General features: G+C 33.0%; 4 protein-coding genes across 4 annotated transcripts in view; 2 read left to right on the top strand and 2 right to left on the bottom strand.

The window, feature by feature from the left end:
- The window catches only part of LOC132732077 (guanylate cyclase 2G-like), a 23,446-nt gene extending 21,902 nt beyond the window's left edge, over nucleotides 1-1,544 (bottom strand). Inside the window, exon 1 of the mRNA XM_060718424.1 lies at nucleotides 771-1,544. Within this exon, the coding sequence (XP_060574407.1) occupies nucleotides 771-988 (218 nt within the window). The 5' untranslated portion in view covers nucleotides 989-1,544. The remainder of the gene's footprint in view (nucleotides 1-770) is intronic.
- Nucleotides 1,545-6,345: 4,801 nt separating this feature from the next.
- On the top strand, nucleotides 6,346-17,316 carry LOC132732078 (dynein axonemal assembly factor 1-like). The gene is made up of 13 exons (XM_060718425.1): nucleotides 6,346-6,512; nucleotides 7,275-7,408; nucleotides 7,972-8,134; nucleotides 8,677-8,768; nucleotides 9,771-9,992; nucleotides 10,631-10,797; nucleotides 11,546-11,620; nucleotides 12,121-12,185; nucleotides 13,981-14,066; nucleotides 14,464-14,654; nucleotides 15,006-15,192; nucleotides 15,826-15,873; nucleotides 16,592-17,316. Exons 2-13 carry the CDS (start codon nucleotides 7,294-7,296, stop codon nucleotides 17,080-17,082), a joined length of 1,902 nt encoding a protein of 633 aa, XP_060574408.1. The 5' UTR covers nucleotides 6,346-6,512; nucleotides 7,275-7,293; the 3' UTR covers nucleotides 17,083-17,316.
- A 2,490-nt stretch (nucleotides 17,317-19,806) lies between these two features.
- LOC132732079 (V-type proton ATPase subunit C 1-A-like) lies at nucleotides 19,807-40,616 on the bottom strand. Its single transcript, XM_060718426.1, has 13 exons — nucleotides 40,469-40,616; nucleotides 39,186-39,330; nucleotides 38,557-38,624; nucleotides 37,789-37,874; nucleotides 37,349-37,443; nucleotides 35,514-35,605; nucleotides 34,781-34,879; nucleotides 26,447-26,515; nucleotides 25,670-25,762; nucleotides 24,945-25,038; nucleotides 24,300-24,397; nucleotides 23,465-23,591; nucleotides 19,807-22,857 (listed from the first exon to the last, which is right to left on the bottom strand). The coding sequence occupies exons 2-13, from the start codon at nucleotides 39,315-39,317 to the stop codon at nucleotides 22,753-22,755; spliced, it is 1,158 nt and encodes a 385-aa protein (XP_060574409.1). The 5' UTR covers nucleotides 39,318-39,330; nucleotides 40,469-40,616; the 3' UTR covers nucleotides 19,807-22,752.
- Nucleotides 40,617-44,029: 3,413 nt separating this feature from the next.
- LOC132732076 (uncharacterized) lies at nucleotides 44,030-71,256 on the top strand. The gene is made up of 8 exons (XM_060718423.1): nucleotides 44,030-44,263; nucleotides 52,022-52,182; nucleotides 53,339-53,515; nucleotides 59,791-59,946; nucleotides 61,413-61,602; nucleotides 64,913-65,004; nucleotides 67,448-67,558; nucleotides 69,057-71,256. The coding sequence occupies exons 1-8, from the start codon at nucleotides 44,113-44,115 to the stop codon at nucleotides 69,279-69,281; spliced, it is 1,263 nt and encodes a 420-aa protein (XP_060574406.1). The 5' UTR covers nucleotides 44,030-44,112; the 3' UTR covers nucleotides 69,282-71,256.
- Nucleotides 71,257-72,089: the final 833 nt, after the last annotated feature.

Raw genomic sequence — 72,089 nt, 5'->3', positions numbered from 1 at the left:
ATTTCCTTTTTTCATGAACTTGGTGCTGGAAAACTATCGAAAATACAGTTGAAAATAGCCGAATTTTCTATTTTTTCCTTCAAAACAAAAGATGAATATATAAGTATATTTTCAAAATATGAATTGAAAGAACTTTCAAGTAATATAAGAATATAAAATTATTAAAAATTATTTATTTATTTATTTCCAAAATATGAATTTAAAGAACTTTCAAGTAATAAGAATACACAAATTAAAATTTAATTATTAGAATTTTAAAATTCTGCTGCTATATAATGTATTATAAATATTGGCTCTTTTGCCGATCAGTAAATTTGCTAAATTCTGATAGCAGGTGCTTGTGATGTCAGTCAATAAGCTTCGTGTTGTTGTTTTTGTCGTTGTCGTGATTTATTTATTTATTTATTTATTTATTTATTTATTTTGTTATTCTTGCGTTTATGATATTCAAAACGAAATATCCAAATAATGAAGGTCAGTCAAAAATATATATGGTCAAAAAAATTCGTGACAGCGATGAATTTTGATTGCAAAAGTAAAAAGAATGCACTGCATACATCTTACTTATTATAGTGTATATTTTAGAATACTGCACGTTTGCAACGTCGTTTTTCACTGGATAATCGAGACGTTTATATAGACTTTTATACACGGCTGCTGTCAAAAATTCTTTATAACTATAATAATATACGTGTATACAGAGGATGAGAATGGGTTAAAAGCATTCATTCATTTCAGACTCAAAGTGAAAAAATATAGCATTTACTTACTTTAATTCATGATTAGATAAAACAGCCTTCTCTCGAATATGTTTAAGGCTGAGCGCTACGGCCGTCACGGACGATGACGCGTTGTACGGAAACACGTTTTCCCTGTGCGACTGGAATGGTACCATCCAAATAACTTCTAACGATTCTTTACACGTGATTTTAGTGTTACAAAATACAAGTATCAGTGTTAAAGCTATCAACATTTCGTTTTGTTTCATTATTTTAACGTTGTTTCTTATATAATTATTATTTTCTACACAAATAAATCGTGATTTAACTTCTTTCACTTTAAGTTTAAGTTGACGACAGCTTTTCACTTTTATTCACAATCATTTTTACTATCCCTTAAAAACAAAACACAAACAATTAAGCAAAAACGTTTTACATGTTTTTATATTAGTCATTAATTAAACGTCCGATAAGATTGCTTCTTTATATCAAACAACGGATTAATACAATCTAAGCAGTGGGTGTATTAACAAGAACGCACATAATTTCCCACCATTGGGTTAGATATAAAACAATTTAAAATAGTCCATATTAACGTGTATAGTTGATGTCGCGTTTAGTACTTGTATTGTATCACATAGAGTGTTTCCTCAAGAGTTGTGACTCATTCACCTTTGTTTAAACACTGCCGGGTACCTGCTGATGCAGATTATGTCATACATAATTGCAGACGTTACGACATCTTTAATAACATTTTTTTTTTAATTTATATCATTAATATTTCTTATTTATCCATGTCCTTAACGAAGGCATATGCAGTATTTTCTCAAGGAGCACGAATGTACGATTAAAGAGTTTGTACGAAAACAATGATAATGAAATATACGAAGAAAATCATGTGTAGGGTACCGTCTCATGAACGCTACGCCGCTGATAAATTCTATTGTTTCTATATTAATTTCAGCATATCTAACACTCCTGGTTCATGATGACAAACAGTACACATAACAAGTTACAAAGTTTGGTCACTCTGCAAGTTGAAATACTTATCCCCTTATTTACAACGTGTTGCCTAACCGCAGATGACTGTGTCGTCAGTTTGGATGAAATTTTAATTCCGTCGACTTAAGAATGTAAATTTCCAATGACCTTTATCTTGTAATTATCATTTTACTTTGATATCGCTATCTAAATATATATTGTTTCCATGTTGTGTATGCTTTATTTTTACCTTTCCAGTTTCAAGTGAAATATCTTTGAGGAAAAAAAGCTAGGAGTGGGCAACGTTCCTGTACCCAATGTGACCTTCCCGATAAAATATGATACTGGTATATATTAAAACTAGTATTCGTCTTCCATTGCTGCACACGAGAGCAATTGCTGTAAATAGATTTAGTATCTGCATATTGCTCTTATATATTTTTCTACTTGGGGCCTCTGCAACCGAGTGGCTCCTCATCGCTATGGGTTGGATCCCCGTCAGGGACTTTCGACTCTCTCATGTGAGGAAGCTATCCAGTCAGCAGACAGAAAGTCATTGGCTATACTCAGATGTTCGTTCATGCTTGAAATAACCTTGAATCACCACTTTTTACTTGTTTTTCTTTTTTGTACTTTATTGCTCTTTTTGTTTGGTTTTAATTTGAGTAGAATAATGCACGCGGGCACGAAATTTTTATGTTTTTAATCATTCGAGGTTTACTGTGTAACGCACGGTTCACCAAATTTCTTTAATTCTTTAAATTCGAGCATAAGTAAACCCCAGTCTATAGAACCTTTTCTGAGTTCCTTCTTGGATTATATGGTTTAGGAAAGAAATAATTTATTTCCGAACGAACGATGTGAGGGAGAAAATAATTTCTACTCGTATTACTGCGTCAAAAAATTGATGTTTGTTTTTTATCCTTAAGCATATGCCTATTTCAGAATATACTATAAACTGACTTAATGGCGGTCATACATACCTGGTAACGCGTAAATTATATTTCTAATGTCTAATGTTTCAAACAACAGTACATTTAGAATAAACGAGCTCAATGGATTTAGGCACATATCTAGTTAAAATATAAGTTTACATCGATTTACAAAATATTCTTCATTTAAGTTACGTGTTTATGCAGAGAACGTGCGACAAAATTTCTACTCTTTTTTGATTGTCGGTAATATATTATTGCAAAAACAAAAACTAAAACAAAACAATTTTTTTTCAGAAAATGAATTCTAAACTACTTCAGAACTTTATCATATTCCGTTTATGGTATGATTAAATCGTATTTTGCGCATTTAATTATGTACACATTATTCAGCATTTGCTGTATAAATCTCAAATTACTGAAATGTTTGTTTAAAAGTTTTTGTATGGACGGGAAGAAAATATTGACAGCAATATTTACATAGAGCATACATGCTGGGTAATTCATACTTCTAAAAGGGTTTAAGGAGTCCTGGTTTTTAAAGGTTTAAAAGGTGTGATAATGAGGTAGTTAATTTACATTTTAGGTCTATTTTTTTAAAAAAACTGATTGAATAAATTAATTGTGAGGAAAACAAAACAAAGTTTGATTTATATAAACTTAAATGATCATCCATATCTAATTTATTTACATCAGCTTTAATTTTATTTTGAATGTTCTATTTGTTTGTGTGTTAAAAGGGTCACTCAAATAGATCTTGCCGATAAAAAGATACAAGCTATATAGTTTTACATTTTTGCGTATCATAACAGTGTGTGTCTTAAGCTATCATTTATCTTTTTATAGCCAAAGTCAACACATGTATGAAATGTTAAGTACGGGCGATATATATAATTGTATGTGTTAAGGTTTGTCTTCTCTCGCCAACGGGAAAAAAAACATTATATGGGCCAGTATACACTTCGATCTTTTAATTATAACTTCAAACATCAAGAGGAACCTTTGTTATTGTACCTTATAGTTATATTAATATTGAACTGTTAGAAAAAAAACATGAGGTAATAGAGTTCGTCGCTTTTGAGAACAACGTTTGATACTATGGACTGATATGTTGTCCTAGCAATATGGGTTACCATCGGCAGCACAAGTCATGGCCGAATCAATACGTACCTGTGTCTACAAAATTGCCGAGTGAGTGAAAATTCATCAATGTTAGCACGTCCAATAACTAGAATATTCCCAGGGTAGTTGCCTTGATCTCTGACTGTGCCGGACATACGTGGGAACGTTATATACCACCAGCAATCAGACCATCTCGGCTACTGTCAATAGTTCTTGTCCGAAGTTTGGCGGAAAGGGCCGAGAAGATGCGATTGTTAACACCAGCTGTCGAGGTTTGCGACGGTTTCCGGTCTAAAATGATGCACGGCGTTCACAAATGATTATCAGCAAAAACACGCTTCCGTCCATCATCAACCAACTCTGAATCCAATGCTAGTAGAAACTTGAACAATGCGCATTTATAATAAACAACTTAGTGAATAAAAATAAATCAAAACTGAATACATCAAAGACTGAATTTGACATGAACATGTTTGGGCGTAAACAAAAGATTTGACATTTGAAACACCTGGAAAATAAGTATATATATAGCTATTGATGGCGCCGATGCAGAAAGTTGTATTCATTATCTAGGCCCATTCTTGGACTATACATTAAATTTTAAAGAACATATCAAGCGTAAATGCCGCACAGCTATGTTGAATTATCTAAAAATCAAAAGCATCAGGCCACAAAGGAAACCATTGAGATCATTCTGCTTGCCCTGGTCATACCACATCTAGGCTATTGAAATGTCATCTTAATATCGCAATTAAAAAAAATATATAATAAAACCAAAAGAAAAAAACAACAACAACAAATGCTAAATATGAGTGTCAAGGTTGTAATGAATAGAAGAAACAAAGTAACAGCTTCAGACAATCTCTTCATGACTCTGTTAACCTTATTCTGAACGCCAAATTAAAAAACAATGTTTTCACTGATTAATGCATCTAGCATCTAGCATATTTTCATATGAATGTTAACAGTTAACAAAGCAACAAGAACTCATAAAAATATGTAACAAAAATATACAATTACAAATGCACAAAAATTTTGTCAATGTTTTTAATATGCTTGAGATTATAAGATAAGATAAGATAAGATAAGATAAGATAAGATAAGATAAGATAAGATAAGATAAGTTTTATTTCAAGTCGGCATGTTTTCAAGAGTACAACATATTAAAGCTCTAGGAGCTTTTATAACCGACTGTAAATAACATAAATTATAAGATCAACAAAGATAAAACAGCTACAATAAAAAATGATTAGACATGATATATATTACATCACATGCATAAAATAGACCTTTTAGGATATATTTATAAAAACGAATCATATGCTAAAAAACTAAAAATGATAGTTTACCCAAATCTACATCACTATATAGCAATGTCTAGTATCTAAAAATTTACTTAAAGTTCAATAATATACCATGTAAACAATTAAAAATTTAATGAATTATTTAAATAAATAAATAAATAAAAATACTAAAAAAAAACAAAAAAAAAACCATACATTTTTATATATAATTTATATATGAAAGACCATGGGTTATCAGACTACACAAAGACAGAAGGTATTAAACATGTAAGTCATTAGTTGAACTCATTTAACAGCTAGCTTGAGTCATGCTGGAAAGATAAGCAAAAAACAACAAAACAAAAAGCAAAATCAAAACAAAAGATCACAAAATAAAGCAACATCATATCTAGAAACTAAATGATAATATTAACATAAGCAGGGAAGAATAGCAAAAACACATTTAAAGCAAGCAAAAAAAAAAAACTGAAGAAGCTAAATGATAAATGTGACCCAAAAGAAAATGTTCATACCCAGAAAAAATAAATAAAAAGTGGAGTAAATCAAGATATAGAAATTAGCTGCAAGCAATACATTTACACTGTTTACCATTCCAGGATGAAATTAACTTTTTAAACTGAGCAAAATTTGAACATTTTCTAAAATTTTCGGGTGGAGTATTCCATAAAGCAGGTGCAGCATACCTGAAAGATTTTTTACCAGTAGTTGTAGTTCTTACTTGCGGGATCTGCAAAATATTTGAATATTTAAAATTAATACCAGTAGTTTTCTTGACAATAAGGTCAGACAGATCAGCAGGAGACATATCATGAAAAATTTTTAAAGTTTCAATGGCCATAGCCCTCATTCTTCTTATTTTTAGAGTTGGTATATTAACTTTTATCAGCATATCTTCATAACTTGAATTAAAATCATTATACACAAATCTAAGTGCTCTTTCCTGTAGTTTTTCCATCTTGTTAGTATTATTTTCTGAACAGAAATGCCATGCCATAGGACAAAAATTAAAATTGGACAAAATAAAAGTATGAAAGATTGTTAGCCTATTTGTTTGATTTAAATTGTGACCTATTCTTTTGAGGATGTTTAAAAAAGTGAGACAAATAACAATAAACCTTTTAGATTTGACACTTACAAAGTAGAGCTAATTTCATTTTTATTCTGTTCTTAATGACATTAATTATGCCAAATGATAGATTAAACTGATAGCAATTCTTTAGGTTCATTAATTGTCTTTAGGTTTCATCAAAAGCACCTGCTGAATTATCTCCCTTCAATATTCTCCATCGTTGCTACGCTGATGTTTATTGTTTACATAGATTCCTACTTTCAATTCGAGAATATTCGGGTCTATACACGTGATACAGTTACCGATGTAAACAAGTTTATTGTATGAAGGGAATTCTTCAAAGAAAAGTTACAGGCTGTTGATAATCTGCGCATTATTAATTAAGGTAACAATATTTTCTGCAAGGACCACGTGAACTGACTTTCTCAATAAAATATTTTTGTTATTTAACAGGGTTATTTTAAGTTATTTATCAAATTATGTTGTTTGACCTACTTTGTAACCCCCACCCTTCTACAAGACAACTGAAAGGTTACTTACGTAAAGTGGATATGATTTTAGTTGTGTTTATTTTTCTTATGTCTTAAGCTGTTATGTTGAGCCAGGTGTTGTTTAATTGTAACATACTCACAGTAACATATAGGCTGCAAAGCATGATGATGATGTTTATTTTTATCCCGTTGTGTCAAAGAACCTACACATGCTTTTTATGTAATGTCAGTTGACTGCTTCCTGCCAGGGTATCAAAAGTTATCACACAAACTTGTGTGAATTGTAAAAGTCAAGAGATAATCCCAGCATTGCTAGTTTTCGAAAAAATCTTTTATGAGCTCATTGATTATGGCTATATCCTTGAATAGACCCTGGGTTCTAAACCAGGAGTATATATAAGATTCATTCCATTTTCTTTAGTGCATTATATACAGGTATTACTTCTGAAATATTCATAGGGGTCTAATGCAGGAGATTGCAGCCGTCAATATAAGGAATATGATGCTCTGTAATGGGTCAAGTCGGCTCTAAACAAATTTGGCATGGATCAATTTGGCTCACTATTAAAACGCTTATTAGGCTATCAACAGCAGACAATATTAAACATTAAATCATTTACTCTTAATATTAATTCACAATTGCTTTATTTTCTCAGGTGACATTAAGTAACAAAGATGCCTTTAATAGAAGAGATAGTTGAGACAACCACAGTGGTTCAGACTGCTCCAGCTGATACTAACATAGAAAACAAAGTTGTCATTGAAGTTGTTGAGAACCAAACAAGTGAAGGTAAAAATACAAAAACTTCATATTAGGGCTGTCATTGAATATAATGTAATATCAATGTAATATTGATATTCAACATTAAATAATGATTCAATATTAAATAATGATTTAGAATATCAGTATAATTCAAAACCTATTTCTCCCTGTTTTACAGTTTAGTGAAACTATTTTCAGTATTCATGCTTAAGTAAGAAGTGGGAAGCCACTTTTCTCCCTTTTTCTTGGCTTGCTTGAACAATGAATTTAATTTTCAGATGTCAGTGAGAAACAATAGAAAGTAGCATTTAGCGCTACTTTCTTCAGACTAACAAACATCAAAGTCATGCTCTAATACCATTATGTAAACGCTGTTAAACACTCATGTTATTTAACCTTTCTAAAAAAAGTTAAATTTATTCATTTCTGAGGCATATTTAAGAAAGTCAGCAAGTAATGAGTTAATGCAAACTGTCTTGAATGATGATTGGAGGGTATTCATTATTAAGAAATTGGCGATCCATATCATTAGTCGTACGTTTCTATTTATACATATAAATTTGAACAATGGCTTTATGGTTTTATATTAGATAATAATGACGAGATGCCTGCACTAGAAGAAGACGGTGGTGGTGATACTTCTGTAGTTGTAAAGAAAGAAGATCCAAACGGAACTGTTGAGAACAATAAGGAAACAAGTGTTGAAAAAGGAAAGAAAGATGAAAAGGAAAAAGAAGAAGACAGATACTTTAGGTATGTAAATAAATTAATTAGACTAATGGTACAAAACATTATTTTTGTAAATAATGCTTTAGAAATGTCTGCAGTAAAATTATGCAATAGTTTAATAAAATCTTAATTAAATATTTAATGCATAATGGGGCATGGACAAGTACCCTGTGGTATCAGGGGATGAGGTACATGTACTTGTTGGTTTGTGTACCCAAGTTCAAATTTAATACCAGATACCCTGGATGATCTACCTAGCGAGTGTCTTATATCCAAAAGACAGATAATGGCTTTATGCAAAAATAAATACACACAACATTACAACCAATAAATATATGCTTCGATAAAAGCCTATGATAAAAGAATATTATACCTTAAATGAAAGTGTTCCTTCTTTATCTTTTGAAGTGTTAGCAGGCCTTTAAATACTATATTATTTGTGATAGTGTCAGCCTGGTCAGACAAAAAAATGTAATGACAACCTGATAATTTTGTACCATTCAAACTGCCCTAATCAATGGACAAAAACTTCTATTTCTGTATTAATAGATTTTAAATGATTTCAGGTTGAGTAAGAAGTTTTTGAAGCAGCACTGCAAGGACATGAAACTATATATCACACCAGAACTAAATGATGTACTGTATCTTCACTACAAAGGTGTGTATAATTATAAATCAATATTAATGGGGGATTTTTTTGACATTTTTAGAGACACTCAGATATGCCTTCTTTATTATTTGATTAGACTTAACCAGTGTCAATTTCCTTTTTGATTGAGTTTCTGCAATTTACTATTAATTTAATTATAGACAAAATTTTTTATAGAAGTAACACTAACAGTATTCTTTGTAACAATTTCTTTGAACAGTAAACACAAACTTATATGGCTATGTTAAATATCCATAAAATAGACGATGAAAGATACTGGAAAATGAAGTAAGGGCTATGATATTATCTCAATGACCTGAGTTTCGTTGACCTTGTATTCATAAGCGTACAACTCAAATCAATTGTCAGACCCTAAAATACCTCAATAAAGAAGACTGGTAGAGGTTGGATATATATTCTCTTTAAGAACATATATGTCACATGTTCAATTCTTAGCTATGTTGAGCTGATAAAAAAAAATCATCATAATAACAGATTTTAAGTTTTCAAGAATGGACTTATTTGATTAAATTATGGAAATCTTTTCATACACTTACCATTAAATTCAGTGCTCACAGAAAATTATTAAAGTATTTGAGAGAAGCCAGCTGAATTAAAGCATTTTCATTTATCATGGTTTGGCAAAAGTAACCAACAATGAATTCTACATTAACAAGTGTTAATTTAAATTTGCAGGCTCTTTTGCTTACAAAAATACAAAAGACCATCATCACCAATGAATTGATTAAAATAGCCAATAGTTAATTAACTGATAAAAAGATTATCAGAGAAAAATACTGTAAAACCTGTGTGTGTACAAAGGTCATCTAAAAAAGTGACCAAACATGGCCTTTATGGATGAGTGGTCTTTACTTGAAGGTGACTCTATTAGATTTAATATAAGGGTTATCAAAGAGTTGTCTTTCTTTCCAGGATGGCTCCTACTCAGAGGTGGTCTCTATCACAGGTTTTACTGTAATTTAATTTTTTTGTTATTTCATTTTATTTTAGGTATTCATAAGATTGAGTGCCTGGAGGAATATACAGGTCTAAAATGTCTCTGGTTAGAATGTAACGGTATCTCTAAGATTGATGGCCTCGAGAACCAGAAGGAACTACGATGTTTGTACCTCCATCAGAATCTCATTACGCAGATAGAGAATCTCGAGCCGTTACAGAAACTTGACACGCTGAATGTCAGTAGTAATCTCATCACCAAGATCGAGAACTTGTGTATGTTTGCTTTTATCTTTTCATGTTCTACAATTATTGCTCTGAATAAAAAGAAGTAATGATTTAAAGATGTGTAGCTAATAGTCAACTCCTTTATATACGTTGATAAATGTCAGTAAAAAAATCTATGAATGATTTTTTTTAAAAAGCATTAAAATTGATTTCAAATTGTAAGAACCTTATAAGCCAGCTGGCAGCAAAAGTAACTACCAATGTCTCCAGTGCAGACAAAGATAAGGTAGTATACCTGTGACATCTTGGTCTGCACTGTCCCCCATTCAGTCAGTACTTCTTTTGAAATTTTCACAAAGAAAAATAACTTGTTTTGGCTAAATTGAAGGACTGACAAGTTCAAGTGGTAAGGGTTATAATTTAAGGAATAAACATTTTTACATTAAAAAAATTTATTGTGATAAAGTGTGTGTACATTTTGTTCACCAAGAATCACACATTAATTTGTGACTTAATATTACTTGCACATTTAAACAAAAACGTGTAAAATTCATAAAAATTGATCAGTTGAAAATGGCAATATTTTCATTTTAGAGATTATTTAGTTATATACATGTATTAAAGTAAAGATGAATAAGTTGATCATGACAGAATAGGTTTATAATGTATGATAATCTACATTCCAGCATGCATCCCTCAGCTGCATACACTACAGATAACTCATTGTAAACTGAAAGTTGCCGAAGATATTGAGCATTTGATAGATTGTGAGGAGTTGTCTTGTCTAGATCTCTCTCACAATAAGATCACAGACACTAAAGTTATTGATGTGTTCGAAAAGATGAAAAATCTCGTAAGTATAAAAAGTCTTATGCGTTTCTTAAGTAAATCAATGTTTGAGTCATGAAAACAAAACATATATATAGATATATGCATGGAAATTTATACCCTTGATCATGATACGTCACCTGCTTACGTCAATTTTAAATCTGAATACTGTGCCTCGGCCATTATTTTATCTCCAAACCCTTAGCTAAAATACATGCAGGGATTGTCAGATGGTAAAATCCATGCTAAATGGGCTTCATTGTGTTGGTTTTTTTGGGGTGCCAAAACTAATGTTCAACCACCCCATTGGCCTGGCATTGTGGGCCTCGGGTCCGAAAGAAAACAAAATCTTGGCTAATTCTATCTCACGTAACCCCGACTGCTCTGACTCCAGAGGGACCAAGGTCAGGGTTATAATTGACTAAATGTTGGGGCAATTATCAAACTTATGTTATATTACACACTTTTTTGTGTCCAATTTAAATTTAATGGAACAAGATTTCTCTTGATACTTTTAGAACAAATATTTCAGAATTAATTTAGTGTTTGTATTAACAGTATGACACTGATCAGATATTATTGTTGAAGAATATCAATTTTTAGAATGGAAGAAAGTGTATAAATATTAATATATATCTATATTTCTGTAGCATGGATTGGATTGGGATAATACATAAAGTATTTGGCTTTGTTTTGCTTTTGTTTTGTTTCTCATCAGTACAATGTCTGACTTAAAATCTCAGGTGTGTTATTTTCATATGTTTATTTTTCAGCGTGTATTGAATTTGATGGGAAATGAAGTGATTAGAAATATCAAGAATTACAGAAAGACACTAATTGTTAGATTGGTAAGTGAGAATTAATGTATATATAGTTATAAACCTTATGAGTCGGAATTATATTTAATATTATTATACTTTATCTTATGTATGGAAATTACAAATTGTTATCAAGCTTATGAGTACAGTATAATTGGGAATTATATATACAAATGTGACTTTCCAAACCTTATAAATATAAGTGGAAATTGTGTTTACTTACAAAGCTTACGAGTGTGCCACCTGTAGAGAGTTTAAAGAAAAATGTTTTTTAAATATGTAAAAAAGTTCCATGATACACAAAAATTTTTATATTAAGTTTATATATTTATATAATAAGATATTTAAACTTGTGTAGAATGAAATATAAAAAAAAATCTTATTTCTTAAAATCATGTATTATACAAAATCAGAAGAGTAATTTGACACATACATTATTAAACACTTAACAGCACTCTAACTGAAATTACTTATTACTGATCAATGTATCTTTAATTTAATGATCTCTGACACTTAACTTTTTTTTGCAGGTAAATCTTCAGTATTTGGATGACAGGCCAGTATTCCCTAAAGACAGAGCATGTGCAGAGGCTTGGTAAGTTAACATTGTAAATATATACTTGGTGGGGAAAAATATACAAATTAAGAACATGTTACATGGTTCTCATATGTGAATGATAAAGAGACGTTTTCTAATGAAAGGTTGACTCCTCAAATTACTTATCACACAGATATTACAAATTCATCATATAAAACTTTCCTAACAAAATATTTCGTAGCTAATTTTTAAGCAGCCAGTTTACCATTGATTATTCATATGCTGCGACCCCTCATTTTAATAGAAATATGAAAACACGATTCTCATGATTTTGTAATCACGTATCTAGGTTGGTGTCTAATCATCGATATCAAACAAATTAGATTCTGCCAATTACGCATAGCAGTATTATGATTCTTTAGGAGGATTTTCTATTTCAGCCTGATTGTTATAGCCTGTTCCAAATTTGTTTAACTCGACTATTAATTTTTTTTTTGAGTCCATTTCCTGGTCAATTCTTTCTATATTTTGAATCCAAGAATTTTGGATCATTGCCAAAAATATGACTTAATTTTGTCTTTGTAAATATATCATGACCACCAAATACAGACATTGAAACAATAGTTTTTTTAAAAAAACATTCTGCCTTTTTTAGTAATTAACTTTTTGCATTTCATTATTGACATTGCAATTTCTTCGAAATGTCAAGATATTTTTTTCTTCTTCACAATTTGTATAATTAGAAGTTATTTAGCTTGAATGGTTGCTCTTTTGGATAAGAAACTAATTTGCTAGTCGGTCTAGATCAAATGGTCAGTTGATATCAATTCATCAATGGTGACAGGTTCCAACGGAATGAAACAAAGACTGGATTGATTAATATCAAAGTTTTCTGCTTGATTCATTTCCAGTCATTAAAGAGATTAGTTAATTATGCAGAAAGGCGACCAATATGTAGAACTTTGTCTATCTGCTTTAAATCACAATATATCAGCAATGAAAACAAAAGGAATGAGTGGCATTTTAAATAAGATTTTGATTATGATTCATTATTGAGAAATTATTAAATATTTTGGATACTTCAAGGCCACTATAACTTGCATTGTTAATGCCTCATTAATGATTTAACTTGCTTGGCCAGAAAATAATTAGCCTTTGCAACTAGTAAAGAGCGTCCGTGGCCGAGTGGTTAAGGTTTTTGACTTCAAACCACTTGCCCCTCACCGTTGTGGGTTTGAATCCTGACAGGGACTTTGGATTCTTTCATGTGAGAAAGCTTAGTAGTATAATAATCCAGCTAGCTTACGGAATGTCGGTGGTTCTACTCAGGTGCCTGTTCGTGCTGAAATAATGCACGGAAGGGCACCTGAGGTCTTCCTCCACCAGTAAAGCTGGAACGTCGTGATATGACCTATACTGTCTCTATGTGACATAAAATCCAAAACAAACAAACAAAAGAAAAAGGCTGCTGCCTGCTCATATCTGCAGTCTGACCAAACTTTATACTGTTGGCTGATTAACTTTAAATATTTACCTTCATCTTGATATCCCCAACATTGATAATGGGCATTTCCAAAAATGGAAGCTGGACAAGTCCATTTAAGAAATTCAGCAAGTTAAGAGTTCTCATAATTTAACCACTTGATTAAACTTTCCAATAAAATAAAAATATGGTGTCAAATAAGCCATTGTATACATTTGTTTGATCAACTTACAAACTTCCATATGATATCCTTTAAAATTAATAATGAACTGTTTTAAAATTTAAATTGGAAAAGTCCAGTAGGGAAATTCAGCATGCTTACTCAGGTTAACATGCACCTTAAACTGATGCTCTATGTTATAATTACAGGAATGCAGGTGGTGTTGAAGCAGAAAGAATTGAGAGACAGAAATGGGTTGATGCTGAAAGGAAAAAAATATCAGACAGTGTTAATGGTAGGACTAATTGTCCATACAAAATTTGATCTTATATGTAGTAATTTTGATTGAGCAAAAAGTTTACATAGAAATAATTATTGCAGCCTGCCTGACCTGAGCATTTCAGGAAGTATTCCAAATAGTGAAAATATGAGGAAGCTATTCAGCTAGCCTATGGAAAATTGAGGGCTCTTACTCATGTACCTGTTTTTGTCTGAAATAATGCATGGAGGGACACCTGAGGTCTTCTTCTACCAGTAAAGCTGGATAGACGACATTTAACCTTTTCTTTGTTGATGCTACTTAATACCCAAACAAACCAAAAGGATATAAGAAACACGACAATTACTTGTTTTAATACTTAAATGCCTGCATATTAAAAGTATGTAATTAAGGATGTTTTTCTTTATTGAAGCAATGAGTAAAAAAAGGTTACAGAACTTGGCTAAACGTTTCCAGAAAGAACTAGATGAAGCTGGAGAGGGTGAAGAGGTTGATATATCAACTATAGATTGGTTAACTGATACATACAAGACTAAATCACAGGTGGCTCGTGAAGCGAAAGAACGGACGGAGAGAGGAGATACTCAAACTGATACAAATACAGTAAGTGAATGATGATTACTGGAAGTGATACGCCTTTGCCTGAACAATGTAGAGCCACTGGTCAGCTTGTGCTTCTGCATAGTTTGACCAGGTTCTATACTGTTTCATTTAGTAGCTCAATTTTTGTATTTCTGATGATGAAATCACTTCAACAAATTTTAAGTAGGCTTTATCCGTTTAGCAACAATTTTATGCACGCAGCTATAGCTTTGTAGGCAATTCTAAACTACCATATTTCTTGTATAAAAGCATTTTTTAAAGTATTCTTTTTTTAAAATTCAAACAATAATTTGGCAGCAGATATATAGCTAAAATGCTATTGTTTTCTGTACATGATGGTAACTTTTTCAGGACATGCCCGACCTTGAAGATGTTGATGTATCAGAACAGTTGAAAAATGAGCCGGGTACCAGGCTAGTCATTGAAGATGTTACTACAGAGGAACCAAAAGAATCAGGAACCAGTCAGCCAGAAGAAATTCCTTTGATAAAACCTAACAATGCTCAACAAGCAGAGGGAATCTTTTCTTCCGGAAAAAGTATGTGTATCTTAAAAGATGATCTCCCATTTAGAATTTATTGTCCCATGATAGAAAAAAATTTGTTTACTATTATTCTGTAAAAGTATATATTTAATGCCTTTTTTTTAATTTAGAAATATCTCAACCCAGCCTGTACCTGGTATAGGGCCAGAAAAGAAAACATTTAGATTTAACCTGTTGGCTGCTTAACAGTATACATGGAGTGTACAGCATGGCCAAGTGGTTAATGCCTCAGACTAGTATTTTTAGTATTGCTGACTTTGTTGATTCAAACCCCACCATAGGGTGGCGAAGGGGCCGAGTGGTTAATGCATCAGATTAGTAATCTAAGGATTGCTTACTGTGTGGGTTCAAACCCCATCAGGGGCAAGCGGTTGTTTCCTGAAGCAAGAAACTTTACATTCATTGCTTAGTACTGGTTGGTTCCAGGAACGGATTTGAGAGTGACGTTTCAATAAGCTTAAAGCTTCCAGCACAATCAAACTAAAATAAATTTGCATAAACTAAAGCCTGTCTGAGTGGCAAACTGTTGTTTCCTAAAATGAGCAAGAAACTTCACATTTATTGCTTAGTACAATCTTTACTATTTTTAATAAAATAATAAAATGTATCCTTTATCTTTTTTTCCAGAATCAAAACCAGTTGATAGCTCAGAAATTTTCATAACAGAAATGGCAGGTAATTATCACGCTTATTTCTTGACTAACTTATTGGATCACTTACAACTTATTAGGTCACACACAATTTACTGGGTCACTCAATAAATTTTCTTTAAAGTATATGTACAGAGTGCATAAAGAACATTTTTGAGACTCTAGGATTACTTTTCACTGTTTTGACCCAGAACTGTGTGGAATCGAAAGTCACAAATAAGCATTTGCCACAATTATAGATGGCAAGGCTAGCTTGCACCGGGCATAATATACTATTGTATTTTGGTGTTGAGATACCTTAAACTTTGAAAAGACTGTTCTAAATTTAAAGCTGGAAAAATCCATTACATAAATTCTGCAGTTAAAGGTTATGATGCAAATAAGGCTACCATACTTATGGGCACTTTAAGTTTCAGAACTTTATTATAGTTAAAGCAATTTATTTAATGTGATTGTTCTTAAAGAAGTATCCATACTTGCAAACTGTGATTAAACAGGTTGTTAGGTACAGGTAATAAATAGATGTAGGTCTAATTACAGATTCATTTTTATCTCCATAAACTTATCTTTTGATACACAACCACAAAGGGCTAAAGCTGTGGTTCTCAAGATGTTAATCATATTGACAAAGTTACAATAAACATAATTTACAGACTGGTTAAAAAATAAAAAAAAATTTCTTAAAAATTGTCATATTTTTTTTTTTTGTTATTTATAATAGCTCAGTATTTTATTCCTTACAGATGATAAATCCATTGAGTCTATAAGTCTGCCAGCATCCAGTCGAGCAGAAAAAGGAACGTTCAAACCTAAAATAGAAGTTCTTGGTGACGATGATGATTCTGATACAGATTCAGACAGTGATGAAGAGGAAACTGGTGCTAATGATAATATGTGGGCCAAACCGTCAGGAGATAAGCAGAAACTTATTCAAGACATGAATGAACCCTCGGACATTGAGAAAACACGAAAACTAGTGGAAGAAGTAAACATATCAGCTTCAGTTAAAGGGAATTCATCAGAAATGTCAAAAGAAAGGCCTTATGGTATGGGACAAGTCATTAACAGCCCAGGTGCCTTAAGAATGGCAATGGACTTTTCTGAAGACGAGAAAAAATACGCGGCCATGAGTAAAGAGGAAAAGATTCAGGATCTTGCGGAGAATCTAGGTTTGAGTCACAGTAGAAAATATGACAACCTGGACGTATGGAGTCCTGACGATGAACTTGACTGAAACTCTGTAGAATTATGGACCCTCCAGGATTTCTGAGTAAATGTAATCAAATATGAATAGAATTTGATTTACAACAACTACAACTGAAATGGTACAAGTTTTATTTGTACGCAAATAACAGCATGTGTTTTATTTATTGAATAGTTTTATTCAACAAGTTAAAACTTGTTTATTTTTTAAATTTATTGTGAAGAGAGTATGAGTTGATGTACATCGTGTTTTAGAAGCCATGAACAGTCTATAAAAAAACAACATGATATAGATCTCTATAGGGTTTGTACTTGAAGTATGTGTTTTTGGACAGACTTTTTTAAACCTCAGGGTAACATGCCATCCAAATAAAAACCTCTTTCATCATCAGATGTGGTCATTGAAATATAGTTTATAAAACTGACACAAAAATTGTTTCATTTTGACTGTTTACTCAGAAGAGTATTGTAAATTAGTGGAGCAAAGATAATTTTGACATTGTAAAAGTAAACCTTCTGAATTCCTTAAATGGACATGTCCAACTTAGACAACAGGAAAAAGCCTGGGATGTCACAGCTGGCCTGAATTAATGATGGCAAAGACTAAACATTTTCTTTTCAGGAGGTTAAAGGTTAAAAAATACTTCATGTATCATATATGTATTAATTTTTTTTGTTCTTTATAACTATAGTTACTTTTAGTCTGTAAATTTGGGGATTTCATACAGAAAAGGTCAGCTATTGTAGATAGTTTATAATAAATGAAACATCCATTATTATTAGGACATAACATATTAGGACATAAAATATTAGGACATAAAATCACTTCATATAATAATTATTATCATATGAAAATTTCACTGTTGGAGGAAAGCATTTTACTAATTAACCCTTAACCTGCTGAGTTTCATAAATGGATCTGCCCAAACTTCAATTCATGGAACTGTCCATTGTCTATTTAGGGATATCAAAATGGAAAATTAAGAAATTAAGTCAGCCAACAGTATAGAGCCTCTGGTCAGACTGTGTAGATGAGCAGACTGGCCTGGCTCTATACTGGTGGCAAAGGCTTAATCACTCCCTGTTACTGTAGGGAAAAAATTCATATTGCAAGTTATCCATTTTTTGCATGACCATTTCATGCAAGACTGTAAGTAGGAAAAATTTGTGGAACATTATAGTACTTTTCCTATACATGTACATTCCATACATTGTTGTATTTATTTCATTATTTCGAGGGCTTGGTGCGAAACAGCTGTACGTAATATTATATAATGAAAGGTTTACATCCGTTTTGCACCAATCCATCAATTTGAAACATTATTTCCCGTCCATTTTACATTATTTTCATGTTTTGTGTTGATAAAAGTTGAATCTGGTGCAGTATTATTTGATGAAAATGTTCAAGATTTTGTTATTGAAAAAAAAAATTATTTATTGTAAAAAAAAATATTGTAAAAAAAAATTAAACCAAATCTGAACCTGTAGTTGTTTTCTTTTTTTGAAGGTATTCCATCAATAAATCTTTGAAACAAATAGCAATCAAGGATATCAACATTATGATGCACAAAATCTGTATCTAATTATAATTTAAATCTTGGAATGTTTTATTATTTTCTAAGGTTAATGTATATTGAAACTGGACAAGAATATGTCTTGTATTTTCGTTACCTCTCTGGCTTTGATATGCAGATGCAGTGCTGGTATTTGCATTATTTACATTATTTACATTTTTTAAATGCTCAGTGTTTATCTTTGCTCTTGAAGTTACAGTCTTAGAATGTCAGAATCCTCTTAATTTGTAACATGCTTCTTAAAATACCTATTGCCATATATAACTTGTCTTCCAAGTCACTTGTGATTTTACTTTTATTTATTGATCATTCCATCTCAAACAGGTTATGTAGTAACTTCCCAGCCTTTTTTTTACGTTTGGAGAAAGGCCCGTGGTGCAGTCTATAAAGGCTTACATAGATTCTAAGGATTTTACCACCAGACTTTTGTAAGTCAGCTTAATGAACTTTTTCATAAAAAATATGAAACCAATTCCGTACAAATTTGTTACATTTTAAGTGGCACCAACACTGTAAAGGTCAAACGGCGACTTTCCAGCTTTATGGGTGGAGGAAAACCTTCGGTGCACCTTCTAGCATTATTTTAGTTGTTTGTTTTGTTTGGCTGAACAGTGCACCAACCAATTCTAGGCAATATCACGCCGAAACAGGAAAGATGATTGTAGCTGACCTAGGGTGTTACAAACTTAAGCATCACAAGAGTTCAGAACCACCTCACCTGCTGGACCCAAGAGATGCATAGATTCCAGTAATTTGAACCAATGTAATTGCCTCTTGCGAACACCCAGGGATAAACGGTGGCTACAAATTTTGTGCCTCAACCATTTATAGAAACCCTTTAGCTACTATGGGGTCATGCATTATTAAAAAAATATTTATCTAAGCTGGATTATGATGAAAATTTGCTTGAACAACTCTTGTATCTCACTTCTTTGAACTAACCAGAAATAGTCTAATAAAAAACGTGGTCATGACCCATTTATTGCTCAAACCCATTATCCCTGGGTTGAGAGGCAGATACCTTAACCTCTAGGCCATCACTCCCACTTTCAGGCATGTCATGGCACCTAAGTAAAGCCACTGACATTCCATCAGCTAGCTTGATATTTTTACAATAAACATGCTCAGATTCCACTGTATTTTATAAATCAGGATTTTATAATGTTAAAACAAACTTCGTATTAGCTACTTATATATAATAATTCATCCTTTTTTCTATGTAAAAACACATAACTGATATACAAAAATCATGATGTACATCAACAATATACAATATAAACATATATAATCACAGTTAAAACATCTTGGTTATATTAAACAAATGCTTATATCTCCAGTACAATGTGCCCAGCATTGTCCTAGACTTTTACCAGTTATAAAATCAGTAATATTTACTTACTTGTTCATCTACAGTCATGATAGTAAAACCAAAACTTTACTTTAGAGACTAACCGAACCTAGTCAATTTGCTTTATAATTCAAAATATGCAGAAATCAAAAGAAGTCAGAGAAAAAAAAGTACTATCTGTTTTAACAGCCATCAAAATCCAAATATGCATATAAATTTATCATGTTATTTCACTATGGATAAATTTCTTTTAGTTAAATTTTTATAAAAACTTTAATAAGCTTACAACTACAAAACAAGGTGGAAAATACATCTTTTAAGATTATGTCAAAGTATTTTTATACTGTTCAGTGTTTCCAATTATGTCAATAAACAACGTTTTAAGCAGTCCATTATTCACTTAAAAGTTTTAAGTATTTCGCGACATTTACATACAAGTAAATCTTTCCTTTTTATAAAAATGATAAGTGTCAAGTAATTGTAGATATTTACCAATCAGAATATCTACTGTTCTTTAAGAATAATGATAGTGTCAAATATGTGTAAGATTTGAAAAAGAATAAAGAATGAATAAAAATCATGTGGAAAATAAATGTACCTCTTATATATAGGGGAAAAAACTAGCATCTATTCTGTAATATAATATACATACTAAAAATCATGATAACCTTGTCAGATATATCTACCCCTTAATCTATTAGAAACAAAAGTGATCAGCCTTTGCCACTTGTCTTGAGCCAGGTCAGCTTGCACATCTGTCCAGCCTGACCAGGTTCTATACTGTTGGCTTCAAAACAAATTATTTTGATATTAAAATCCCTTAAACTTTGAATGGACTGTTCCAAATTCAAAGCTGGACAAATTCATTACAAAAATTCAGTAGGTCAAAGGTCAACATACAGTACTTATACTTTGGATTTCAAACATGAATGAGGAATTTCAAAAGGGCCCAATAACCTTAATAGATATACGGCATTTCTAGTGATGAAAAACTTCGTACACCTTTACAATGCATTCATTCAATGCATCTTGGTATATTCAATTTTATCCCTTATCTTTTTGGATAATAGATAAACATGTAAATAATTTTTTTATGTATTAAAATTGAATGCACACTTGACACAAGAACTGACTAGATACACTGGTGTACAACATAATGACTTTTTTTTCCCCAAACAAAACTACATTTTATATAATACAGTATCTTTTTGAATGTTAGAATATCAATATCTCCATTTATAAACACATGTATATAAAATGTGCAGTCCCTAAACTATGGCAACAAATATATCAAACAAACTTCTATCTAAAAATAAATTCTACTAATATTCTTATTAATCCTGCTTACATTTACATTCATTTGACTCCAAAATTAACAATAAACACTTTAAATTGCTCAAACTGTCAATAACATATCTACAATGCACTGTAAACATGAAATAAAATGTTACATAGAAATTAAGAAACATTTTGTACAATGAATTTTTGATCAATGATTTCCACTATAACAAATATACATGTACGGTATATTTTCATAAATTTATCCATCGGCTAAGAGATTTGTACTTTTTCAGCAGGAAATCTTTTTTTTAAAACAAGAAACTCATTGGTCAGTACTGGTTGGTTCCAGGAACAGTAACAAAAGTGTGTCTATAAGCTTATAGCTTCCTACACAATCAAACTAAAATAAATTCTGTATAAAGCAAAAAAAAGAAAAAGAAACTGTTTTTGTTTCAATTATACTTTTTGTACCTCATAATAACAGCTTTCTTTTGACACAGATTCTTATTAAATACCACACAAATTGTTTCCTTAAAGTGTGATAAGACCATTAAAAAATATAAATCTATGAGAGACCTTATATCCCAGTTCAAAAATGTAATAATGATGTATTACAGTGGATACGAAATATTGCATGTGAAAAACATTTAAAAAAAAATAAAGAAAAACAAACATAACAATAAGAACAACTGGAATAGACACTAAGCTGGATTGTTTAAGTCAAGTATAGTAGACAAACTTTTGTAGAAAATATCTCCAGATTCTGACTGTTTAAAATTCAATAGAAATAGGATCTGACATGGGAAGCTATTTTATACTTGTAAGAGGGGTGGTCAACTAAGTTCATATAGACACATGCAAATAACATACCGAATAACATGTTGATATACTTTATATTTTACTCAGGTTAAATTTTGACACTTTCGTCTGTACATGATTACAGTAAATGAGGTCAGTATTTTGCTCTCTTCTGTTTTACTTCATTATAGCTTCTATAAACAAGTTACGGGAATATAGCGAGCGAGCATGTGGAAAGCTTTATAGCATTTCAACATAATTTTGTATGGAGTGATTATAAAAGTAAGATTCTTGTGTTATATCATGACACAGTAAAAAGCAAATTTTGCTTAATGAATGACAAAATTACTTTTTAAGAGCCATTTTTTCTATTAAACATTTGTCATTTTAAAGGAAAACAAAATAATCATATTACATTGAAAGCTAGCGACCTCGTGATATTACAGTTTAAGCTGGATTTTACAGAATTAATAATATCTGCCCATATTTATAGTTCTGCTTAATTTTAATTCATTAACTGATCATTTATGTTCTCTTCTTTAAAACTATTATAACATACCATTTTGAAATTTCAGCACTTTTAACAATTTTAGAGCTACTTTAAACAAAAGTAGGTCTACTATAACCTATGGTAATGTCATCGAAGCAGATTTTATACAAGATTACTACAAGTCAATTATTTTTATATCTAGGCGATGGATCAACGATGTATTGAATCTACAAGGTCAAGGTTGATTTTGTAGAACACATATGGATAATAGTCTGTGCCCATACCAGCCAACCCAGGAATGTCCATATTTCCACTCTGAAATATAACATACACCAATGCTAAATACATGTTCAATCAAAATATAAAAACACAAAAAAAAATAAAGACAGACAAGCACACATACAAAAACTTGCCCTTTGTTCAGTAGGATTTAGAAATCAGGATCTAAATTACCATTTCAAAATTTCTCTTATGTCTATTCTTACAGACTTGATTTTAACCTACATGATGACTTGAAATGCCATAATGAAATAATGAAATTCAAGAGAAATTTGTAACTGTTTTACAAAATATGCACATTTCAACTTTCAATCAAGTTTTGATTTTCTTATGTCTCTTGTTTGGTTTTTACCACAATATTAATTCATTTTCATTCACGTCTTGGTGATTTCTCCACCTTACCAGCTTTCCTTGATAATCAACCAGTTATTACCAAGTTCTTGGCAAGTGACAAACTACTAATCCACATAATTTGTGAATCAGCAGTGACAAACAAAATATAATTTGACTGAATGGCCAATTTTGATTGTCATGGTGATATTTCACCTTCCTCGTGAATCAAACCAGTGACCCCTTGATATCAAATCTAATGCTCCCTGTATTGTACTTAGCAGGCTGATTTTTTTTAGTGTCTGTAACTTACATCAATGCCAGTCAATGCAGTGTTGTCTAGGTGCTCGTACAATCTGCCAAGTTCGTCCCTTAATCTTCTTTGTGTCTTTTTATGAGGCAGTAACAACATTGCTTGAAAATTAACAGGTAGCCCATATCTAAAATACATAATATATTGCATAAGTCACAATAAGTAAACATTGCCTAGAATGAAGTTTGACTCTTTTAACAGGTTCAAAATGAGAAAAATGCAGTTCATTTAATATATTCTCTGCATCAAAATTAATTTCTTTTTAAAAATCGCTAAGATATTTCACATTAAGATGTTCAAACAGTCAAAATATACATGTATTCTTTAAAACATTTTTTGAAAATCTGTTAACTCATCTTGGGGCATGCAGCTTTAAATTTGGTTTATGGATTATCTTTAATAATGTTTTGCTTTATGCAGTCAACTGGACAATTATTCTAAAAATATACTTGTATTTTGCAAAGGTTATATCAAAGGATACCGTAACTGGTAGCGTAGGTTCAAACCAAATGGGGGCAAGCCATTGTTTCCTTGAGCAAGAAACTTTACACACATTGCTTAGTAATGGTTGGTTCCAGGAACAGCTTTAATTGGGTAAAGGTCATATGGTAACTCAGTCTTAACTGGTGGAGGAAAACCTCAGGTGCACCTCAGTGTCTTTCTTCAGGCACCTGTGTAGAACCACCAACGTTCTGTAAGCTAGCTGGATAGCTTCCTCACATGTACCTGGTGGTATCAGAACCCTTAGCAGTGCGGGGCAAAAGGTTTAAAGTCAACAAGCTTAACCACTCAGCCACAAATGCCCTTACAATAGGTTTCAAAACATCCATCATACCTAAGAACACTTTCTACGAATACACGTAACGCCTTTGTATGAATCCATGCTGTGAAGCATTCCCCAAAGTTAACCTTCAACCATTTTACTAGAGGACCCTGAAAATATATCATATCAAAATATAAATCTAACAAAGATTGGTTAATTTCTACACAATATATGATATAAAATGTAATATCATTATGTCTTACATTGCTGGATCTGAAAGAGATTTGCCTTTGCCATCAGTTTTGAAGCCAGACCTGCCTAACGGGCTGAGTACTCTGGCCCGGGTTCTGTACTGTTTGTAGCTCAAAATTATAACTTTGAAGTTGCATTAGCACTGTTCAGGTCATACTGCAGCTTTAAAGCTTTACTGATGGATGAACACCACATGTGTCCCTTCCTTTATCATAACCTTCATCAATCTTACATAAGCTAGCTAGATAGCTTCCTCACAAGAATGAATCCAAATTCCCTAGCAGGATTCAAACCAACAGCAAATAACAGTCAAGTAGCTTGTAGTCTGCAACCTCAACCACTTGTCTGTTGAGACGCCTACTTTATATTCACATCCATACTGATCCTAAATGGTGAAAAATAATAACAAAAATCTCTAAAAGAACCTCTATGCAATACAATAGTCTATCAAACCAATGTACTTACAAATTGTTTTTTTCTATCAGCATCAAGTTTCTTGATTTCGTTTTTCCCCGCAGCTAGTTCTGATTCATTGTAGGTAAAATCACGTACTACAAATCTGCAACATAAAATAGAAGAAATAGAAATGGTTAAGAGCCTCGGACATGGTTGTTATTCCTATCCACATCCTCTTTGTGAAATCTACTGAAACAGTGCCACCCTCTTTACACATGCTTAGGTCATTATCGGCGGAAAACAAATTGGCAACAGACAACAATCAAGTAAATGTTCATTCAACTGATAAAAGGAGGTATGATGTGTAAGAAGGGAGTAGTGGCCTAGCAGTTAATGTGTCTGCTTCTCAACCAAGGGTTCATGAGTTTGCACCCCTTCTGGGGTGACAACGTAAGTACACTCTGTAACTGTTTGATTCTCAATATGTCACAGTTCTAACGATATTTTCCTACTAAACATATTTTATGAATTTCTTAAAAAAAATTGTCAAAAGAAAGCTATATTTTTTAGACTATCAAGGGAAATGATCAGATTTTAAACTTAGGTCTCTTAGAAAATCAGACACTATAAGGGTTAGTTCCAGGAAATTGAGTGTTTCAATAATGGAGGTTAAATAAACAAAACTTAATATCTAACAATCTGCAATAGAAGTCAATTTTAACCCTTTTAACAATAACATATGACATTCATATTTTTATCAATTGCAGCCAACAGAAATTTAAACAGAGACTTACTTATTTTCTCTACATTTTTGTCTAAATTCATCCTCTACCCTTCTAAACAATGTCACCGTACACAAACAATTCTCATCATCCTCGTATATTACACTGAAAAATAATCAGAACTGTCCATAAAACAGTACACTCGCCTATTCCCGGTGCTCTACTGTAATAAAAGGGGCATAACTACTGAGTGAAAAACTACTAATTCCACATTGCTTTCTTTGTAAAATTGATATCATTATTGATGTTGTGTATAATTCTGAGTTCTGTTGATAAAATACATTCAAATAGTGGCTAAAAATCATGATTAAAGCAAGATGTCTTAAATCTGATAAAACACAAATGCCATCTACCCTACATCCATTCAAATATAATGAAAGCTTTATAAAGAAATCACTAGAATTTTGAAAATTTTGACTGTAAAGGTCAAGGTCATTCATGTAGTTCAGTAAATCAAACTGAAGCCTTTTTTCTGCATTATGTTTGTAAACAAGATAAAGGTTCTATCCTAATGAAGATGTTTATTCCAAGATTAAGGTTAAACCAATATTCCTGCAATCCATCCACCCTTGTTAAACTGATTATTGTGGGAGTATGATAAACTAAGCCTTTGTCACTAGAATAATTCCAGGCCAGCCTGCACATCCAACCAGTCTGATCAGGCTCTGTACTGTTGGCAAACTTCCAATTTTTATCTTGATATCCCCAAAATTTGGTAATAGACATGTCTGGAAACAGGAACTGGACAAGTCCATTTAAGAAATTAAGCAGGTTAAAGGGGTTACTTACTTGGATGATCTTGGAACAATCATGTCTGTCAGGGTCTCATACTTGGATTTCCAATCATGAATGAAGGACCTGAATATATAAAAGACAGCATAAACTAATTTATATAAACACATAAAACTTACTAATTAATATGAATACACTTACTTTAATAATAGAAACATACAAACAAATATAAACACACAAACTTAGAAATATAATCACAATAACTTACTAATATAAATACACTAACATACTTATATAAATGCAGTAACTTACTCAGGATTTTGTCAATAATTATATCTAAATATATATGTAGTCCTAAATATATTTAAATATAGTTCAGTTAAAACTCATACAATGAAAGTACATGTTTCCACTCTGTACATTTCTGGTAATTTTAATTTTAGATCACAGTTCTTTCTTGGAAAGATTTAAAGTCATACCAAGACAGAATTTTCTAGGTCATAAAAACAGTCACAACAAGACAAAATTTTCTAAGTCATAAAAACAGTCATACCAAGACAGAATTTTCTAGGTCATAAAAACAGTCACAACAAGACAGAATTTTCTAAGTCATAAAAACAGGTCATACCAAGACAGAATTTTCTAGGTCATAGACAGCCATACAAAGACAGAATTTTCTAGGTCATAAAAACAGTCACAACAAGAAAGAATTTTCTAAGTCATAAAAACAGGTCATACCAAGACAGAATTTTCTAGGTCATAGACATCCATACAAAGACAGAATTTTCTAGGTCATAAAAACAGTCACAACAAGACAAAATTTTCTAAGTCATAAAAACAGTCATACCAAGACAGAATTTTCTAGGTCATAAAAACAGTCATACCAAGACAGAATTTTCTAGGTCATAAAGACAGTCATACCAAGACAGAATTTTCTAAGTCATAAAAACAGTCATACCAAGACAGAATTTTCTAGGTCATAAAAACAGTCATACCAAGACAGAATTTTCTAGGTCATAAAAACAGTCATACCAAGACAGAATTTTCTAGGTCATAAAAACAGTCATACCAAGACAGAATTTTCTAGGTCATAAAAACAGTCATACCAAGACAGAATTTTCTAGGTCATAAAAACAGCCATACCAAGACAGAATTTTCTAGGTCATAAAGACAGTCATACCAAGACAGAATTTTCTAAGTCATAAAAACAGTCATACCAAGACAGAATTTTCTAGGTCATAAAAAACAGTCATACCAAGACAGAATTTTCTAGTTCATAAAAACAGTCATACCGAGACAGAATTTTCTAAGTCATAAAAACAGTCATACCAAGACAGAATTTTCTAGGTCATAAAAACAGTCATACCAAGACAGAATTTTCTAAGTCATAAAAACAGTCATACCAAGACAGAATTTTCTAGGTCACAAAAACAGTCATACCAAGACAGAATTTTCTAAGTCATAAAAAACAGTCATACCAAGACAGAATTTTCTAGGTCATAAAAACAGTCATACCAAGACAGAATTTTCTAGGTCATAAAAACAGTCATACCAAGGCAGAATTTTCTAGGTCATAAAAACAGTCATACCAAGACAGAATTTTCTAGGTCATAAAGACAGTCATACCAAGACAGAATTTTCTAAGTCATAAAAACAGTCATACCGAGACAGAATTTTCTAAGTCATAAAAAACAGTCATACCAAGACAGAATTTTTAAGTCATAAAAACAGGTCATACCAAGACAGAATTTTCTAAGTCATAAAAACAGGTCATACCAAGACAGAATTTTCTAAGTCATAAAAACAGTCATACCAAGACAGAATTTTTCTAGGTCATAAAGACACTCATACCAAGACAGAATTTTCTAAGTCATAAAAACAGGTCATACCAAGACAGATTTTTCTAGGTTATAAAAACACTCATACCAAGACAGAATTTTCTAGGTCATAAAAACAGTCATACCAAGACAGAATTTTCTAGGTCATAAAAACAGTCATACCAAGACAGAATTTTCTAGGTCATAAAGACAGTCATACCAAGACAGAATTTTCTAAGTCATAAAAACAGTCATACCAAGACAGAATTTTCTAGGTCATAAAAACAGTCATACCAAGACAGAATTTTCTAGTTCATAAAAACAGTCATACCGAGACAGAATTTTCTAAGTCATAAAAACAGTCATACCAAGACAGAATTTTCTAGGTCATAAAAACAGTCATACCAAGACAGAATTTTCTAAGTCATAAAAACAGGTCATACCAAGACAGAATTTTCTAAGTCATAAAAACAGGTCATACCAAGACAGAATTTTCTAAGTCATAAAAACAGTCATACCAAGACAGAATTTTTCTAGGTCATAAAGACACTCATACCAAGACAGAATTTTCTAAGTCATAAAAACAGGTCATACCAAGACAGATTTTTCTAGGTCATAAAAACACTCATACCAAGACAGAATTTTCTAAGTCATAAAAACAGTCATACTAGGACAGAATTTTCTAGGTCATAAAGACAGTCATACCAAGACAGAATTTTCTAGGTCATAGACAGCCATACAAAGACAGAATTTTCTAGGTCATAAAAACAGTCACAACAAGACAAAATTTTCTAAGTCATAAAAACAGTCATACCAAGACAGAATTTTCTAGGTCATAAAAACAGTCATACCAAGACAGAATTTTCTAGGTCATAAAGACAGTCATACCAAGACAGAATTTTCTAAGTCATAAAAACAGTCATACCAAGACAGAATTTTCTAGGTCATAAAAACAGTCATACCAAGACAGAATTTTCTAAGTCATAAAAACAGTCATACCAAGACAGAATTTTCTAAGTCATAAAAACAGTCATACCAAGACAGAATTTTCTAGGTCATAAAAACAGTCATACCAAGACAGAATTTTCTAGGTCATAAAAACAGTCATACCAAGACAGAATTTTCTAGGTCATAAAGACAGTCATACCAAGACAGAATTTTCTAAGTCATAAAAACAGTCATACCAAGACAGAATTTTCTAGGTCATAAAAACAGTCATACCGAGACAGAATTTTCTAGTTCATAAAAACAGTCATACCGAGACAGAATTTTCTAAGTCATAAAAACAGTCATACCAAGACAGAATTTTCTAAGTCATAAAAACAGTCATACCAAGACATAATTTTCTAGTTCATACAAGAGGGCCATGATGGCCCTGAGGTCGCTCACCTGTATATAGGCCCCTGGAGCGGGGCCAGTTTAAACCCAAGGGCTTTTATTTGAACAAACTTGGAAGACACCCATTAGAAGATGTTTCATGATGTTAAGTCTTTATACACACATATTATGAAAAACAATGACCTTCCCACCCCCACCCCTGGCAGGGCCAATTTTAATCCAAAGGCTTTTATTTGAACAAACTTGGTAGAAACCCATAAGATGTTTCATGCTGAACATCTAAGCTCTAGCTCATTGGGTTTTTTAAAAGAACATTTTTTTAAGTTTTTACTATACACATATAGTTAAATACAATGACACCCTGGGGCGGGACCAATTTTGACCCCAGGGCTTTTATTTGAACAATCTTGGTAGACACTCATTAGAAGATGTTTCATGCTTAATATCTTAGCTCTAGCTCTTTGGGTTCTTTAAAAGAGGATTTTTTTAAGTTTTTACTACATGCATACAGGGAAAATCAATGACCCCCTGGGGCGGGGCTAATTTTGACCCCAGGGCTTTTATTTGAACAAACTTGGTAGACACTCATTAGAAGATGTTTCATGCTAAATATCTTAGCTCTAGCTCTTTGGGTTCTTTAAAAGAAATTTTTTTAAGTTTTTACTATACACATATAGTTAAATATAATGACACCCTGGGGCGGGACCAATTTTGACCCCAGGGCTTTTATTTGAACAATCTTGGTAGACACTCATTACAAGATGTTTCATGCTAATATCTTAGCTCTAGCTCTTTGGGTTCTTTAAAAGAAGATTTTTTTAAGTTTTTACTACATGCATACAGGGAAAATCAATGACCCCCTGGGGCGGGGCTAATTTTGACCCAAGGGCTTTTATTTGAACAAACTTGGTAGACACTCATTAGAAGATGTTTCATGCTAAATATCTTAGCTCTAGCTCTTTGGGTTCTTTAAAAGAAAATTTTTTTAAGTTTTTATTTTATGCATATAGGGAAAATCAATGACCCCCTGGGGCAGGGCCAATTTTGACCCCACGGCTTTTATTTGAACAAACTTGGTAGACACCTATTAGAACAGGTTTCATGCCAAAAATCTTAGCTCTAGCTCTTTGGGTTTTTTAGAAGAAGATTTTTTAAGTTTTTACTATATGCATATAGGGAAAATCAATGACCCCCTGGGGCGGGGCCAATTTTGACCCCAGGGCTTTTATTTGAACAATCTTGGTAGACACTTATTAGAAGATGTTTCATGCCAAATATCTTAGCTCTTGCTCTTTGGGTTCTTTAAAAGAAAATTTTTTAAGTATTTACTATATGCATATAGGGAAAATCAATGACCCCCTGGGGCGGGGCTAATTTTGACCCCAGGGCTTTTATTTGAACAAACTTAGTAGACACCCATTAGAAGATGTTTCATGCTAAATATCTTAGCTCTAGCTGTTTGGGTTCTTTAAAAGAAAATTTTTTTAAGTTTTTATTATATGCATATAGGGAAAATCAATGACCCCCTGGGGCGGGGCCAATTTTGACCCCAGGGCTTTTATTTGAACAAACTTGGTAGACACCGATTAGAAGATGTTTCATGCTAAATATCTTAGCTCTAGCTTTTTGGGTTCTTTAAAAGAAATTTTTTTTAAGTTTTTACTATATGCATATAGGGAAAATCAATGACCCCCCAGGGGCGGGGCCAATTTTGACCCCAGGGCTTTTATTTGAACAAACTTGGTAGACATCCATTAGAACATGTTTCATGCCAAATATCTAAGCTCTAGCTCTTTGGGTTTTTTAGAAGAAGATTTTTTAAGTTTTTACTATATGCATATAGGGAAAATCAATGACCCACTGGGGCGGGGCCAATTTTGACCCTAGGGCTTTTATTTGAACAATCTTGGTAGACACTCATTAGAAGATGTTTTATGCTTAATATCTTAGCTCTAGCTCTTTGGGTACTTTAAAAGAACATTTTTTTAAGTTTTTACTATATGCATATAGGGAAAATCAATGACCCCCTGGGGCGGGGCCAATTTTGACCCCAGGGATTTTATTTGAACAATCTTGGTAGACACTCACTAGAAGATGTTTCATGCCAAATATCTAAGCTCTAGCTCTTTGGGTTTTCTAGAAGAAGATGTTTGAAGTTTTTTCTTTTGGTTGCCATGGCAACCAGAGTTCTGCATGGAATGGAATTCTTTGAACAACTTTGTTAAGGCTTCACACAAGGAACATCCCTGTGAAGTTTCATTATGATCTGCCTTATGGTTTCAGAGGAGATGTCGTTTGAAAAGTGTGAACGGACAACGTACGACGGACGACGTACAACGGACGACGGACGAAGAGTGATCCTAATAGCTCACCCTGAGCACATGCTCAGGTGAGCTAAACAAGAGGGCCATGATGGCCCTGGGGTCGCTCACCTGAACATAGGCCCCCAGGGCCGGGCCAGTTTAAACCAAAGGGCTTTTATTTGAACAAACTTGGAAGACACCCATTAGAAGATATTTCATGATGTTAAGTTTTTACTATACACAAATAATGAATAACAATGACTTTTGCCCCCCCCCCCCCTGGCATGGCCAATTTTGACCCAAGGGCTTTTATTTGAACAAACTTGGTAAACATCCATTAGAACATGTTTCATGCTAAATATCTTAGCTCTAGCTCTTTGGGTTCTTTAATAGAAGATTTTTAACTTTTTACTCTATGTATATAGGGAAAATCAATGACCCCTGGGACAGGGCCAATTTTGACCCCAGGGCTTTTATTTGAACAAATTTGGTAGACACCCATTAGAACATGTTTCATGCTAAATATCTTAGCTCTAGCTCTTTGGGTTCTTTAAAAGAATTTTTTTAAAGTTTTTACTATATGCATATAGGGAAAATCAATGACCCCCTGGGGCGGGGCCAATTTTGACCCCAGGGCTTTTATTTGAACAAACTTGGTAGACACTGATAAGAAGATGTTTCATGCTTAATATCTTAGCTCTAGCTCTTTGGGTTCTTTAAGAGAAGATTTTTTTAAGTTTTTACTATATGCATATAGGGAAAATCAATGACCCCCTGGGGCTGGGCCAATTTTGACCCCAGGGCTTTTATTTGAACAAACTTGGTAGACATCCATTAGAACATGTTTTACGCCAAATATCTAAGCTCTAGCTCTTTGGGTTTTTTAGAAGAAGATTTTTTTAAGTTTTTACTATATGCATATAGGGAAAATCAATGACCCCCTGGGGCGGGGCCAATTTTGACCCCAGGGCTTTTATTTGAACAAACTTGGTAGACATCCATTAGAACATGTTTCATGCCAAATATCTAAGCTCTAGCTCTTTGGGTTTTTTAGAAGAAGATTTTTTTAAGTTTTTACTATATGCATATAAGGAAAATCAATGACCCCCTGGGGCGGGGCCAATTTTGACCCCAGGGCTTTTATTTGAACAATCTTGGTAGACACTCATTAGAAGATGTTTCATGCTTAATATCTTAGGTCTAGCTCTTTGGGTTCTTTAAAAGAAGATTTTTTTAAGTTTTTACTATATGCATATAGGGAAAATCAATGACCCCCTGGGGCGGGGCCAATTTTGACCCCAGGGCTTTTATTTGAACAATCTTGGTAGACACTCACTAGAAGATGTTTCATACTAAATATCTAAGCTCTAGCTCTTTGGGTTTTCTAGAAGAAGATGTTTAAAGTTTTTTCTTTTGGTTGCCATGGCAACCAGAGTTCTGCATGGAATGGAATTCTTTGAACAACTTCGTTAAAGCTTCACACAAGGAACATCCCTGTGAAGTTTCATTATGATCTGCCTTATGGTTTCAGAGGAGATGTTGTTTGAAAAGTGTGAACGGACAACGGACGATGTACGACGGACACCGGACGCCGGACGAAGAGTGATCCTAATAGCTCACCCTGAGCATATGCTCAGGTGAGCTTAAAACAGTCATACCAGGACAGAATTTTCAACATCATAAGGACAGTCATCCCAAAATAGAATTTTCTAGGTAAAAAAAATAACAGTCATACCAAGACAGAATTTTCTTGTTCATAAAGACACACATACCAAGACAGAATTTTCTAGGTCATAAAAACAGTCATACCAAGACAGAATTTTCTAGTTCATAAAAACAGTCATACCAAGACAGAATTTTCTAGTTCATAAAGACAGCCATACCAAGACAGAATTTTCTAGGTCAAAAAACAATCATCCTAAGACAGAATTTTCTAGGTCATAAAAACAGTCATACCAGGACAGAATTTTCTAGGTCAAAAAACAATCATCCTAAGACAGAATTTTCTAGGTCATAAAGACACACATACCAAGACAGAATTTTCTTGTTCATAAAGACACACATACCAAGACAGAATTTTCTAGGTCATAAAAACAGTCATATCAGGACAGAATTTTCAACGTCATAAGGACAGTCATCCCAAAATAGAATTTTCTAGTTCATAAAAACAGTCATACCAGGACAGAATTTTCTAGGTCATAAAAACAATCATACCAGGACAGAATTTTCTAGGTCATAAAAACAATCATACCAGGACAGAATTTTCTAAGTCATAAAAACAATCATACCAGGACAGAATTTTCTAGGTCATAAAAACAATCATACCAAGACAGAATTTTTCTAGGTCATAAAAACAGTCATACCAAGACAGAATTTTCTAGTTCATAAAAACAGTCATACAAGGACAGAATTTTCTAGTTCATAAAAACAGTCATACCAAGACAGAATTTTCTAGTTCATAAAAACAGTCATACCAGGACAGAATTTTCAACGTCATAAGGACAGTCATCCCAAAATAGAATTTTCTAGGTAAAAAAAAAACAGTCATACCAAGACAGAATTTTCTTGTTCATAAAAACAGTCATACCAAGACAGAATTTTCTAGGTCATAAAAACAGTCATCCCAAGACAGAGTTTTCTGAGTCAAAAAGACAGTCATAGCAAGACAGTATTATCTACGCCATAAAGACAGTCATAGTAATACAGTTTTTTAGGGCATGAAAACAGTCATACTAAGACAGTATTATTTAGGCCATAAAGACAGTCATACCAAGACAGTTTTTATTAGGACATGAAAACAGGTCAATTGGCAAAAAAATATATTTCTGATAACACCATTTTGGGGAAAAGTAAGCAATTTTGATAAATTGAGAAAACTACTTTATTTCACATTTCAATATTACCTCTAAGATCTATATAGCCAATGCACTTACTTTTGAACAACGACTAGAAGAGTGGCTAGGTATTCAGAATCTAGCACAAAATGTTCTTTCTTCACAATATCTCCCAGGTAACGTGTAATCAAGTTACCACTGAAAAAAATAAACATACAATATTATATAACCAGTTTGTTTTGTTAGCTCTACAATCAATGTTAAGATTCCTTATTTGTATCCTTGTTGCCAACTTTTCAAAGTCTTAACTTATATGTTTCATATTTTAATAAGGGGTGCTTTGTAGTAGTTTATCACTAATATTCCAACATTTCTTCAGTTCTCGATCAACACGAACATGTCTTTGGTAGTAATCGGATGTAACTTGTGCAAAATTAATTAACTATCAAAGAGTACAAAATGGCTTGAGACATAATTATGTACTTAAAACCATCAACACCTGAGAATACTGCAGCTGCTGCTTTGATACAGCTTAATAATGCATGTAATGCCAAAATTTAGGTAAGAGTAGAAAGATAAATTTTTAGCACCTATTTCATTTACTTCAATAACTTGATATCCATTCAAAGGGTACATATCCATGCTATGAGCCAAATTTCTTCGATACAAATTTATACACTATGAGGAAAAGAAAAACAAATCAACTTTTAGCCTCAGAGACAGTGACGCACAGATCTCATTACCCCTAAAACAATGATAGAGATCAAAACAACATATAAATAACACATTTAATTTTAAACTGCATACTCTTTATCAAAAGTAAAACTCTTACGTGGCCTTTCTCTCAAGGTTCTGGAGATTACCCTTCAAACTGTTGTACGAGCTTGACTTTATTCTCAGATCAGCTTCTATCTGTGAAACTTGCTGAAAAAAAAATCTTTAACCTTTAGTCTGCTGAGGTTCTTAAATTGTCAACTTAGTGCAATATTGGGTTAACTCCTTATATTTTAATAGAAGTTAACCTGTTACTGCACAAGGGTGAAAAAGGACTTTTGTGGATATCAAAATGAAAATTTTAATGGAGCTTAGCCCAACTGTTTGGAAGTGTGCCTGGCCTGGCTCTATAATATAGGGTTAACGGGTTAACGCATGTTTTTCCGTGTTACAACGTCTGCAGAGTCCCGAGGAACGGTTGGTGCCCGAGCCCGGCAGGGCGAGGGCTCCAACAGTTCCGAGGGACTCTGCAGACTTTATAACACGAAATAAACGTGCGTTGACGCTATTATAGCATAAAATTTTAAAACAGATTCATGATGTTAATTTAATACAAAACACATACATTAAATCCTTGTGCTTGGATGGTATTTATCCAATTCTAGATGTTTTACGTATGCGTTTTATTTTTCCGGGGCCAACAACTTTGGAAATACAAATGCTCAGAACCGAACGAAATATCGAATTTTAATTGATTAAACAAGGCTAAACATCGGAGATTTATTAACTCAAGAAAAAAACAACATTAAATTACTCTACTCAAGGCAAAACATGACTCCAGAAATTCCTAGAATGATTTCAAATTGACGCAAGAAAACAGATCATCATCAGTGACATCAGAATCTTTTTTTTCAAGCACACAAGTTTATAAAAAAATCAGGCACTAAACATTATTCTCTCAAAGAAATATAAAGAGAATTTATGTAAACATCAATAAAACAACATTTTCTCATATTCATTTTGTGTTATCTTGTTTTGTAAGTAAATCGGAGGGTTTAATTGAATGCCAGATATTTGTTTGTTTACATTGACAACTGTCCGTTTCTAAGAAAGGGCGACAACCAAGATGTCTATACGCGATGTCTATACGCCGTAATTCCGGCATAGTTACTTGAATGCTGCACGCCGCTTTGCGATTGAGGCCCTCAAATCAATAATTTCAATATGACAAGAGGGCATGACTCTGGAAAACAGGCCAAATCGTCATTTTTTGTTTGTTTAATGGGCCCTGTATGTATTGCGCATCGGTAAAACCGGGCTATAACAAGAGCGTGTGACTATGTTAATGCATGGTTTTGGTCCCGTTATAGCATGGGCAAAAGAGGGAAAAGTAGCCGATTTTATGCTATAACGTTGGCAAAGACAAAATGATCATCAATATATATAGCATATAATTATAGTGCAGGCATGGCCAAGTGATTATGGTGTAACAGTAAGGCTAGTAATCTAGGGATTGCTTGCCGAGTGGGTTCAGCCCCATCTCAGGGGCAAGACATTGTTTTCTTAAGCAAGAAACACTCATCTCCTATCACTGATTGTTTCCGAGCACAAATTTGAACGCGTGTCAACATGTGCATTTGCTAATAGCTTCCTACAAAATCAAACTAAAATAAATTCTGTATAATATATATATATAGCCTTTAGTTCAAGCAAATGATGTTAAATAAAAACATAATTATACAATAAAACAATAAAATAAGCATAATATTGTCAGCAAATGTGATTTCTTTCCTTACAATGCCAGGCACTATCTTAGTCTAAACATTTACACTGATTTATTACTTGATGAAACGGGCTAGCAAAACATTTGTAGACATTTTAGCAGTTATCAAATATAACTACATTTCAATGATAAAGACATGATCTGACATCTATAAGTATAAAATAACCAACCTTGGAGATAATTTCTGTAATGTTTCTAAGTGACTGTTTTATAGGATACTTTGCCAGGTCCCACTGAAATCTGGTCAGGTATGTGTTCAAGTCAACTAAAATAAAGTTGGATTCAATCTTTAACACTATGTTAAATCTATTATATTTTCATTTAGATTGCTTAGATATATATATTGTATATATAGTCACCTTAGTGTAGTAACCATTTAATTCCTAATAGATTTTAAATAAGAGTTATTCAGTTACCGCAGTAAGGTGGCAAATTTTAAACATGTTCAATTCCAATTCACTAAATCATCTATGACTGATGTAAAAAATAAAAAAATAAAATATATTTATTTTGTTGTGTTGTACATTGTACAGGACATATGGCAACTTTTCATCTTTTTCTCAAAAAAAAAAATTGAAGCCTCGGAAAAAAATAAAACAAAAATAATTACCTCCGTTTGCCAGGAGGTTTTCATGAAGTTTATCTCTCTGATCATCGAGTACTTCACCAAGATAACCTGCAACTTTCTTAGTGATTCTGTCGGGTAAAAGAAAAAAGAAAAATCATTTTGCAGAACACCGCTAAATTTCATTATCTCTAACCCATTTTCTCAAAATTCTGTAAAAAGTTTCAGTAACTATCACTTGATTTCTATCCCTTTTGATAATTCCATTAAAGGTCAATATTTTTCAATACAAATAGATTTTCTAAGTACATGTACAGACTTCAATTAAAAATACAAGGTACTAGTTTACTATGTCTTTTTATAAGCCTTATACTTTTCTATTTAAAAGCAATTCTTATCAGAGATAAAAAGTGAGAAACCATAGTGTATAGATATAACATTATCTAGATGTTTGGTTCCCAACATCAAATTCTGACCTGACATGAAGATTTTTTTAATTCTTATCTTAACATTACTTTAAAATCAGGTATTTTTGTGGTACCATAATTAAAATAAATTTTCGACAAATTGGTAGAGTGAAATATTTGCAAATTTTTACTTTCAGTTCTTGTGCATTTACTACTTAGATTCAGTACTTAGATAATAAGTGAGCATAAATTTTCATAAAAATCTTTAATTTGCACCTTATAGTAAAATAATCCACTGTAAAAATTTCTGATTTTATATCTATATTTCTTGACTGGTCTGCTGTGTAGGAATTCCTTAATTTGATCCTTTACCAACAAAGAGAGAGTTAAAATATGCAAGACTCACCCTTCACAGTATATGTCAAGCTTTCCCAGATCATCAGATAATCCAACAAGAGTGTCAAGGGTACCAACCTGTATCAGATGTTCATAAAATATGGTTAGCAAGATGTCGCAACATACCTCAGTACTAAACAAAAAAAATCTGATCGATTCCAAGCCCCGTTAGGGGCAAGCCATTGTTTTTGGGAGCAATTTACAATTAGAATTGCTTGCCTTAGTACTGGCTGTTTCCATGTACAGTCATTGAATTTAAGATTTTGAATTTACTGGCCTGAATTCCAGTTTTGAATTTATTCTACTATATATATAACTAAATTTTCTTGAAATTAACACTAGCCGAAACTAATTTTCACTGGCCATGGGCTAAATTTGATGACTGTAATAAGCTAATAAAGCTTTCAACACAATCAACTAAAATAAATTTATATAAACTAAGTCTGAGGAATCACGTAATTGAAATTGATATGCCAATGAATATCATTGATAAAATTATATAGAGAATAACATATATTATAATTTAATTACATTGAATGACCGATGATCAAACTATAACTCATGCTCACACATCATGACATGACATATCTAATAATCTATAGACCAACAGTACTACTAAGGACAGGGAAGATTACATACCTTTAAATCTGGTAGGTTAAACTTGTAATTTGTTGAGAGAACATTTTGTCTGGATGTCAAGGTGTTAAGTTTGTCAAAGGTCTGCTGGCATGTCTTATCACCTGGAGCTGATATCAGCCAAAACTCTGCCATCTTCAGAAAGACCCTAAATGAATAAGATTAAAAAAAGTAGCATTAAAGTGGAAAATTTTATAATTGAACACAATTGCACTTAATAATCTTAAAATTGAAAAATATTGGTCAATATATAGTTAGAAGCACATACTAGCACTGTTTTCATATGAGGAGTTGCGTCTATTATTGTTTTAGAAGTGGCTAGTCGTACGGCCTGTACGGCTAGCCAAAAGTTCTAGCCAAATGGAGTCACGTACGGCTAGCCCGGACACACTGTATTGTCTAGTCGTACGGCACTTTTCAAAATTATATGAAAGTAGAATATGTATATTTTATTTTGTGTCTTTAAACAAGGGTTTTTACTACAAACCTGCATTTGTTTACTTTAATAAACATTCTATGCCATTTTGTCAAAAAAAAAAGAATACGAAGGAAATGCAAGCTATAAAAGACTTTAAAAGCTATAAAAAAACCCATTGACAGTCTTTATTTGAACTATGTAAATAACCGAGGAATATCAACTTGACAAGTGAAAAAATACAAGTTGTTTTCCTTATCTTCAAGTAAAATCCATATCTCTAATGCTAAAACAATGCAAATTTAGCCGTGCTTAAACCGCTAGTTTGGGCCTGTTTAATGTCTGATTCTAAAATTTATTTCACCAATGAAAAGCTTGTGATCATCTCAGCTTTGTCTCAGTATATATTTCAACACATTGTTTGACACTAAAGGTATTTAAAGTTACAGTTAAACCTACCACGAGTCAGACCATTTTAGATATGTTTTATACAGTGAGATATGCAACCGGTCATCTTTGCTGGCAATTCTACTGATAAGAATAGCCTGTCATCTGCTAGTTAGGAAACTGTCAATCAGTGTACCATAACACTTACTTGCATAGCACTTAGGCGATGGTCAGCCAGACTGATGGAAAAGACATTTAGAAAGACCTTCTGTAAGGAGTTTCTGTAAGCCGTGTAGTTCTCAATTCTTCAAACACATATACTCGAATATCTATTATCATAAGTTTTTAATAAATTATCCAAACCGTAACTAGATTTTCAGTTTGGAAAAACAAGACCTACGCATTGTTTGCGTGAAAAACAAACAGTTTTTTAACACATATCGGTGAGGAAAATTTGGTTATAGGCATGCAATGTTATATTTACCTGTTTATTAATAAGAGTAAACAAACAAATGTAAATAACGCTAAAACTTCAATATGTGCCAACAACTTTCCTAGTTTTCGGCCATTTTGTTCTCACGTGATCACATGACTTCCGTTTAATGTTCATTCGCACTCATTTCCGTTTATATTTCCAAATATTAATAATTTCTTGTTAACAAAAAAACAAACAGGCGCTAAGTTTTACAATGAATAACAATTTGATTGAAAGTTAAAATATTTGAAATTTATAAGCTTAAGAAATTAATGGATTTTATTTAAGTTCGAAATTAAATGCTACGAATCGAGTAAACGTTTTCAAGTCTACCTATAGTTATACCTAAATATCTGGTTTTGCACAAGTTCCGCGTGTTTCTTGCAATAGGGAATTTCAAGAATGTTTGAATGCAGTGTCATTAGTCATTTCAAATAGACTTTTGTAAACAATAGTTATAATAATAGTTATATAGATCTAGCAAGATCTGATTGTATCAATAATATTGTGGCAGATTGCAATTTATTTCTTTTGTTATATACAAAGTAATTTCTCTGTAAATTTCTACTGTGACTTAAAAGTGTTATTTTTTGTCCCAGGTTAATAGTAAAGTATTTCTGATGAACTATAATCTATTGCCTTTTAAGTGTAAATTTGGCCCTCTTAAATTTTTTATCATTTCAAGATGTTACGCTTTCTAATTTATTGATAATGGTTTCTTAGAATAGATTTTTTGTGAGGAAGAAAATATATGTGTTAACTAGGTCAAACCTGACTTTGGACGCACAGTGTTGTTACCAAGGATGCTAGAATCTCTGAAATGACTAGATCTTCGTTATATTGTCTGTAATTGTGCTCTCCATGATGTACAAAATCACTAAAAATATATATAGTTGCCATATAGAAGGTTATTTTACCCCCATTAAGGAGAGCCTCACGACATGCACACATGCTGGGCTATATTAATGAACAGTCTTCCACTTGAACAGCCTACTCACTAATGTTAATTGTTTCTTTGCCGTTCTGAATGGTTTTGCCAAATTGAGCATATCTTACCATAACCAATTGCCAGACTGCTTTTACTTGTAACAAACCCTTTACATTTCCCACTGATTATTTCATATGTATAAAATAGTTTATATACATCTTCTTTTGTTTCACTTTTAACTTTCCTCATTTGCTTGGCATGGCGACTGTTTACGTCTTCGCAAGGGGTATATAGGTAGGGTAGGGCATGCATGCATGCATGACATGGCAGGGCACAGGGGACAGGGCAGTGGGGCAGGGCAGGGCAGGGCAGGGCGAGGGCAAGGGGATGGACAAGGGCAGGACAAGGGCAGGGCAGGACAAGGGCAGGGCAGGGCAGGGCAGGGCAGGGCAGGGCAGGGCAGGGCAGGGCAGGGCAGGGCAGGGCAGGGCAGGGCAGGGCAGGGCAGGGCAGGGCAGGGCAGGGCAGGGCAGGGCAGGGCAGGGCAGGGCAGGGCAGGGCAGGCAGGGCAGGGCAGGGCAGGGCAGGGCAGGGCAGGGCAGGGCAGGGCAGGGCAGGGCAGTAGGCAGGCAGGCAGGCATTATATCTCCTTTGAGTCTTTTTACAAGTTAGCAGGGATATAGATTAAACATTCTTTTTCCCTGGAGTCAATAAGTCATGAATTTCTTCTTCAAGCAGCATGCCTCAATTTTCATGCTATTTTGTAAAGAACGTTTTAAAATGTATTTAATAGTAGCATATTATAAAGCAAACAGTAAAAGTAATTTGAGCCGTGCCATGACAAAACCAACATAGTGGGTTTGCGACCAGCATGGATCCAGACCAGCCTGCGCATCCGCGCAGTCTGATCAGGATCCATGCTGTTCGCTATCAGTTTCTCTACTTGTAATAGGGTTGGTAAGCAAACAGCATGGATCCTGATCAGACTGCGTCGCAAACCCATTATGTTGGTTTTGTCGTGACGCGGCTCATTTATTTGTACCTTGCATACGGCACTTGCAAGCCGTATAAAACACGAAAAAGAGGTCAAAATGTGCAAAAATAGTGCAGCAAAATATGGTGATAAATACAACAAAATCAGACATTAATCATTCATAATTAACATTACATTAAATTAAAACTCGAATCTTGATTTTGTTTTTACTTTTCTCAAAATTTAGTGCATTACTCTCAAGTTTGATTTTCTTGAAATATTTTGACTCATCTGCATGCAGCTTTAAAAATAGAAGTACAGTACTTAGCCATTGTATGTCTTTGATTTTACAGATATGCATATTACACTTACAAATATGTCAGTCATGACCAGATAGCTCTGTCGTAAAAACAATCGTTAAATATTTTTTTTAAAGAATTGCATGTAGGCCTATTGAAAGAGCCTAATATAATTTTGTGAACCACCATTTACGTGACCTGTTGCGGATTGTTAACCCATTGCCGGCGGTATAGATGGATACCGAAAATAAGCTATTTTCGCGAAAATAAGATCGTGGCTACGAAAATAAGATTTATTTTTGAAAAAGAGCATTTATCTGTTGAAATAATTATGTAAGATCTTATTTTGGTACATGTATATACCTTTTTTCGTATGAACATTATTTTCATACAGCTTTTATCTCTTTACAGATTTTATTTTCGTAGAGTACTGTTATCATTTTATTTTCGTACGGTACATATTCATATATAGATCTAGATCTTATTTTCGTAGTTGTTTTTGCAATAGTTCTTTTTTTTATTTTGATATTTTTTCACCACAAACATTTCTTGTCTTATAAGAGAATATTTCATTCTTAAAACTTATTTGCAAAATCATAAAAGTAAAGTTAATACTATTTAAGTATAAGTTATGAACCATGTAAATCTTATATATATTTTCGTAGATGCCATCTTGAGATGTTCATGCGTTCTTACTATACTAAATTTGGAATATTTATCATATTTGCCGCACAAACGTCTAATATTTCATTACAAAACATTTTATTCTTTATTATTTCATTCAAACAAATCATTTAATAACAGCAAAAATACGTTTTCAATACATTTTATCAAAAATAAATCTTATTTTCGTAGACCCGATCGTATTTTCGATTTACACGACAATTCAAGCTATTTTCATACTCAGTATTTTCGGCTCAAACTTCACTTTTTTAAAATATATTTTTAGTTGTGAAATTTATTATTTCATTCATACAAATCAATTATTAAGAAACAAAAAAATACATTTTTAATACATTATATCAAAAAATAAATCATATTTTCGTAGACCCGATCTTATTTTCGCTTTACACGGCAATTTGAGCTATTTTCGTACGATAGTATTTTCGGCTCAAACTTCACTTTTTTAAATATTTTTTTGGTTCTGAAATTTTAATTTGATGTAAAATCATTCAATGAATGCATAAATATATATTTTACATAATTATTTCAACAGATGAATGCACTATTTCCAAAATAAATCTTATTTTCGTAGCCGCGATCTTATTTTCGCGAAAATAGCTTATTTTCGGTATCCATCTATACCCCATTGCCGGTTATATCGCTAGGAAGCACCAATCGAACTTGGCCGTGTGAAATATTGACCTGTTTGTTATAGGTCATATGCAAATGAGATGCAAGTGACATTTAGCGCGAAACGCGTAGCGTTCACTTATCGAAATATTCAATAAATATGGGATGTGGAGGATCTACAAGTAGTGATCAAGGGCAAAATTCGGATGATGGCCAAAAGACAACATATTTCTACCGCCAACCCAAAGTCAGCATTAAGGCTGGCAATGAAGTACGGCTAGAAGGCGAAACTAAAGTCATATTTGCATTTGGTGAGAGTTTTGCTTTTTTCATTCATCATTAGATCTAGGCCTACATCATAACATCAATTGACAATTCGTGTTTTTTGTTAAATCGAGAGTCAGTTCTATGTTTTGATATATCCGTATGTGTAATGTTTTTATTATTGTACCTGTGCTCGACCAGCCCAGTGCTCGACCAATACTTCTATTTGTGTATGATTTATGCATTAAAGTGGAAAAACCCTGGGAGTTTGTGCTTGCTCTTTGTACCTGACCTGTAACCTCTACACCATGTAAAAGTACTCCATACTTGGTAGAAGATTTACCATTTTGCAGACAATATTAAACAGTACAAAAGTACAATTTTATAATAAAAGTAGCAGTAAAAACTATCTATAACACTGAAGGGGTCCAACACTGAAGTAATGATAATTTAGGGCAAATGTGGACAATATTTGTTAAATTGCCTTTACTTTTATGATACGAATTGATTTCCATAGGAAAGGTGTTCAAAAATTATCAAAACCCTGCTTTACATAAAAGGCAGGGGCTATGAACATGTAAACAAATATGGCAGCTGTACGGAAACAAATCGAGAACACACCACTAAAAGCATGGACCATTTGTATATTACACCAATTATCACACTTAACTATGTTTGCAGAGTGATTTTAGTAAAAAAATATGAGAATAAATAATCCCAAACGCCCCAGTATATTTAAATTCCAAAACTCTTATAAACACTTTATTTGTCAATGTATAGCATTTCCTTTGTATCATATTTGCTTTCATATTTTCATCTATAGACAATAAAACATAAATGTTTCAAAATATTTTTGAAATAGAATTGTTGAACATAAAAAGTCATATCTGTTTTTAAGAAATAAAAGTTCTGATAGAGATTAAACCACCTGGTCGAGCACTGGTTTGGTTGTCTGAAAAATATAGTAGTTTTATACCCTATATACAACTCCGTGGTAAATTGTATCCTAATCTGTGTTATTAAAACGCTTTAGCTTATTGTGAGTTTGCAAGGTCCAGCTTTGTAACAAAAATAAGTTTCCCATCAAACCTTTTGTTCTGAAAGAGTTTTTATGTGATTTTGTGAAAAACTGGTCGAGCACTGGTACGGTGACTCTACGCATGATATTTTTAAACTTTTTGTTTCTGTGAAGTTTTGACGAAAATTTTATGCTCTCGGCCCTCGGTGGCCAAAACACCCCAGCCTTTTCTTGGGGAAATTGTGCGACGATGCTCCAGAGGGGCCCAGCACATTACCCGGAAGAAGAATAAGGAAAATATGCGTGATTTTGGCATACAAATGTACTTTAAGAAAAGGCCTCTCAAATTTAACACAAACTTTTAACAAGCTCTTTAATATAGAAAAGCAAAAAGCACTGGGAAATACTAATAAGGCAGTAAAAGACCTTAATTCAACACCATCATTTAATTTTGTTCTAAATTCTATGGGAAATTTCAAAAGAATGGGGAATTTTGAGGACCAAACTGGGGAAAAAAAGGCAAGTTCAGTTGGGGAAGCAGCCTATATTGAAGAATTAGTTATGATTCGCCACACTAACGATTCGCCACATAACAATTCGCCACAGAGTAATAACGATTCGCCACAGTTAAATAACAATTCGCCACAGAATGATAATAACTATGTTTTTTTTAATAATCAACAACTTTTTTCCTTTTGTTTTAATAATTTGACAATGACAATAATTTAATAATGTTTCTTAATACAAGTAATATGAAGTAAGGCCCTGTCGCGGATTTTTAATTTATCAAAGTAACATTATTACAGGAGTACATTTACAAGAAAGTAATTATATGTTGAAATATTGAATTAATCATAAACATATATATGTCAATTTATATTTATTTCTTGGTGCAGGTAAGAACACAAACGTGCGTTTATATATTTTATTAAGCTAGTCACAACTCCTTTATACAGAGCTAATACATACAGCAGACTGTGTATATTTACTAAACATGCTCAGTTAACATTACAATTAAAGCATCATGAGAAGCTAGGTCTGTATTTAGTATGTAAATCATTTAGTATGTAAATCAAATACTGTTACAATATTTTATATATTATATAATTATCTGTAAAATATTTAAAAAAGTATTGCAAAAACATATGCATCATTACGAAAATTGATTTACGATAATTGATCTAAAACAATTGTCACACCTTTAATTTAAACAAGCCAATCACCTTAGGATTGTTGTAGAAATATTTAATTGACGCCGAAATTATCCTTTAATTATCTGACAATGTGAGCAGATTTATTTGAGCGATATATGCCGATTTAGAGGGTTTAAATACACCAGCATGCGCAGCTTAAGCACATACATAAAATAGTATACAAACGAAAAATAATGAAATCAGAATCATGCCAGCTCTTCCTTGTGCATTCTGTTTAAGACGTATCTACAGTAATAAATTATTTTATGTTCATGTGTCTTTATTCAATAAAAGCTGTTTTCGTATAATTTCTAGTTTATATGAATAACGAAGTTTAACTCATCTACAATGTGTGATTTAATTTTGGTAATAAAATATATTTATTTTAATGTGTTTTTATTCTATAAAAGTTGTTAGTATATTATTCCAGTTTATATAAATAGCAAAGTTACAAAATGTGTTATGTAATTTTGTTAATAAAATATTGGAATTGGTTTTTGTGTGATTTTATTCAATATATTAAACTACTATTAATTTTAGTGCAGGTACGTATATTAATATACGTACCTCTTTAGTGTAATTAATTTATGTAATTAACAAATGAAATATAAAACGGAAAAACATTTCCATCAACAGTTTGAAAACAGGCGTGAAAAAGTTTGTATTTGAACACATGGCGAATCGTTATTTAGCTGTGGCGAATCGTTATTACTCTGTGTCGAATCGTTATGTGGCAAATCGTTAGTGTGGCGAATCGTTACATTTAATACCATATTGAATATTCAGCCTCTCAATCAATATTGAGAAAAATGTACTAGAATTTTATGAAAGGTAAAAACATTCAAGATCCAAAATGTATTTTACATGTTATGTGCGGTATTCAGGATTCAAGTTGTATTTTGCATGTTATGTGCGGTTTAAGACTGATTTTGCGAAAAAATGTACTACTGGTTGGGGACCACCAAAACCGGAGAACCACCAAACCCGGACGGCCCCGAAAATGCTTAATTTAGTATTTTCTTTGTTCAGTGGTTGTCAGTCACTTTTTTATCAACAATAAGTGCATGTTTATTTTAAAATTAAGTAAATAAATTTATTTCAACCTCCGTAAATTGTAATATTTTAATGTCTATTTCAAGAATGTTGACATTGAAATTTGGGGGTCAAGAAAGCAATGCCTGACCTCATATACCAGCTATAATCATTTGCAGAGTGAATAATAGAATATCCAAAACTTCAGCATTTGTTACTGACATATCATGTTAAAAATCAAAACACCCAAGCTTTTATATAGGGTTAACGCACGTTTTTCCGTGTTATAACGTCTGCAGAGTCCCGAGGAACGGTTGGTGCCCGAGCCCGGTAGGGCGAGGGCTCAAACAGTTCCGAGGGACTCTGCAGACTTTATTACACGAAATAAACGTGCGTTGACGCTATTATAGCATAAAATTTTCAAACAGATTCGTGATGTATAGTTTAAACAAAACACAATTACATTAAATTCTTGTGCTTGGACGGTATTTATCCAATTCTATGTTTTACGTATGCGTTTCATTTTTCCGGGGCCAACAACTTGGAATATTCTCGGAACCGAACGAAATTTTGAATTTTAACCCTTTCGCTGCCAGAGGGTTATTGTTTTATTGTTCATCTATTTGCCAGAGGATTTTCTAAGAAATTACTATATTATTAATTAATATAATTATTATTATTTGTTATTAGTATTATAATAATTATATATGTTTCCAATTCCGTTAGTATAATAATAATTATTGTCGATGGTATAATTTTCTTTATAGATCTATTTATTATTATTTTTATTATTATTATTATTAATTTATTATTATTACTATTATTATTATAGAAACGGCTAAAGCCGTCCATATGGCAAATACGCCCAATACTACCCAAGACAAAACATGACCCTCAGAAATTCTTAGAATGATTTCAGATTGATGAGTGACATCAGAATCGGTTTTTTTTTCAAGCAAACAAATTTATAAAAAAATCAGGCACTAAGCAATATTCTCTCAAAGAAATATAAAGAGCATTTATCAACATTAACATAAATAAAAACCATTTTCTCATATTAATTTTGTGTTATCTAGTTTTGTAAGTTAATCGGAGTGTAGATTCTACTGTATTTGTTTACATTGACAACTGTCCGTTTCTTAGAAAGGGCGACAACAAAGATTAGCACCGATGTCTATACGCCGTTTTTCCGGCATATTTACTTGAATATGCGACTTTGGCCCTCGAATCAATAAATTTCAATATAACAAGAGAGCATGACTCTTTGGCAAACAGGCCAAATCATCATTTTTTGTTTGTTTACTGGGCCCTGTATGTATCGCGCATAGGTGAAACCGGGCTATAACAAGAGCGCGTGACTATGTTAACACATGGTTTTGGTCCCGTTATAACATGGGCAAAATAGGGAAAAATAGCTGATTTTATGCTATAATCTGAATTAAATCACGTCATGTACATATCTGTCCGGACACATGGTACTGTAGTGTAGACAATTTAGGTAATTTTGATACCCTCCTTGTCGAGCCTCAGATATTAAGTGTCAATACAATCAGAAATAAACAAACTAGTTTGTTAGTTAGGAGAAGAACCTAGCTGAACTGTGTCAAATTTGTTGGTCTCTAGGTTTAAAATTATGAAATCTGTACGGAAAAATGTTCCAAAAGTGTCCGGTTGATGGTCTCCGACCAGTAGAATTTTAAGAAAGATAAAAACAAACATTCAAGATCCAAGTTGTATTTTACATGTTAACTTATGTGCGGTATTCAAGATCCAAGTTGTATTTTACATGTTATGTGCGGTTTAAGACTGATTTTGCAGTATTTTATCACGTTACTACATGTAGGGCTGTATATGTTGACCACTTTTTGGTAATTTTCTTGGATTGTTAGTGCGGATTGCAGTTTACATGTAAATTACTATTTTTGTTCACCTCACAATATTTTACTTTCAAATACATTTCTAAAATTTTCACGAAAATTAACATGAATCTGGAGGCATGCTGCTAAAACCTATTTATGTGTAAGAGCAAAATTATAGCATGATTTTATATATATGTACATGTAGCTGTACTTCTAATTTAGAATGAATGACTTGTCAAGTACTTTTTAGCTCACCTTGCACAAAGTGCAGGTGAGCTTTTAGGATGGACAACCAAATGGCGTCCGTCGTCTGTCGTCCGTCCACATTTTAAATATTCTAAGGACATCTTCTATGATACCGCAAGGCCAATGTTAATGAAACTTGGCAGGAATACTCTTTGTATGAAGCTCTATCAAGATTGTTCAAAGAATTCCATTTCATGCAGAACTCTGGTTGCCATGGCAACCGAAAGAAAAATCTTTAAATATCTTCTTTTAAAGAACCGTAAGAGCTAGAGCTTAGATATTTGGCATGAAACATCTTCTAATGAGTGTCTACCAATTTTGTTCAAATAAAAGCCCTAGGGTCAAAATTGGCCCCGCCCCAGGGGGTCATTGATTTTCCCTATATGCATATAGTAAAAACTTAAAAATCTTCTTTTAAAGAACCCAAAGAGCTAGAGCTAAGATATTTAGCATGAAACATCTTCTAGTGAGTGTCTACCAAGTTTGTTCAAATAAAAGCCTTGGGGTCAAAATTGGCCCCGGCCCGGGGGGTCATTGATTTTCCCTATATGCATATAGTAAAAACTTAAAAAATCTTCTTTTAAAAAAACTGTATAAGCTAGAGCTTAGATATTTGGCATGAAACATCTTCTAGTGAATGTCTACCAAGTTTGTTCAAATAAAAGCCCTGGGGACAAAATTGGTCCCGCCCCAGGGGTCATTGATTTTCCCTATATGCATATAGTAAAAACTTAAAAAATCTTCTTTTAAAGAACCCAAAGCGCTAGAGCTAAGATATTTAGCATGAAACATCTTCTAATGAGTGTCTACCAAGTTTGTTCAAATAAAAGCCCTGAGGTCAAAATTGGCCCTGCCCCAGGGGGTCTTAGATTTTCCCTAAATGCATATAGTAAAAACTTAAAAATCTTCTTTTAAAGAACCCAAAGAGCTAGAGCTAAGATATTTGACATGAAATATCTTCTAGTGAGTGTCTACCAAGTTTGTTCAAATAAAAGCCCTGGGGTCAAAATTGGCCCCGCCCCGGGGGGTCATTGATTTTCCCTATATGCATATAGTAAAAACTTAAAAAATCTTCTTTTAAAGAACCGTAAGAGCTAGAGCTTAGATATTTGGCATGAAACATCTTCTAGTGAATGTCTACCAAGTTTGTTCAAATAAAAGCCCTGGGGTCAAAATTGGCCCCGTCCCAGGGGGTCATAGATTTTCCCTATATGCATATAGTAAAAACTTAAAAAATCTTCTTTTAAAGAACCCAATGAGCTAGAGCTAAGATATTTAGCATGAAACATCTTCTAATGAGTGTCTACCAAGTTTGTTCAAATAAAAGCCCTGGGGTCAAAATTGGCCCCGCCCCAGGGGGTCATTGATTTTCCCTATATGCATATAGTAAAAACTTAAAAAACCTTCTTTTAAAGAACTCAAAGAGCTAGAGCTAAGATATTTAGCATGAAACATGTTCTAATGGGTATCTACCAAGTATGTTCAAATAAAAGCCCTTGGGTCAAAACTGGCCCTGCCCCGGGGGTCATTGATTTTCCTTATATGTGTATAGCAAAAACTTAAAAATCTTCTTTGAAAAAACCCAAATAGCTTGAGTTTAGATATTATACATGAAACATCTTTAAGTAGATATCTACAAAGTTTGTTCAAATAAAAGCCCGGGGGTCAAAACTGGCCCTGCCCCAGGGTTGTCATTGTTTTTAACTATATGCATATAGTAAAAACTTAAAAAATCTTCTTTTAAAGAACCCAAAGAGCTAGAGCTAAGATATTTAGCATGAAACATCTTCTAATGAGTGTCTACCAAGTTTGTTCAAATAAAAGCCCTGGGGTCAAAATTGGCCCCGTCCCAGGGGGTCATAGATTTTCCCTATATGCATATAGTAAAAACTTAAAAAATCTTCTTTTAAAAAACCCAATGAGCTAGAACTTAGATGTTTAGCATGAAACATCTTCTTATGGGTGTCTACCAAGTCTGTTCAAATAAAAGCCCTTGGGTAAAAATTGGGGGGGGGGGGGGGGCTATATACAGGTGAGCGACCTCAGGGCCATCATGGCCCTCTTGTTAAGAAATCTAGGATTGTTGCCTGTTGCTGAAAAATGCCCAAACATGCACTTTTCCCTGAGTTTTGATTTATTGGATTTTTTTTGTGTGTGACATTATACTATCATGAAGATCATAAAAACTTAAGCATTTTGAGGAGGGTTATGATAAATATTTGTTCAAACTTCTTATATTAAATGTGCCAAGCAAGCATTGACATTCTAGTCAAATAAAAAATCCTGTTTCGACCCCATTTCAGGCTTTTAGTTTTGGCATAATAGATGATAATAAATTTAGTGCAACAGAGAATCAGTTTGAACAGTTTTCGTTAAACATATATGTATATTATATTCCAGCTACATTTCATATCGCTTTGTCATGCAAAAGTATTGAAAAATTTATCTTTATTTTAGGTGGACCTGGCACAAAGAAAGGGAAGATTCTAGACAATTTATCAAATGTGTTTGGTATGGAAATAATAAATGTAGAGAACCTCATCCTAGAAAACCTTGCAAAAAAAGTCAAAGACCCAGATCCAAACAGAATTGTACCAATGATTCAGTCATTGTTAAAGGTGAGAAAATACTGACAGTTGAAAACAGCTTTCAGGGCTTTTTTCAGTAGCAGGGGCTGTTTAAAGGCTGGCTTCCTTTTAAAAAGAAAAATTCTTTAAAATCATGCAGCCCCTCAAAAAAATTGAATTTACATGAAGTTTTTTCTTGCGCTTCCGCAAAAGGCTGTAAAATTTTTCCCAAATGATAAAGTTGCTTCCCCAACCTGTGGAAAAAGCCCTGGCTTATAAGAGTTGTTATTGTCGCTGTAAGGTTATTTTCATGTTTGTTGTTGCTTGGCTTGGTACCTCATCATCTATACTGTTTTCCTTACTAAAATGATTAGTATTGGTTATGAATTAAGGTTATTAATTATGTAATGAAATAAATACAGCATAGTAACAGGGTATAATTTGATTAATAATTAAAGCTTGTTTCATTTGTTGTATTATGAAAGGTATTATAATATTATAGGTAATCATGTTACTGAAAATATTTTCTGTACAATGTATGCTTTTTATGTATAATTTATCATGTTTTTAATTTTTCTCGCATGCATGTATACATATTAAGTAAGAAGGACACATAGATTAATATTTAAAATCACTTAAGCACAGTACTGTTGTTGCACATTTATTTAATATGTGTGACTCGGGGCACCATGAAACAAAGCTAGTTAGCTGCTATGACTGCCCCCTGTAATTTCAGTGTCTAAATATACATGATATGGCTCTTGCAGATAAAAAACAGTACATTGAATTACTGGGTCAGATGTATACTTATATAGCATACCCGCTAAATTTCAAACATGAGAGTACAATGTTTCCCTAGTCATTGTAAATTGGGGTTATAATGGGGGTACAAATGTACTCTGAAGTTCAAATATGTTTTTGTTCTTATACTTATTTATGTAACTTTGAAACTTTGTAACTTATGAAAATTAAGAAAATCCTCATATAAATAATCAACAGTTTAATCACTGAGTATTGCTACCCTCTGGCACAGGTACTGTACAGACTTAACACTTGAGCATAGATTAGAAAATGAAGGTATTGATCATTAGCCAAATAATGAAAAGACCCAGTTTTAATTTGTTAGTTCTAATGCTTTATTGTTAGGTCATTAAATGCATGCATTTGTTAATGTCTATTATATCATCATTTCCGTTCTTTATTTCAGCAAGAAGAGAGTTTTTTGCGACTAGATGCGGTATTACGTATGGTAAGCAGAGCGTTGCTAGCACATGACAAGACGAAATTCTTTATTGTAGACCTAATGCCTAACCTTAAATGGATGTTGAATAATCCCATGTTTATCAAAGAATGTGCTGATGATTTCAAAACCTTCGAGGAAAAGGTGAGTTGGCAATATAGTGTTTAATTCTGTTAACTAATTGACGTAAGTGTTAGATATACAGTAGAAACAGGCAAAACCGGATCCTCAGTAAACCAGACATTTTTCCAGGTCCCAAATTTTTCCTTCTTATTTTCATTGTATAAAAATCTTCACAAGACTGAAAACTCCGGATATCAGGGGAAAAAAATTGGGATAATTTGTCATTTGTCTATGATATTTTACTTTGCAAACAAAAGTGGACATAAATTTCAAATTACATGTATGTTTTATGTGTGTATTACGAATTTACATAACACACACATCATTTCTAGTGATGTTTGTTAGCTGTAATTACAGACAGTTTCTTGTGATAAATTGCACCTGTGAAAAATGGAAGATTATGCACTTAGTTTAGGGACTATTTTTGTTTTAACATCTTTTTTTAATTTAGGGCATCTATAATTAAGTAGGGTTTGAGAGGTTATGTAATTGTCATCATATATACAAATCATAAAATTACGACAACTACTTTTGATTTTCTAAAATAAATGTAATAATTATGTTTGTTTTTACTCTTTTTATCCTAGACATGAATAAAACATTGATATCAACGAAAGGTAAAGTCCATGCATTAAATTTTCAGTAAGCCAGAATCCTAGCTAATCCAGATATTTTGTCTGTAACTTTCCCTTGAAAAATAACATGTCACATCATGTTTGACTAATAATTAATTTTACTACCTGCAGCTTGAAATACCATAAAATCCCGATTTAATGCCCCCGGGGTGTAACATTTTTCAAAAGGGGGTCGTTAAATAAAGATAAAAAAAAGATTTTAAAAAAAAATCTCAAAAAAAAAAAAAAAAAAAAAAAATCTCTCTTCAACTGATGTAAAAAAATTTACAAACACATCATCACCCTGTCAACCCATGATACCTTTGATCTACACGGCGAGCTCTCTCTAATTTGCCTCCCAAAAATTCCCCCAGATCCTGCTTGCAATTGACACCTTTGATCTTGCTGACAATCTGACGTAATCGATGCTACTTTCCTAATTTACATTATGTCAACAGGCCCACTTCCAGATCTGTGTAGTTGTCCAGGTGCAAAGATATATCCATTGTGTGTGCTGTAAATATGTTTACCATTTTTAGCTCACCTGTCACAAAGTGACAGGGTGAGCTTTTGTGATCGCTTTTCGTCCGGCGTCCGTCCGTCCGGCGTCCGTCGTCCGTCCGTCCGTCCGTCCGTAAACTTTTGCTTTAAATGACATCTCCTCATAAACCACTGAGCCAATTTCATCCAAACTTCACAGGAATGTTCCTTTGGTGGTCACCTTTAAAAATTGTTCAAAGAATTTAATTCCATGCAGAACTCTGGTTGCCATGGCAACCAAAAGAAAAAACTTTAAATATCTTCTTTTAAAAAACCATAAGAGCTAGAGCTTAGATATTTGGCATGAAACATCTTCTAGTGAGTGTCTACCAAGTTTGTTCAAATAAAAGCCCTGGGGTCAAAATTGGCCCCGCCCGGGGGGGGTCATTGATTTTTCCTATATGCATATAGTAAAAACTTAAAAAATCTTCTTTTAAAGAACCCAAAGAGCTAGAGCTAAGATATTTAGCATGAAACATGTTCTAATGGGTGTCTACCAAGTTTGTTCAAATAAAAGCCCTGGGGTCAAAATTGGCCCCGCCCCTGGGGGTCATAGATTTTCCCTATATGCATATAGTAAAAACTTAAAAAAATTTTCTTTTAAAGAACCGTAAGAGCTAGAGCTTAGATACTTGGCATGAAACATCTTCTAGTGAATGTCTACCAAGTTTGTTCAAATAAAAGCCCTGGGGTCAAAATTGACCCAGCCCCAGGGGGTCATAGATTTTCCCTATATGCATATAGTAAAAACTTAAAAAATCTTCTTTTAAAGAACCCAAAGAGCTAGAGCTAAGATATTTAGCATGAAACATTTTCTAATGAGTGTCTACCAAGTTTGTTCAAATAAAAGCCCTGGGGTCAAAATTGGCCCCGCTCCAGGGGGTCATTGATTTTCCCTATATGCATATAGTAAAAACTTAAAAAAATCTTCTTTTAAAGAACTCAAAGAGCTAGAGCTAAGATATTTAGCATGAAACATGTTCTAATGGGTGTCTACCAAGTATGTTCAAATAAAAGCCCTGGGGTCAAAACTGGCCCGGGGGGGGGGGGGTCATTGATTTTCCTTATATGTGTATAGCAAAAACTTAAAAATCTTCTTTGGAAAAACCCAAATAGCTAGAGTTTAGATATTAAGCATGAAACATCTTTAAATAAATATCTACAAAGTTTGTTAAAATAAACGCCCGGGGGTCAAAACTGGCCCTGCCCCAGGGGTGTCATTGTTTTTAACTATATGTGTATAGTAAAAACTTTAAAAATCTTCTTTTAAAAAAGCCAATGAGCTAGAACTTAGATGTTTAGCATGAAACATCTTCTTATGGGTGTCTACCAAGTCTGTTCAAATAAACAAATAAAAGCCCTTGGGTAAAAATTGGCCCGGGGGTGGGGGGGGGCCTATATACAGGTGAGCGACCTCAGGGCCATCATGGCCCTCTTGTTTGTGTTTTCAACATTTACTGTTTTCAAGCAGACTACACTCTGTTTTTAATTAGTGAACTTTATAAACTGTTTAAGTTTTGATTCACGGATATTTTTCATAAATGGAATGATATTGGATATACCATAAAACACCGAACTAGTAAGAGAGTTTCTTTAATTTTCTTTGTTTAAATTATACACGAGGTTTTCAAAAGTGGATGGGGGCGTTAATTAGGGTGGGGGCGATAAGTTGGGATTTTACAGTATTGTTTGTTGTATGAATACTTACTATTTATGTCACTTGCATTTTGAGTGTGATAACCACATGCAGCTTGTATGATACATCACAGCACATACAGTTTGAATGCTAACTCATTACACCACATGCAGCTTGAATGATAACTCGTCACACCACATGCAGCTGGAATGATAACTCATCACACAACATGCAGCTTAAATGACAACTTGTCACTGGAATGACAACTCATCACACCACATGCATCTGGAATGATAACTGACAGCTTGAATGATACCTCATCACACCACACACAGCTTGAATGATAACTCATCACAATACATGCAGCTTGAATGATAACTCATCACACTACATGCAGCTTGAATGATAACTCATCACACCACATACATCTTGAATGATAACTCATCACACCACACACAGCTTTAATGATAACTCATTACACTACATGCAGCTTGAATTATAACTCATCACACAACATGCATCTGGAATGATAAAACTCATCACACCACACACAGCTTTAATGATAACTCATTACACCACATGCAGCTGGAATGATAACTCATCACACAACATGCAGCTGGAATGATAACTTATCACACCACACACAGCATTAAAGATAACTCATCATACCACATGCAGCTTGAATGATAACTCATCACACCACATGCAGCTGGAATGTTAACTCGTCACACCACACACAGCTTTAATGATAAATCATTACACCACATGCAGCTTGAATGATAACTCATCACACCACATGCAGCTTGAATGATAACTCATTACACCACATGCAGCTTGAATGATAACTCATTACACCACATGCAGCTGGAATGATAACTCATTACACCACATACAGCTGGAATGATAACTCATTACACCACATGCAGCTGGAATGATAACTCATTACAGCACATACAGCTTGAATAGTTAATTATCACATCATATGCAGCTTGAATGATAACTCATTACACTTCTGCAAGTTTTTCATACATACTGGCAGCCAAGTTTTTGCATTTGAAATTTATTTTTAAAACTAATATTGTATTTGATTTCATTAAAAACACTAATACATGTATTATTATCTTATGATGTTTCACTACCTAATGCATTACTATGGAGATTTTAATATTGTATATATCCATTATATTCATGTCTCAATATAATTACATTTAATAGAAGAATAGTTAAGAAAGTTTGTTATTTAACTTAGATTTTTTAAATCTTTGAGAAGCATTGACAACTTTAAAATTGTAAGATAAAATCAGGGGCAGTAAAATCAATTGTTCATATTGTCCAGAATTTATTTTATACCTTACAGCCGAGTATAGAAATACTTAATATAAAACAGACAAGAAAGTAAAAATATAAGATTTGCTGGCCTTTCAATTATAATACTGTATATAAGTATACATATGATAGCAAGGATTTTAAAACATTCTAAAAGTTGTGGCAACAAATAAATTTGAGCCGCGTCACGACAAAACCAGCGTAATGCGTTTGCGACCAGCATGGATCCAGACCAGCCTGACCATCTGCGCAGTCTGATCAGGATCCATGCTGTTCGCTTACCAACTCTATTACAAGTAGAGAAATTGATAGCAAACAGCATGGATCCTGATCAGACTGCGCGGATGCGCAGGCTGGTCTGGATTCATGCTGGTCGCAAACCCATTATGTTGGTTTTGTCGTGACGCAGCTCAAATTTATTCTTTCTATACTGTGTAGTCTCAGGTTATTCTACACTAAAAATTAAAAGTGACTGGACACTGATTTAAAAGCTATATTGGTCCGGTGTTTGGTTGGTAAACAAAAGATTTATTTGGCTTTATACGTTACCTATATATGGTTTTATTAGTCTTTGTTGTTTATTTAACAGTGGTTTAACAGCAGTTAAACAAATTCAAGGAATGATTTTCCTAAGGTGAATATAAGTTAATGGGAAAATATAATACCTTTATTTGTATTTGCAAAAGGTCATAAACTGAAAAGTGATTGTTGCGTAAATATTTAAACATATTTGTGAAGCATTAAAAAGCACAATGTAATCAGTGATGGAAAAGAAATAGTTCACAATGATAAAAATCAAAGAATAAAAGTAGGTTTATTTGATATGATACATGTATAATTTAGTTATTTACAATAGAACAGCTGTTTTTGTAATTATTATTTCAACTAAAATGAAATATGGATGGAACAAGTTTTCAGGTGATACATTTAAACATTCAAGAGTTACTGGCCTTAGTACAGTCATGCCCTTATAGGGTAAATTTTGAAGAAATTACCTCCATGTTATTTTTCACGGAGTATTTAAGCCAAAGATAAGAATTTTTGGCCAAAAGTAGGTCACTATATGGTATTACATGAGAATCTAAGTGTGAGAGGGAGATCACCCTGAAAACGGCTGTTGGTGCCAAGCAAAGGGCTTGCCTTTCAAGCTGTCATCTGCTGTGCTAGATGCTCACATATTATAGCACACTTTCCTGTACCGCCTCCGTGGTCGAGGGGTTAGAGTCGATGACTTCTAATCCAGTTACCTTTCTGGCATGGGTTTGATCCCAGGAGATGCTTTGGTAGTTTAGCGAGGAGGAAGGTAGTCTAGTACTGGTGTAACTCTCCAGGAACGATGGTTAGGAAACTACCCACCTATATGACTGAAATACTGTTGGGAAAAGGCGTAAATTGAAATAAACAAACAAACTTGTTCCTCCTCATCCTACTTTGTAGAGACACTCTCCTCAGCATTAGTCATCACTGGCAGCTTACTTCATGCAGACTAAGTCAGGCCTTAAAAGTTACCCCTTGCTGTAGAAAACATGCAAACTTGCTGTCTTACATGTTGCATTTGATCTTCAGTCATCTGTTGATGCCTTGTGCCTTCTCAATGATTATGATGTGCACTTACTGAGGGGAAGTGAGGAGAAAATACTGAAGTTTGTACAGTCATTGATTTATGCCCAGCTGGAACCAAATGTAGTTAGCTCACAGTACACAGTATGACCAGGCTCTAACCTGTAACTGACAAGCATCTTATTTTCATCCTGAATACCCCAAAAAATGCTTATGGAATGATTTTTCAGATTATTCCCTCACCCTGTTTTTTCCAGAATCATCATTCAATTTTGCAAAATGACCCAAAAATGAAAAGCATTGCAATGCAAAAAACGATTTTCCAGTTAATTCTGAGTATATAATGCAGATTTTTCACTTTTAAGTGCCTAACTTGATATATGACAGAAAAAATTAATTTTTAACTGAATTAATAACATATTTTAACTAAATAATTAATTAATATTTGTTTGAGTGTGACAAATAAATATAATACTGCATTTATCATATCTAAGCTGATTTTGATGAAGAGGTCTAGATTATGTCCTTTACTACTTGGTTAATGTGAAATTTCTGCTTTAATTATGAAATATATTAATACAGCATATTTCTTTAGCCTTGTGAAATTCTTGTGTTTTCAGTTTCCGATTTCGTTTGCAATTCATTTTGTTGTACCTAAAGAGAAAGTGATAAACAAACTGCAAGTAGAATGTGCCAAACATCCAACCACACAAAAAGATCCTAAAAAACCAGATGCTCCCAAACAGTCCGATGAAGCAGACTCTAGCAGGACACAGGTATTAAATCCTAGTTTAAACATTATTTATTTAAGCTCAGTTGTAAAGATATTTTTCAAGCTTAATCTATGTAGTATTTTTTTAAAGCTTTACTATTAAGAATTTGATCAGTTTGATTATAAAGGATTTTTTTTTCAAGTTCATTCTTGAAGAAATTTATTTCAGTTTGATTTTGATTTCCTATCAACTTGATTGTGAGGAATTTTCTTATTTAAAGATTGATTATTTAAGCTTTATTATATAAAGAAATTTATTTAAGCTTGATTGTGAATACTTTTCTTTCAGCATGATTGTTTAGAAATTTATCTCAAGTTTTATCATTTTCAAAGCAACCTGTGGCTTTCTGAAGGAGAAAATATAGCGCAATATATCAGAATAGGGGAAAATCAAATTCCAACAACTGAGAATGGAATTTACCTACACATTTAATAAAAATTTTAATTTTGACAATTCAGTTTAACATGCATGGTACATAGCAGAGGCTATAGGGACAGCTTTCTGTCTTCTAGCTGATATAATAAGTCAGATGCTATTAAGAAATGGTTCTGGTGAAAAAGTGCACAGGGCATTACAGGGGAAAATATATGCTTTTTTAGGGGAAAATATACCTATTTTGAGCTACGGGAAACAGCTTTTATTCGGCTGTAAAATACAGGGAAAAAAATCACTGGAATTCATTTAAGCTTGATAATTATACGAAGGAATTTGATGTTCAAACTAAACTGAAAATGTTCTTACCAAGAATATTATAAATTCAAAATCCACCAAGTTTGCTATTTTGTATGTTGGAAACAGAACAGCACTGTTGGCATAAAAAAGTCAAATCTAACCTATTCTAAATAGGAAAAAGTAATTAGTAATCATTTAAAAGATTTATAGCTGTTAATTTTTCGAAAATGTTTGGTAATCTTTGGAAAATGTTAAGCTCTTATACTTGTTTTATATTTTTTCCATTGAAAGCATTTAAGATAGATGTTGCTATTTTAAAATTAATTTCTCTAATATGACATACATGTATATGGCTATGATGTTGTGGAGACATATCACATAGCTTTAAAAGTTTTTAGAAAAGGAGGATTACTGCAGCTTTGTAGTTACATTATCTCTATGTACTTGTAATTTAAATATTTTTACGTCAGTAGATTATAATGTGAAAAAAAAATAAGTTCAGTGTAGAGAATTCTATTACAATTTTTGTTGTAAAATATTCCTGTATAATTCAGGTATCATTTACTGGGCAAAACCTCTCTTTCTTGAATACAGTGATTAATGTAGGCTTAACTATGTCTACTGGAATGATTCGTTATTTTTCAATTTAATATTGCTTTTTTTAATCTGATGAATAATATTTCTCTCAGTAAAGCTGTGATTAATTGATCTTAGCCATTATCTTTGCAGCTTAGCATTTTTGCTTCAAGGCAGTGTATCACTTTTAATGACCTAATTAATTATTTTATTTTATCCAGAAAAGAGTCATTCTTTACCAAAACAGTATTAAACATTTTATGGACTACTTCACAAGTAAAGATAAAGTCGTCACCGTAGATGTGTCTTGTGGTATGCCTCAAGTGATCTGGTCTAAAGTCTGTGATTTCTTCACGCAGTTTAACTTCCAGTCTACATGTATACCAGAATCTGTCGTCATCTTTGGATTTGGTAAGTGAAGATGTCTAAGATTTTGGATGATTATTCAATATTATGTACTACCTCTTAGCACAAGGACTATTCAGGCTGGCCTGGCTCTATACTGGGGCAAAGGCTAATCATTTTAGGTTTCAGCAGGTAAATGGTAATCAATGTTTCCAAGTTGGCTTAACTTACTTTTGCCACCAGTATAGAGGTAAACTAGCCTTCTGTGTTGTTGTGACAAGAATCTTTTCTATCTGGTGTTCCAATAAAGCTTTTTATGCCCCCGCCCCTCTATGTAGGAGATAGCATGTCTCTGTTTGTCCATAGACTGACAAAGCATAGGAATGTGAGGTCATGTCAATTGACAAATTTTTATGCCACCGCAGCATCTGCGATGCGGTGGCATATAGCGATTCACCTGTGTGTGTGTTTGTGTGTGTGTGTTATATAGATTATATAGTAAACTTAAAAAATCTTCTTGTGAAAAACCACTAGTCCAATTTAAACAAAACTTGGCAGGATTGATCCTTGGGTGAAGGGCTTCCAAAGTTGTTCAAAGAATTTCATTCCATGCAGAAATCTGGTTGCCATGGCAACCGAAAGGAATTATAAGAATAAATTAAAAAAATCTTCTTGTAAAGATCCAAAAGGCCTAGAGCTTAGATATTTTGCATAAGGCGTTGTCTGGTAGACCTCTACCAAGATTGTTCAAATTATAGCCCTGGGGTCAAAATCGGCCCGCCCCGGGGGTCATTGATTTTCACTATATGTACATATAGTAAAAACTAAAAATACCTTCTTGTAAAGACCCAAAAGGCCTAGAGCTTAGATATTTTGCATAAGGCATTGTCTAGTAGCCCTCTTCCCAGATTGTTCAAATTATAGCCCTGGGGTCAAAATGGGCCCCGCCCCGGGGGTCATTGATTTTCACTGTATGTACATATAGTAAAAACTTAAAATACCTTCTTGTAAAGACCCAAAAGGGCTAGAGCTTAGATATTTTGCATAAGGCATTGTCTGGTAGACCCTTACCAAGATTGTTCAAATTATAGCCCTGGGGTCAAAATCGGCCCCGCCCCAGGGGTCATTGATTTTCACTATATGTACATATAGTTAAAACTTAAAATACCTTCTTATAAGGACCCAAAAGGCCTAGAGCTTAGATATTTTGCATAAGGTATTGTCTGGTAGACCTCTACCCAGATTGTTCAAATTATAGCTCTGGGGTCAAAATCGACCCCGCCCCGGGGGTCATTGGTTATCCTTATATGTATATAGTAAAAACTTACAGTAAAAACTTTTAAAAAAATCTTCTAGTAATTGACAAATGCTAGAGGTAAGATATTTTGCATGAAACATTGTGTAGTGAAGCTCTAGCAAGATTGTTCAAATTATAGCCCTGGGGTCAAAATTGGCCCCATCCCTAGGGGTCATTGATTTTCACTATGAACAAAGAGTAAAAAATTAAAAAATCTTCTTATCTGAAGGTACAAGGCTTAAAGCTTTGATATTTGGTATATAATATCATTTGGGTCCTCTACTAAAGTTGTTTTAATTATGCCCCTAGTGTTGAAATTGCCCTGCCCCAGAGGCACTAGATTTCTTTATATGTATAAAGTAAAGTAAAAACTTGAAAAATCTTCTTCTCTGAATTGACAAAGGCTAGAGTTTAAATATATGGCATGAGACTTTGCGAAGTGAACCTCTACCAAGATTGTTCAAATTTTAGCCCTGGGGTCAAAATTGGTTCTGCCCCGGGGGTCATTGATTTACATTATGTATATCTATTAAAAAAAATAAAAATTATTTTTGTCTGAAGGTACAAGGCATAGAGCTTTCTTGTTTGCTATATAATATCATCTATAGGTCCTCTACCAAAGATATTCAAATTTTTCCCCTGGTGTCAAAACTGGCCCTGCCCGGGGGCATGATTCTCATTATGTACACATAGTAAAAACAGAAAATAAAACAAATGTTTTCTGAATGGGAGAAAGCTTCAGCTTAGATATTTGACTTGAAATGTTGTTTGGTGGACCTGTATCAAGATTGTTTTGAATTAAACCCTTGGGTCAAAATTTTGCCTTGACCAAGGGGACAGTGACCTGCTTTCTTGTCCTTTGATGTACAGCAATGAAATTTTGACCATGTGCACAGTTTTAGTTGTAAAATTGAACTTTGATATCAGGTGACCTAGATTTTGATAATGTGACCTACTGTGCTTTGATCTACAGCTATGAAATTTGAACCATGTGCACAGATTAAGATGTAAAGTGGACTTTGATATCAGCTTACCTAGATTTTGACAAAGTGTCTTACTGTGTTGTCCTTTGATGTAGTCATGAAATTTAGGCTGCGTGAAATATGACCTTCACCACCAAATTCACTAAACTCAAGTGCAATGATATATTCCTGCTCTGATCTTTTATTTGATTAACAATAGATTTAATCACTAATCTGATAATAAGAATTAGATAGGTCAGGGATCTATGCATTATGACAAACTTCAATTGTATAGAAACAAAAAAAAATATGTTCCTACACTACTATTTAGTGTTGTATTAATGCGGTGGCATAGCAATGATAGCATTTTTCTCAAATGCAATCTTGTTATTTATGTTTCCCAAAATTTCGGAAGACATATTTTTTTTGCCTTTGCCGTCCATCCATCCACATTAAGTTTGTCCGACTTTCAGGGGTCAAACACCTGGGGCATTTCAACCAAACTTGAAACTTTACAGGAGTGATCATTGCCTTCCCTCGTTGTGCATATCACCGGCACGTTCCTCTTCACTGCACAAAATGGCCACCAGAGCTGTAAATAGAAAAAACTTGTCCGGCTGTGTGCCTTTCACAGGTCATACTACTGGCTGGAATTCAATTTAATGTCACAGGAGTGATCGGTACCATTCCATGTTGTGCATATTGTAGACACACTCCGCTTGGCAGCACAAAACGACTAAATAGAAAAATCCTGTCCAACTTTCATGCAAGATTTAAACCAAACTTCACATGAGTGATCAGTACCATACCTAGTTGTGGGAAGCATATGCTTTTGTGATAAAAACCCTTGTAGTTGGTATTGTAACCCCTTTCAATAACAGTTGATATTTCTAAAATCTACATACAATGGCATGCCCATTAAGGCATTATAAGTAACATTTCCATTTAAGGCTATGTTGAGAAAAGGTACATGTTAAACAATTTATTTCTTTGAATAAAAACTGCTTGTTAGCACGAATATTAATAGAACATGAATGTCAGATCATGAATAATTTTCTCTCTGCAATGATTATGATGTAATTATGTTTTTTGTTTCATATATACCGTATATGATCAGATCAAAGTGACTTGGATGAGATACAGATTGGGAATTACAGTCTTACAGTGATTAAAACCAAAGACCTTGTACCAGAGTCCAATGCTTCAGTGGTAACATAGTTTAATAAATTTTAACCCTTTAGCTACTTAAACCTAAAAGTGATAAGCCTATGCCACCAGTAAGGCTCCCACGTTTACAATTTTTTGTAAACATTTGCATGATTGCTTAGAACCTAAACGATACCGTTTAAACGGTGGTGCTTCTATGTGCTATACTACACCATGTACAGTAAACTTCACATATAGCGAACATGGTTATAGCAAACTTCTGGTTATAAGGAACAAAATTTTTTAGCCGAATTTTACCCTTCTTTATTTAATGTAAAAAATTACGGTTACAGGGAACATGGTTATAAGGAATTATCGCTTATAAGGAACTCATTTTTTAGTCCCAATGCCATAAAAAGTACAGAAAATTACACTTTTATAACGAACTCGAAAATATCGGCTATCCGTAAACAGATCACGCATTTTCTACTTTCGCTTTTATCGGCACAGATTAAAACTTGGCCGAATGTAGCGGATATATAAGGAACAAATAATGACGATGACAGTCAATTATAGAAGACGAGATCTATTTAGATGATCTGCCTGTTGTGTCAAAAAATGAAGCCATTGATTGTTTGCACAAGATTAGGTCATACTTCGAGTCTAATGCACATGTTGAAGAAAAAGTTTTTAAAATTTTATTGGATATTGAATTTAACCTGAAGAGTTGTAAACATTCCCAAACTAAAATTAGCGACTTCTTCAAAGCAAAGTGATTATTTTTATGCATGATACTGTATTGTTAATAAATAACAATATTACATATATGGTACATATCATATAATTATCTTATAGATATATTTATACATAAAAATTATATTAAAAAGAAACAACATTGCAATTATTCCTTTTTGATGAACCAAAAAGTTATTTCTCTGAAACAAATGTTCTTCAAAATGGAGGACGATGGTAAACAATTAGTTTGTTATATGTTAAACTGTTCGCTATAAAACTTCTGATACAAGGAACTAATTCGCTATATGCTAACAAGGAACTCCGGATATAACGAACAGATTTTGAATGTCCCAATGAGTTCGTTATAAGCGGAGTTTACTGTATTTAAATCGCCAGATGATGACTTACTTTCTATTTTAACGCAAGTACAAATGATAATGTTCAGGGCTCATCACGATTGTGTTGGCACACATTTTCTGCATTGTATCCTCATTTCGGTCTTTTGAAAGATCAAAGGAAAACCAACTTTTCCAAAAATGTATTATGTCATGAGCGATTATTGCACGGTAATGCTGTGTGGAGGGTTGTAAATACCTATTTTCTGTATTTTACTTTGGAATAAACCAATTACAATTGATAGAATTCATGATTACAGGCATTGATTAAGATATTTTGTAAGACAATATGGTCATTTCGATTAAACGGTAAAAATTATCGTAAACGTTTACGACTGAAAATCGAAACAAATCCGTTTAAACGTGTAACTGTGGGGGCCTTAGCCACCAGTATAGAGCCAGGCCAGCCTGTACATCTGTGCAGTCTGACCAGGCTCTACACTGTTGACTGACTAAATTTTGATCCTGATATGCCTAAAATTGGTCATGAACATGTATCCCCATAAAAAGGGAATCTGGGTAAGATTCATTTAAAGAATTTAGCAGGGTTAAAGCTAGTCAATTATTTATCACATTTAGTTATTGTTTTAATGTTTTACAATACCATAGAATAAACATATAGTTTTATCGGAACACTTTCATTTGAAAGCTTCTGGTGTTATGTCAGAAAATATATTAGACACCAGTAATTTTAAAATTACACCTTGTTTATAGAAGTGAAATTTTACCAATTATTCCTTGGATCCAAAAAAAAAATGTTGAATTTTACACTTGCCTGCTTCAAAAAATTTTATATCAAAGAGATCTTTTGTGTAGGCTTCGTGAAAAATATCAGAGTAGCACTTATATCAACATGCTTTTTAACAATTCCAGAAGTTCATTGATAAATGTGTTACTTTAGATATCTGGCATGATTTATAAATCAAAAGAAATATTACCATACACATGTATGATGAAAATGCATCAGATTAATCTCTGATTTGGTGGGCATATGATTTAAGATAGTTTCAACAAATAAATATCTGATATTTTGCAGTACATGAGTAAAGCATGTCAATAAGCACCATTTACATGTAAGTCATTTGTGTAATTTTGTTATTACCAAGATTATAATGCTTGATTAAGTTGAGAAATATCCAATGTATTTATTATCATGTTCTTATGAACATTTTAAGTTCCTAACAAAAAGATGCAAATGCATCAGAAAAGGTCTCGCTACGGCTGGGATTTGAACTCGCAACCTCCCGCTGGCAATATTAGCAATGCTCTAGATCACAAAGCCAAATAATCAATTCTCAGAGATTGTACCTAGAGTTATGAAAATACATGTAGATGACTAGGTGTCTCAGTCATAACAACTTTTTCTTTTTGTTCAGGAGGTGTTGCTAGATGAGATATGTAGGACTATAGACAATAGTGATCCTACCGGACAAGTGTACGCTGTAGACAGCACTGACACAGCGTTAACTAAAGACCTGAAGAAAGACGTGAGTCTTATTATTTGAGCCGTGTCACGACAAAACCAACATAATGGGTTTGCGACCAGCATGGATCCAGACCAGCCTGCGCATCCGCGCAGTCTGATCAGGATCCATGTTGTTCGCTATCAGTTTCTCTACTTGTTAAAGGGTTTGTAAGCGCAGGCTGGTCTGGATCCATGCTGGTCGCAAACCCATTATGTTGGTTTTGTCATGGCGCAGCTCATTTAATCTCTTGTCATTTGAACTCTTATGGAAAAGCATGACAAAGCAGTTAAGGAGGTTTTCAGGAGTTTTCAAGAAATTTTTTAACTTTTCTATAGAATTTCTTTAAGCTTGGCATGTTGTTAGAATATGATGACAGAAATGTTTTAAGCGAAAAGAAGTTTGGTGTCACCGGTCTCAGTTTTGAGTTACCTGCCATTGAATTAGAATCTTTTTCGCTTAAAATGTTTCAGTAAGTATTTTAGTAACACAGTAGACATATGGTAATGAGTGCTGAAAAATCAGTCATTAATAGCACATTAAATGTTAATTATTACTTGAATCTTTTTACTTTTCTAAAAAACTAAGTACATTTTTCTCAAGTTTGATTTTCTTGAAATATTTTGACACGATGCTTTAACATTTTCATCTTCATCCCCAAAATTGATAGTGACCTTAGGAAATTTAGTAGGTCAAGTTTTAAAGATTGCGGTGACAATACACGTATTATTATGGCTTAGAATAATTGGTTTAAGTCCCTTTGGCTCAATAAGATTTTAACCATTAATGTCCGTGCAGTGATATTTACTTGACTTTTTGAAGGAGCTGAGACATCAAATCCATCACATTGACATTTCCATATTCTGAGTACAAGTCCCTTATGCAAGTTTAGCATAGTGGGCATTAGGTTTTAATACTTGTTCTATAACTGCTCATATTTTTCTAAATCTAATGCATGTAACACATGCACATATACAACCAGAGTGAAAAAAAAATATGCATCCAAATTTGGGTGTGGTCCTGAACAACCATGTGGAGGTTATATGCCAATTACATTATGGTTGAATATGTAGTAAGTTTCATTAAAAGTTTAATATAAATTGAAGTATAAGTATAAAATGAGCCATTATAGGAGAAGCTTAATCATATACTAGTACTTCATAACACTCACCTCTCTCGCACCTTATGAGATTATAGCTTAGTAAAATCTGTTCAAGTAAATTACAAATTCCAGATCAACATACTTCTATAGTAACCCTATTATATGATACAGTGTCTAAACTATATATATTCTAAATAATTTCTGGTTGGTTTAAACACATAAGAACATAGTTACATGCATGACATATACAATCAATACAAAAAAGGGTGGGGTTAAGACTGGATGCAAGCTAATGTTTATTGAAGTCTTTTCCTAATTTGTTGTTGTATTGTGATTGAAACAAATGGAATGAAAAATGATTGAAAGATCAATTTTTATGATGTTTAATATTTTTGTCATTATATTTTATTTTTTCTTCAGAAAACAAAGCGTTCAATTCAGTTTCACGAGGCCGGGAATGATTGCAGACTAGGCCGTTACTGTTCTGTTAATCTTACAAACAAAGGTGACCCGGTTGAGCTACAGGCTGTGTCATCAATACACAATGAGGTGTGTCTATTCCCAAAGTCCGTATCAGCTGATCTGTGTAAATGGATTGCTATAACCATGGCCGAGTGTCGCTTGAAACAGAAGAAAAGTAGATAGAGTTGTGTCCCCTTTTAGATATCTTGTTGTGTGTTTAAGATAGTTGTACAGTAGTTATGTTCAAAGTTTGTTACGCCATTCAGGCACAAGTGTTGTTAATGTTTAGGAACCTTTTTATACATTTTTTAAAAATTATTTCTAAGGTTTGTGTTCAGTAGGTTTTGTTTGTTATGTAGATTTATTGATGCGTTATTTGGCTGACCAGTTATTTTGATCATAAGGATGTATTTGGAGAGGGTATGTAGTATGTATATTGACATTACGAGGGGTTATCCAAAAATTTGTGGACTTTCTTTGTTGCGTAAAATATATTTAAGGTATTGATTTGAAATTCTTACAGTGCTTAGAAAAATAAATAACAAATAAACACAGAAAAATTCATGTAAGTATCTTTATATTACAGCAATATTCAATTTTACATAAACACATGTCGGCGACAGCGGCTCACTCCAAAAAGTTATTGACGTCAACATATTTAACGTACAACTTATGCTTCAACATTACGCAGTCAATAACAGTTAACCCTTCTCAAAGTAATGTCCATCACTAATTTTTATGCAACTTACACACTAATTACCGTGAAATTTTATTTTCTCTGTTTTCCTGCTGATTCTTTTCAAATGTTTTTGTAGATGTCATTTTCAAATTACAACAAAATTTTATGATCACGCTATTTTCTAATTTCTGCGTGTCTGTCATTTTCCCGTTGTAAACAATATTGTTGTCTGGCGTTTCTGGCAATTTCAACAAAAAATTAACAGAAATGACGTCCATAATTCTATAAAGAATGACTTAAGTGACATCATAGAAGAAACATGCGATGTTTATCGGGTTTTCTACATTAATAAGTAGTTATGTAACCAAAAATGTACAATGACTAACTGCACTTTTCTACCGTGCATGGGGTGCTGTGCATGTGCTTATTTAAAAGCAATATAAAATCAATATTCATTGACGCAGTTAACTGTTCCTTTCAAAACAAGTTGATAATATTCTACAAGGTATGCTGATAAAGTTTCATTACAATACACATTGACGTTCAATAAATATTTAAAAAGGCCACGAATTTTTGGAATACCCCTCGTAAGCTTGATTTTCTCTTTCTGTTTTTGATACTTCATCAGATGTTTTTTTTTAAAATGAACTGTATCATATAGGTAGAAAAATGATCTTATTTTTAAGATATGTTAATTTAATGTCTTTTGTAAAAAGTGTTAACATAATTCATTATTTTCGGATGATCTCCATTTTGTCAAGTATTCTGTATCTAACTGCATATTTAATGCTTGAAGATAATTTTTTCTTTTAGTTATTACAAGTTTTAATCAATGTAGACAAAAGAAATAAGGAACTGTTGTAGGCTTACATCAGTTTTAATGACAGGCTCTTTCCAGCACCAAGTTGATATCTATTTGAACATTTTTTTTCCAATGATTTTACAGGGAAAAAGCATGCTTTTGAGATTAATCAAATTGTCATATGTTGTACATAAAAATCATCTCTTCTGAAATGTATGTCTGGATTTTGACCAAACTAAACACAAGAAATCCTTGGTCAGTCCCCTACCAGTTATTTAAATTGTATTACCTGGTTGCTTAAGAATACCTTGGTGCCAAAAGGAGTTTAGAAATGCAATTTTTAAAATCTTATCAGATTCTACAAGGCATCATGTGGTCTTATTTTCTCGAAATACATGTTTATGTTAATATTATCTTCTCCGAAACACTATTGCCTACATGGACTGTATATCTTTTAGTTGCTGCTGCATTTATGATACATAAAGTTTAACACTCTGTAAATTTTATTGATCAGAATTTATTTCACAAAAGCTTGAAGCATGTTATATCATTACTAATATGTCTTGGATGGGCAATTTAGGGCCAATGGTCCCTTTGTTTGTATGAAATTGTTTAAAATTATCCAACAGCTTTCATTTATTTAAGTTTGTGTAGATTGAACATTAGCATGATATTTATTTTTAGCTCGACTATACGAAGTATATGGAGAGCTGTCCTACTCGCCCCAGCGTCGGCGTCCGCGTCCAGATTTTAGATTAAAGTTTTGGTGCAGTAAAATATTTTTCACTATAACTTTGTCATTTCTTAAGGTATCAACTTCAAACTTCAAATATATGTTCCTTCTCATCAACCACATCTTATGTGACAAGGTTCATAACTCTAGCACCAATATTTTCAGATTTATCTCCCCTTGAACTTAGAATTTTCCTTAAAAAATACTATTTTTTACTGTTACTTCTTTATTTCTTAAGGGATCAACCTCATACTTCAAATGTATGTACCTTATCATCATCCACATCTTATGTGACAAGGTTCATAACTCTAGCACCAATATTTTCAGATTTATCTCCCCTTGAACTTAGAATTTTCCTAAAAAAATGCTATTTCTTACTGTTTCTTCTTTATTTCTTAAGGGATCAACCTCATACTTCAAATATATTTACGTTATCATCCTCCCCATCTTATGTGGCAAGGTTCATAACTCTAGCACCAATATTTTCAGATTTATCTCCCTTTGAACTTAGATTTTTCCATAATTTTTTTTTTTTTTTTTACTGTTTCTTATTTATTTCTAAAGGGATCAACTTCATACTTCAAATATATTTACGTTATCATCATCCACATCTTATGTGACAAGGTTCATAACTCTAGCACCAATATTGCAAGAATTATCTCCCCATAAACTTAGATTTTTTTACTAGAAAAATGTTATTTTTTATTATAACTTTTTTATTTTTAAAGGTATCTACCTCAAACTTCAAATACTTATTCCTAATCATCAAATACATTT

The sequence above is a fragment of the Ruditapes philippinarum genome, unplaced genomic scaffold (genome assembly GCF_026571515.1).
Source record: "Ruditapes philippinarum isolate M1 unplaced genomic scaffold, ASM2657151v2 ctg237_1_1_1_1, whole genome shotgun sequence".
NCBI classification, from domain to species: Eukaryota; Metazoa; Mollusca; class Bivalvia; order Venerida; family Veneridae; genus Ruditapes; species Ruditapes philippinarum.
The sequence above is the reverse complement of the archived record's forward strand: the minus strand, read 5'-3'. Positions and strand labels throughout refer to the sequence as shown.

What these genes read in the sequence shown, in the direction of transcription:
- LOC132732078 (XM_060718425.1), top strand. Translation starts at nt 7,294, where the DNA reads ATGCCTTTAATAGAAGAGATAGTTGAGACAACCACAGTGGTTCAGACT. An exon ending in ACTGTATCTTCACTACAAAG is followed by an intron (nt 8,769 to 9,770) that starts GTGTGTATAATT and finishes ATTTTATTTTAG; the next exon opens with GTATTCATAAGATTGAGTGC. An exon ending in AGACACTAATTGTTAGATTG is followed by an intron (nt 11,621 to 12,120) that starts GTAAGTGAGAAT and finishes TTTTTTTTGCAG; the next exon opens with GTAAATCTTCAGTATTTGGA.
- LOC132732079 (XM_060718426.1), bottom strand. Translation starts at nt 39,317, where the DNA reads ATGGCAGAGTTTTGGCTGATATCAGCTCCAGGTGATAAGACATGCCAG. An exon ending in AAACCTCCTGGCAAACGGAG is followed by an intron (nt 37,444 to 37,788) that starts GTAATTATTTTT and finishes ACTTTATTTTAG; the next exon opens with TTGACTTGAACACATACCTG. An exon ending in ATTGTTCCAAGATCATCCAA is followed by an intron (nt 25,763 to 26,446) that starts GTAAGTAACCCC and finishes ATTATTTTTCAG; the next exon opens with TGTAATATACGAGGATGATG.
- LOC132732076 (XM_060718423.1), top strand. Translation starts at nt 44,113, where the DNA reads ATGGGATGTGGAGGATCTACAAGTAGTGATCAAGGGCAAAATTCGGAT. An exon ending in TGATTCAGTCATTGTTAAAG is followed by an intron (nt 52,183 to 53,338) that starts GTGAGAAAATAC and finishes TCTTTATTTCAG; the next exon opens with CAAGAAGAGAGTTTTTTGCG. An exon ending in CTAAAGACCTGAAGAAAGAC is followed by an intron (nt 67,559 to 69,056) that starts GTGAGTCTTATT and finishes TTTTTTCTTCAG; the next exon opens with AAAACAAAGCGTTCAATTCA.